Raw genomic sequence first — 70,507 nt, forward strand, 5'->3', positions numbered from 1 at the left:
CCTATGCCACAACCAGACCCGAACCCACAGCCACAGCCAGTGCCACAACCAGATCCAAACCCACAACCAGGGCCGGACCCACAGCCAGAGCCTATACCACAACCGAACCCAAACCCACAGCCACAACTCTTGCCACAACCGGATCCAATCCCCCAACCACAGCCCGTGCCACAACCAGACCCACAGCCACAACCAGGGCCCATGCCAATACCAAATCCAAATCCAAACCCACAGCCACAACCGGACCCAAACCCTCAACCGCAACCTATGCCACAACCAAACCCAAATCCACAGCCAGGACCCGTGCCAATACCAATACCAAACCCAAACCCACAACCAGGGCCCGTGCCAATACCAAATCCAAACCCACAGGCGGGACTGCCCCTACCGCAACCAAATCCAAACCCACAGCCACAACCGGACCCAAACCCTCAACCGCAACCTATGCCACAACCAAAACCAAACCCACAGCCACTTCCCGTTCCACAACCAGACCCAAACCCGCAGCCAAGACCAATCCCATAGCCAGAGCCCCTACCGCAACCAGACCCAAATCCGCACTCGCAGCCCATGCTACAACCGGACCCAAACCCACAGCCACAGTGGAACCCAAACTCGTGAATAGCCACAGCTAGAGGCACAAACCTATATGCAGGAACCGAGTCCGAACCAAAATACATGGCCACCTTCCGGGTCACAACTAATTACAATACCTGAAGATGCAAGGTTCACATGTATATTGTAGTTCCCGTGGGTCTCTTGTTCATATAAATCAAGTAGTGAAATATCACATGTTAGTAAGTAATGATGGAGTATCTGATGTAGCATGCTTCTACCATGAGTGTATACGTACGTCTGTATTTATGCATTATCACCTTATTCACATACTGGCACTACTACAGAATTGCTCTATAGAGGCGGCTGGGAAGCCTCTACAGAAATTTTTAGTCACGTTTGATCTCCAGAGGCCTCTGGAAATGGAATTCTAGAGGCGGGAAACTTTCCCGCCAAAATTTTAGAAATTTTAAAAAATTCCAGGGAAAATTCAAATAATTCAGAAATTATATAAATATTTTTCCTTTTGAAACAACTTGTAAACAGTATTGCCAAACATAAATTGCGTCTATATTTTTCATTTATATTTATATGATCGCAAAAGAAAAGTTACATTAGTACATATGCACATGTACACATGTTAAACTGTTCTGAAATTTACACAAAAAAATATGAATAATGTCACATACAGTTGTCTGGTTTTTTCTAATAATGACCTAAGCCTGGACATTCCCACTCCCGAAGAGGTCTACAGTCGGTTTGACGTCCTGTCGCCGACGTTTTAGTCGTGGAACTTGCCTCTTCTATGGATGACTTCATCAAGAAGGAACTTGGAGAGGTCGCCGACTTTGTCCTGTACATAGCCGTCGTCGATTTCTTTTTCATGGCCGAGATAGAGTGTCTTGGGCCACTGTACAAGAACATAGTTTGGCTGCGGGAGCAACCAAGCCATGAGACGCAAAATGTAGCGTCATCCAATGCGTAGGGCAACTGTGACACCCCGTGTCACTAATCACTATTGTTAAAGCTAAATGTGTGCATTAGTGCATAATTGCATACCATAATCCTAAAATTTTTGAATTTGGGTCAAATTCAAGTCAAGCCCTGCATGTAACATTCAAAAGTTGTCTTTGAAGCCAACCCTAGCAACCAGAAAGTTTGTCTATTTTTTGGAAAAACAAGAGAATTCAAGGTTATGTTTGAATGCAAGTCTTGAGAATAAAATAACTTGGAAAATTTGAACTGAAATTCAAATTTTGCCAAACTAAAAGTTGTAGGTTTAAAAATTCTTTACAACATTGCTTCTTGGACAAATCTCAAATTCTTGCCCTAAAACTTAATCACACTGGTTTTCCAAAATTTTAAATTTTGGTGAATTTCATTCAAAATAAGGCTTTGTGAAGAAACTCCCAAATTTCCAATATAAGTTTACCTCAAGAAAACTTACAGGGAAACTTTTGGTAAAATAAGAATTTTGGGCAAAGTTCCAAAATTTTATCATAAGTTTAAATATCTCAAATAAATCCATAAATTTCAAATTTTAACCATTTCTGAAATGTCATATTTTAAATTGTATAAATTTTCAAGTAACACATGTTTTTAAACTTGTTCTCCTCTGAAAGACATTTCCAACGCATATTTTTCCAACAACGTATAGGCATTCAAATTTTGGTTTGAAATCTCCACTTTGTAAATTCAGAAAAAATATGAAACCGACGCCCCGAGCCCATCTGTCAGCCATAGCCATCCTCGTCGCCTCTCCCCTCCGCGCGCCTCACTCCACCTCGCATGTTGACAGCACAACACACCACGCGCTCCCTCATCCTGCACATCCAACCACTCCCAACTGCCCCCTCCTCCCCTCCTACCGCCGTCGCGGGCCACGCTGCGCCCCCCGCTGTTGCCCCCTGACCTACTCTCCCTCGGGCAGCCCTCCTTTCCTCCACCCCCCATTCTCATCGCGCCACCCCGCTTCCTCTTCGTGCGCCGCGCCCACACACTAACCTCCATGTCGCGCCGCGCTAATCACGGACGCCGACCACCGCGCCACAAGCCGCGCCGCCGTGTTGTGTTCCGACCGCGCCGTGTCATGCTCCCGTCCACGTCACGCGCCGCCTCATGCCTTCCTCGCCGTACGTGCGCGTCCCTCCCCACGCCGTCCCACCTCCACACTGCACACTGCCGCACCCCACGCACACACGCCGCGCCGAGATCTGCCTCCCAGCGCGCATTCCACTCCATGCCGTGTGTGTTCCGCCTGCGCTACGCACGCGTGTTCCGCTGTGCTCCTCTGTATCATCGGGGTCGCCATCCGTGCCGCCCCGCCACCGGAGCTCCACTGCATCACGTCTGACCCTCGATGACTCCACCACTTCTGGTGCTCCTCCACCTCAGCCTCGCCACTGCAACGTCGCACTGCTCCGCACCATCACTGCCATCTACCGCCTACGCCGGTGCCACTGCTCGCCTTCACTCCTCGCCGGTGAGCCACCCCGTACCACCTCGGCTCCCCCTCCTCCTCCGGTTTGCTTTCCTCTGGCCGCTCCTCCCGCCGGCCGGCGCCATTGCTCGCCAACCGCCGGCAATGATGCACGCCGCCGTGCCCCATCCCGCCTCTGCCTTGCCCCGGCCTGCCCCATCCCGGGCCGGACCACATCCTTTCCCGCGCATTCCTGGCCTACCGTGGCCCACATGCGCGCCGCCCGCTGGCCCCGTGCGCCTCAGCCCACTGGGCCACAAACCCCCAGCCGGCCCATTTCCCCATCGGCCATATTTCTGTTTTTAGATTTTTGAATTTAGTAAAATGCAGAAAATGCTAAGAGTTTTGTAAAATATGTTGAAAATCGTAAACAAATCATAAAATGACAAATCACCTTTTGTAGTAATCCCCATAAGCAGATCTACAGCTTTGTTGAAGAAACTTTTCATGAAACCTCAATGTTTTTCCTGAATAATTCCAAATGTGCTTATAAATATTTAAATTCAAATAAATTCTTGTTTAGTCTTTAATTCTTGAAATTTTTGTGGTAGCTTTTGTATGTCTCTAGGGGCTCCGGTAAATTTTCCAGAACCTGCACTTGAGAAAAAGTAATTCAAATGATTTATTTTTTTATCAGCACATATTTAAATACATAAACGAATAGTTCCTTTGGTCAAAAAATCATGAAATTTGGTGGTAAATTGTGTTATGCTGTGTTGAATCTGGGAAAAATTTTGTATTAATCAATAATCATAGTTCCGTTTATGTAAAATTCCTAGTGTTTGGTCTACTTCTGTTTCACAATATATTGAACTCCTAAATTTTTTTTTTGGTTTACATATAAACACCATAAAAAGTGTTAATTGATTCAAACCCATGTTTCTCATACTAAGTGTGCATGTGTATGTATGTATGTGTGCACATAGGATGTTCCTAAAGCTTTTGTGTTCAACCATTTGTTTGTGGGGAATTCAAGGTTCGCTGTGGCTCAGAAAAGCTTTCATGAAAACCTTTTGTGTTACTTTGTCATTTTCCCAGGAGTTACCCTAAAGAACTAATTTCCGTTTTCAAATTAGTTAATGTGCATTCTTGTATATGTATGTACATGTACGTGTGTAGTCATACTTACTTCGTATTGAGCACGTGCACATCTTGTTCCTTTCGATCTCTTGTATCCTTCTTGGCATTCCTTGTACTCATGCCTAATTGAGCATAATCATCCTTTAACACTGCATCACATTATTTTTTGTTTTATCCCTCATACGCATTCTTGCATTCATATAGAACCCGAAATTCTCACCACATTGACGCTTCATTCAAGCTGGAGCCCGAAGCCTACCTGAGGAATTTGGAGTGGTGATCCAGATGAGCCTGTTCCAAAAGCTGACACTAACACTTCCTCTCCTTCTCTGAACAAGGCAAGCCCCAGTGCATCCCCTGTGTCTAAGTAGGTTATATATATATACGAGAAATTTCTATATTTGACACTTAATTCAAGCGCCTCACTATTTTTAACACTCAATTCAATGACTTTCAAAAATTGACATCAAACTTACGAATTTCTTCGATCGAGGGGTTTTTCTCTATTTCCCATCTTTTCCTTTTGTTTTCTTATTTCTTATTGCTTATTTCTCATATTAGTGGACAGATTTGCCCCTGGACCTTATCCCTTTGTACTCCCCTGAACCATGGACGCGTTGAGCGGGCACTGTCCTGCTGCTGCTCCACTATGCGGCCACGTCCCACCTCCTGCAGCGCACCGCCGTGGGCCCATTGCCGGACCCGGCACCGCTTGACCCAGTGCTGGTCTTCCCCTCGGCGACCCATGTGCAGCCCGCTCCTGCCCTCGCCGTGGGAACGATCCCAGCATTCCCGGAGCAGTCGAACTCCCTCGCGGGGTCCTCAGCCACGTGCCTGCTCGCCCCCGCCCGGGCGCTCCTCCCGGCAGTGTGGTCTGCCTGCAATGCTGACGATGGCGAGCTGCTGCCCCATGCTCGCCATGTCACCACATAGCTGTTCGCTGCCTACGCGCCAGCCATTCTATCGTAGCGGCCCCCCGTGAGTCCGACCACCGCCGCCGTGGATGCCGCAGCCGCCGGACGACTCCAAGGTGTGCGCGGTGTCTCAGGCAGGACGCTGCTGAAGCGAGTGGATGCCCGCCAAGCGCTCCGCCACCTCCCCTAGCCGCCGTCCACCGGCGATGGAGTGAACGCTCGCTGAGTGCTCCGCCACCTCCCCTCAACGCCGTCCACCTGTGACGGCCCGTGGGGCAGCAGCGAAGAGGAGAGGAAGATAAGGCTAGGGGAAAACTTGTCAGTTTGGGTCATAAAAAATAAGAAAAGGAAAGGAAAAGATGGAAAATGGAGAGGAACCCCTGTATTGAAGAAATTCGTGTATTCGATGTCAATTTTTGAAAGTCGGTCGAATTGGATATTAAAAATAGTGAGGCACTCGAATTGAGTGTCAAATATCGAAACACACACACACACACTAGCACCTGTTATGTATAATGCTTGTGCACTAGGTTGTATAGGAGATGATTGGAACCAATTGCATGAGCCCCCCCCCCTACTTTACCGAACCTATCCCGAACTAGTATGTGTAGGATGAGTTACTTATGCAAATGCTACGGTAGAAGTCGATAGTTGGATGTCGGCCAACTATCGTGAGAATAGGGTTTGAGGCGTGGTTGCTGAGTGAACTCGCGACACTTCATCTTCCGACATTTCTTAGGCCTGATAGGAATATTGTGATCCGAGAAATGTGAATCGTGTGAAACATATGTGGCAAATGCTTGATTGGGTGAGTGCATGGATGGCATGGAACATGGTTCGCATGCTAGCCTTGTCTGGTCGATTAAGGACCGGAAGCGACATTATTGCTCACACTACATAATAGGGATGTTGTCCCGGTTGGAAATGGGATTTTATCCCGGTTAGTGAACCGGGACAAAAATGGGCCTTTGGTCCCGGTTGGTAACACCAACCGGGACCAAAGGTGCTGCCAGAGCCGACGTGGCAGGCAGCCCTTTGGTCCCGGTTGGTAATACCAACTGGGACCAATGGCCTTGCTGATGTGGCACGCAGCCAAGTTTCGTCCCGATTGGTGTTACCAACGGGGACCAAAGGCCCCCCTTTTTTTCCTTTATTTTGTTTCTTTTGGGTTATTTTATTTTTATTTTAATTGTACTTTTGCATTGGAATTGAACTGGAGTATGAACTCCACTAATATACTTATATATATATATATTCATTTATGTTATATTTGTCCTTTATATGTATCATATATATAGGAATTCACTTATACATATGTATATGTGAATTCCTATATATATGGTACATATTAATTAAGGACAAATATTACATAAATAAATTTCTATATATATATGTATTACTAAAGTTGATATATATATTTAAATACACCTAAATAGATATGCATATATATATATACATATACTTAATTACGTAAATGTAAAACAATTTAGATATATATACATACACATACTTAATTACATTCAAAGTGCAACAAAATTTTTACTTAATATTGTCATATTTACTTCTATTATCTATGTTTGATACACCATCATAGTAGAATTCTCCCGCTTTGTCGATGATCTCATTAACGATAAATCCGCACATGGCTTCTTGAATCGCCAGAATCCTTTCCTCTAGTATGAGTGTCTCTTTCATTTCATTGAGCTATGGAAAAGCGAGAATATTAATTACAATAATTTACAAAATGAGTTGAAATTTTGAATAAATATTTGTACTTACTTCCTGCTGCCATCTGGTATACGACTTCTGAGCGCCTACTAGCCCATGGAGGTTCTCTATAACATAATATGCACATAAATTGTTTCCCTGCGCCTGCCTCCGACACTTTAAGAGAAAATTTTGAAGTCATCAGATATTCATTTATATCTGTACAAAACAAAATAGGATGTGCAAAGCAGAATCTAGTCCGTACCAGAAAGTTTGTCTTCAATCTTAGTTCGGGGCTGAAATTACTTCTGCGGTTCTCATTAAATTTGTTCCAAACACTGCGCATGATCGAAAATGAATAAATATATTCATCAAATCATTTCAAAGTAATTGTGATTGAGTGGTAAGGCCAGAATGAATTACTTTTTCAACATGTCGGTCATGTCTTGGTACCGTTCTTTATCCATTCTCAAAGAGTCCATAAATATCTCTAAGCTCATGTCAGTGATTATGACAATTAGTACCCAGTGATCATTGCAAGATTGTACGAATCGGTTTTTGTTAGGGTTAAAAAAATTCAATTATACAAAATTGAAAGAGTTAAACGACTAAAAATACTTACGCAAAGTTGTATGGAAATAGTATGTTAATCTTCTTTTGCTGAACAGTTATGAACTTGTATAAGTTGGCAAATGTTTCCTCAGGATTGTCACGTAGAGTTTTGCAGTTCACAACTGATGGGTCGATGAAGCCGATGTGAGAGTACCCTTTCCTTCTCCAAGTTTGAATCTCCATTCTACGGGGTACAATATGAAAAAGGAATCAATAGAGTGAAGTCTTGTAATAATATTCCTTAGTTATATAAGGTAACAAATAAAATTTATAGAACTCTACTTACAGAAGCCACAAACTGACGATGGAGAGGTCAAGGGCATCCTGATGGTATAGTTGGTACACTTCTTCCCATTCAATCCATATGACGCCATCTCCACGAAAGAAATCGTCATCTGAAAACTTGCACCCCAACATGAACTGACAATCGGCCATCAATTTCATGTAGATATCATGCAACCTTCGCATTTGCGTTGGAAGGACATCCACGATTTCTGGGGGGACAAGGCTGATGCCCAGCTTAAATGGCCAAGTTCGAACCATTGGAGCAATATGAAAGTCTTGTGACTGCTGAACTTGATCTATTGACCCTGTGATATCAACAGTAGTAAGCTTGCATGACTTCAAAAAATTGAGTAGCCCTTGTTGTTCCGGTGGTCCGACAAAAAGCGGGTCTATTGTCTCCTTCTTCTGGGCTCCTAGCTGTGGAACATCGCAACCTGACGACCCTGATTTTTTCGTCTCATAAGACTTTTTAATCTGTCGGTTGTAGTCCGAAAGCGGCGCATCTGGAATGAACTTTCTCTTGTTTGCTTCGGTCATTCCAATAAAAAATTTCAAGTCCCCAGGATTGATTTCTTTTTCCTTCTTCTCTGGCGTCTTCTTTCTGAAGTGTTCTTTCATAGCGGCCTGAACATGTTCCGTCAGTTCTTCAGGGGTGCAGTCCGCGGATAACTTCTCTGGAGCCTCCTTAGATTTCTTCGGCCGCTTCAGCTGTTTCTTTGGAGGCACCTTAGACGAATGGCTCATCGACCTCGATCCCTGCTTCTGCTTCTTTTGAGGTGGCGGAGGAGGTGAAGCAGGAGATGCCGGTGAAGCCGGAGTACTCGCCGGCTGCCCAGGAGATAATAGTGAATCTGGTGCAGGCCGCGGAGATGGTGGCGAAGGATGTGATGAACCAGGAGGGTGTCGCGGAGATGCCGGCCTTGATGCCTGATCAGTAGCCTTCAGGATGATGCGGCGCTTATCCTATAGGATGTAGCCATGAATGGCCTCGACTAGAGTCCTCTCCCCGTCACCACCAGAAATATCGAGCTCGAGCGTCTTCCAATCATTGGACACCTCCTCGACGGAAACCCTAGCGTATCCAACCGGAATCTCCTGCCCATGGTACAAGTCACCTAGATTAGTTGGCATCACGGTACCGTGCGCAACCATGAACGTTAAGTTCTTAAAGGCAGTTTGCAGCTCACAGGGTGTCCGCTGGGTGATCTCATCCACTGCATACTGCTGCTGAGCTGCCGTTTCAACTGCAGGTACTACTGTATTGGTAGGATGGTCTGTGGAACTTTTACGCTGCGATAGATCCGCTGCGACATTGGGCTCTGGAGCCGCCGCTTCTAGTTGTTGCTGCTGGCTCATTGCTAATGCCACTTGCCATTTGACCTCATCGGCCATTCTTGCATCGTGTGAGAGGAGCTGCTCTTGTAGTCTTCGCAGGTGCTCTCGCTCCTCGTTCTTTCTTCTTTGGCGGCTTCTATATGAGTCAATGTAATCGTTGAAACCAAACTTCCATGGAACCACTCCTTTGCCCCTTGTGCGGCCCAGAGGTTCTAAATTCTGAAGGGCGTAACTGAGCTCATCCTTTTCTCTATCGGGTTGGAATGTTCCTTGGGCAGCTGCTTGTATGGCATCCTGCAGTCTCTGGACCGCTTGTCGAGTTGTTAGGCCATAGATGCACTCCCCAGTCTCTGGGTCCAAGGTTCCGCCATGGGCATAGTACCAGTTTCTTGAACGTTCAGGTCAGTTGATGGTCGCAGGTTGGATACCTTTGTCAATCAAATCCTGCTCCATCTTTTCCCATTTTACTTTTGCAAGATTGTAGCCACCTTGCCCTAGAGTGTGATGATATATTTTCTTTGAGGCATTTTGCTTGGCCTTTTCCACTTTGTGAATCCCAAGCTCCGAACACTTATATGCCACAAAGGCATCCCAGTAGTCCTGCTTTGCAAGATCTCCAGTAAACTCTGGTGTTTTTCCTTTGTTGATATAGTTCTTCGTCAATTTCTTCTTAAATATCTGGAACTGCTCGGCCATCTTGCTTAGGGTCCAGCGCTTAGCTGATTCTTCTGATTCAGCTGGAACCGTGAAGTTCTTCTTAAGCTCATTCCAATGCCATTCCTTTTCTCTTTCGGGCACCGCATTCCTTTGCTCGCTTGGATTGTAGGCTTTCCATAACCTAATGCTGATCGGGATGTGGTCCCTTACAAGACATCCACATTGCCTGATATATTTCTTCGCGGCTGCTTCCGGAGCGATCGGTTTTGCCATCTGGAGCCATTTCTGTTATAATGTATCGCCCTTCCAATTTCTTGGCCGGGCCTCTCTTTGTTCTTTTCGGCTGTTGTGATGATCCAGATGGCTTAAAAAATAAATATATATTCATGGTTATTAATTACTCATTGTAATCACGACTTAGAAAAGAACAATCAATGTTAAGATATATACATTTGCTTCTTAGTCATCCGCGGCATCTCTGGGTTGATCAATTTCGTCACCACCGGACATATTGAGGTATATGTCGGTACTGGCGGCATCACCGGTGTTGTCGCCATGAACACCCGTGTTGGAACCGGATGCAATCATATCCATTAGGAATTCTTCATCATTCATCGCATCACGTCACGGGTCCATCTTAACTAAGTATTGAATATACAAATTGTTGTAGTCATTAATTTTCTTTGATTTTTACAAGTCCATAAAGAATTTTCTAAGTAAATATAGAATTTTCTAGAAATTTTCCTAGTCATCTAAGTAAATATACAAATTTCTAGATATAACGTATCTTTGGTCCCGGGTGGTGGATCCAACCGGGACCAAATAGTGGCTGAACCATTGGTCCAGGTTGGAGGACCAAATGCCCCTGTGTTTCACGTCTGTCCAGCTAGCCGTTGGACAAATGGAATGGACCAAAGGCCTGTTCTGTAATAGTGAGTCTTGCTGAGTATTCCTGTACTTAGGCTTGTTTGATTTAACTCTTTTATACTTAGGCTTGTTTGATTTAACTCTTTTAGGCTATGTAGTCGAAGAAGGTTCTACTCGCTACTACGACAACGAAGGTGTTTGGATGTTGGAGCCGTACAACCCTCCGTGTGTGTGTGCAGTGCTACTGGTATGCTTGTTACATGTCTCAGTGGGCTCGAGACTGTAAAAGTTGTCTGTAACGTTTACTTTCCGCCGCATTGTTTAAAATTCTGTGTAATCTAAGTACTCTTCCTCTGTTCAGTTCAGAATTCCGTCCGTATCCTTGTACCTTTTGTTTCTCGTAAAGTTTGGTTGTAATATAATGGTTCGACAAGTGATGTGCAACACGTCGCCTTTGGCGATAACACTGTATTTCCGATCCTGGTTTGGGGCGTTCTGCCACAGCAACCTTTTTCAACGCCGTACAAGCTCTTCCTGGATGCTCTTTGTACCCTCTCCAAATTTTCTTCCCCTCTCGCGCTCCTGATGAGAAACACCTCCGGTCCAATGTTCCGAAGCAATTCCTCCAGATAATCACCATCATCATCTTCCCCAACACACCCACCATCAGTGTCATCCGCACCACCTGAGATCCTTGTCTGTGGCCTCCAATTGCACAATCAAGTTCATGTATACATGCGTCCATGTATCTGCTGTCTGCCTCGTCATCCATCGCATCAGCAGCGACCGCTTCACCATGATGGATCTATACGGTGTAGTCCTTCACAAATCCCCACATGATCAAGTGCGATCTGATTGTAGTCAGTCACCTCAGAGGAGATTGTTCTTGGAGTCACTGCACGGACAAAGTATTTTGGTTTCGTTCTTGCTCGCTGCATTTTTCTCTGTGGCCTCTATGAACACATTGACACCATCACAATACCCTTGCTTCCACCTAAGTGAACCGTACATCCACGAACTCCTGTCCATCTGTAAGACATAAAAGGAGAATTTAATAATTAATTCAAATAATAATGACCATGTGCTATGGAAAATTTATTACTAATTCAAATAATTATCATCGTGTGCTATGGGGAATTTAATAATTAATAGAAATAATTGTCATCATGTGCTATGGAGAATTTAAGATTTTATTCAAATAATTATCATCATGTGCTACAGACAATTGAAGAATAAATTCAAACAATTATCATCATGTGCCACGGATAATTTAACAATAAATTCAAATAATTATCATAAAGCCCTATGGAGAACTTTGGATTTAATTGAAATAGCTATCGCTAGGTGCTATGAAAAATTAATTAATAATTAAGTCATATTTCTATCATCATGTCTTATGGAGCATTTAAAAATTAATTCAAATAATTACCATCATGTCCTATGGAGAATTAATTAACAATTATTTCAAATAATTACCATCATGTGTAATTTAAATTAATCAATTAATCTAACTAATTCTCAGATCTAGATCTAGTAGATCTATATTTAGATCTATGTCCAATCTCCAAATTAAACTAACTAATCTACCAAGAAATTGAAGACATGGGTGCTAATCAACAAGTATGCAATCATGTTCCCCTACTAAATTGAAGCAAGTTTGAAGTCATTTTGATCCAATTTCTCATCAAATGCCATGGAAGAGAGAGAAAACAAAAAATCTTAATAGGACACTAATCCCTCACTAAAACATGAAAAAAATGATTGAAAGCACATGCTCTTATCTTCCAACACCTCCTCCTCCAAGGAAATGAAAATCAAAACATATTACTGAAACTGATAACCATGATAGGATCAATTTAAGGATCCTTTCTGTAACAAAAAAAAAACTGAAGCCTTGTAGCCATTCAAACATATTACTGAAACTGATAACCATGATGTTCATGGCTTTATTAACCACAGATTTGGATATCTCCTAGTGCGATAAGAAGCATGGTAAACTTGAATCAACTGTTTAGTGCGTAAACTGAAATTCAAGACATTTGAAGTTCGAGCTGTAACAGTTGTGCATATAATTATTTGAAATCCGTATGACAGTAACTTATACAAATAGTTAAGACGTTTTTAAGCAAGCCAGAGAACTTTTTCTGATTGAATCGATCAGACATCATTTTCTTATTCTGTGATTGTCAGCATGATCAGCATGCTAGATTCTAGGAAAAATATCATGGAACACAAATCTGGCTTGCCTGGAACCAACATTATTTTGATAACAGAAAGATCCTAGTAGAGCACAGATTAGTAATCTCTATGTTGCAGATGAACCCCAAGAAGGTATTGAACCACTGCATGTTTGCATCTGCGCCCATAGGCCATAGCACTGAAATTGGAAAAGATGATAGGGCCCAGTATGAATTAGGTACTGGAATGCTACGGTAGGTAAAGCCATCGTTAGTACCTCTGTTCAACTTCGTAGAGCTGACCTGTGTCAAGTATGTAGGACATACTGGAAACCCAACCAGGTTGCAAGTCAAGAAAACCAGTACTAGGACTAGGAATCACTACCCAAACTCAACAACCTGTGTAAGAAGCATAACAGTAGTTGGAGCTAGCCAAGAAAACCAGTAGGGTCGACCTCGTGGAGGTCATGAAGGGAGAGAGGCCTTGTGTCCTGCGCCGTAAGGACGCGCTCACATTGGGCACGCGGGCCCACGGCATCGTCGCATGAACACAACAGGCCGTCTTCCTCGGGTTCGAGGTCGTCAGCCTTCAGCGCCGCATCCACAGTTCGTCAGCCCCTTCAAGATCTTGAGGGTTTTCTTTTCCCCATTAGTACCGTCTAATGAATGTTTGTTGTCATCCAACTCTAAAATCAAATCTAAACATTCTTGCTAGCAGGTAGTCTTCGTTTAGTTACTAGCCTTCTGAAGAATTATTTTTTGTTTCTTGTCAAACACGTTCTATTCATTATAGTATTGTGGTGTTTCCCATTCTGGAACGAACATTGTAGAACACGGTGTTGTTGTGTGGATGGAGTTAATGCTTGAACAAATTCGGACGGGATTTTTTTTAACAATCTTTATCTTGCTTTGGATCCTCGAAGAATAAAACACTGTATTCTTTTATGCAAGGGGACTAGAAAACTGACACACTAAGAGCATCTCTAGCATATTACCTATCTCTCTCCTCAATACCAAAAATCTGTCCTTTAGGTAATGGGAGGTGCTCCAGCAGACTACCAATTCCATCACCAATACCAAAAATTTTTTGGCAATTGCCAAAACACACCACCGTCTCCCTCAAATGTAGGGAGTTTTCTCCCTCCACCCTATCTTTTGAGTAGTCTGCTACAGCACTTGCTACCAAAAGTGTAAAAAGTATTATTGGTAATGGAGAGAGATAATATATAGAATATGAGAGATAAGTAGTCTGCTGGAGATGCTCTAACAAATGGAGAAAAACATCATAGAGACACAAGTTCTGCAGTTCCACCTTAGAATATAAGCAAAAGAACAACTGCAGTTCCACAGTAGTACCCGAGACTTACGTTTCATCATTGAACACCTAAGACACGTGAGGACTAAGGCTATCCACACTCATTCTTCCCTATTTCCCTCCTCCAAAAGAATATTTCTAGCCTAGTCATCGCGATTCTCTCCTCTATACTGTACACTACAAGAAATCATTTAATCTATGACAAAACAAATTTGTCATAGATTGCTGAAAAAATGTCACAAAACATCATCTATGACGATTTCGTGACGATTTCGGATAACGTCATGTATTGAGCGTCACAGATTAAATCGAGTGACGTTTTTTCTGTAATCGTCACAGAATGGCACGATCTATGACGTTTTTAAACCGTCACAAAATGGCCCGAAGTCCACTCAGCCCAACCCAAACCCAATATCTATGACGAAAATAAACGTTACAGATATTGTCACGGATAATACCACGTGTTCAACTATCAATGACATGGCGGCTGACGTGGCATCCTATGTGGCGGCTAACGTGGCCGATGACATGGCGTCTGATGTGGCATCCTACATGGCGGCTGACGTGGCATCCTACGTGGCGGCTGACATGGCATCCTACGTGGCCAATGACGTGGCAGCCAACATGGCTGATGACGTGACATTTTCTAAAAAACCTGGCTCACTTGTTATTGGGTTCATTTTGATACTAGGCCACTAAGATGGGCCGTTCTCAGCCCATTACAATTCCAATCAGACTGAAACAACCAAGCCCATGAAAAATTTAGCCCATTTATCAAATAATCAATTCAGCCCACGAGATAAAAAATTTATCATCCAAATTATCATCACCAGAACAATAGTTCAAATCAGGATCATAATGCTATAGAGCACAGTACAAAAATTGTGCTGACAACAAAAATTCCCAATGGTTAGACTAGCAGTGCACAACACAGCAAAAGATGGGCAGCAACTACTCAAGTTTGGTTCTAACAAAAAGTAGCATAGCAAGTCAGTAAGCTTTGTCAATTTGTACCCAGCAAAAGCTCAAGTTTGGCCTCCAAGTTTGCATACTTCTTGTTCATCTCTTCTTTGTCCCTTATCCTTACCTGTTCAACTTCCTCCAGCTGCTTTGATTGGTTGCTGATAATTGATCGAAGACTAGCATTTGCCATCTTCTCTGCTTCCAGTTGTGCTGCAGCATCACGTCCACTGATCCTTGGTCGTTGTTCAGCCTGTAGCCCCACTTTCTGAAGGAACTAATTGTTCTTGCTGTTGCGCTCAAGCACATCAGCTACAACCTCAGCCTTTGACTTGGGTTCTTCACCTTCTGGTGGTTCTTCTGCCAGCTGGTTTTCTATTTTAGTCTAGCAAGGAAGCAAGCAGAAAATATGGCTCAAGATCATGGGTGGCTAACAATATCCTCAAAGGTTGAAATAATCAATTCAGAATGTAACCATCAGAGGTGACTTACAATAGCCAATTGTACAGCAGGTGTGAATCTTTTTTTTCTTACTGTAGTGGCAGACTTTGAACAAATCAAATGCATTAGGCACATTATCCTCAAACTCATATCCCTGGGAAAAAAATTTATATGGAGCCAAATCACTTAATTTGTCATAGCGCTTATTGTAGCAACAAATGACAGAACAACATGCTCACTTATCAAAACAAGCATGTAAACAACATGTTCACTTTGTATTCAGGGCATAGGCAACTAGTTAATCAGGAATGGAAGTAAAGTTAAAATTATACAGCATGGGTTCACTACAGTCATGCACTTGAGACATTTGAACAGCTAAATATTTGGTAAAACAGGACAGAACATGTTCAATTCAACAAAATAGAAATGCAGATACTACCAGGCAATAGAAATTCTAGTTATGTACCACATTGTATGACAAGTGAATTATGTAAAGTTGCATAGAAGACAAAACCAGCCTACTCACTGGTCAGAACAGACATCTAAACATGTTCACTAGGGAATAGGAAACTGATCAATCATGCATGGAAGTAAGTCAAAAATATGCAAAATGGTAGCACTACAGTCATGCATGTGAAGCATATCTACAGTAGCTAAAAATTTGCTAAACAGGACAGAACTTGTTCAATTCAACAAAATAGATATGCAGTCACTACCAGCAAATAGAAATACTAGTATGTACCACATTGTATGTGAAGTGAATCATGCAAAGTTGTACCTTATGTAGAAGACAAAAGAGAAGAGGCTAACACATGAACTGCACATTGACACTTACCAAGTTTTCTACAAAAACCGGGTAGCTACGAGAGCCAGTTGTTAGATGGAACTTGACGTTGCCTCGACTATCTTTATTCTTTTGACATGCCTCCTACATTATATAAATAATACATGTTAGACAAGTGCCAAAGTATCATGTACAAGGTGGTGGTTGGTATTTTAGGGATGGAATACCATTTTGTTGGGACTCTTCCATGATTTTACAAGGTCCATCCACTGTTCATTACTTGTTGATTTGATAGGAGAAGTTTTCGAAACCAAATGCAGTGGAAAAGGATCAAAATGGTCTTTCTTCAGCCTATGTCGTTGTTGGCGAACTGCAGACTTCATCATTTCAATGCAACCATTTCTAACTATAGCATCATTTGTGTCAATATCGAACTTTGCCTAATCAGATGGAAGAACATGTATAAGAAATATGATAGCTGAGAAAACGTATAGCTTTCAAGACATTTATGACCAGATTTTATTGGAAAAAAACATAAGGAGGGAATCACAGTTGTACTATTAGACATGGCAGAAAATTTACTATACAGAATCTCTTTATGCTTAGAGTATTGCAGATTTTTATTTAGCAGACAATAGGGTGCATGATTTAAAATAGTGAAAACTCAGATTTATAAATAGATGATGCTCGTAGATTTATAAACAGAGGAAAGGACTTGGAGAATGTACTCACACATAGTATTCCCAGAAAAAGGTCAATCAGAGCCGGGTGTTTCTTGTATTCCTTCCAGTGCTTGAGCACAGGCACATGGTTCCTAACAGCGATGTTGCATAAAGTTGCATACTTTGAAGCAATATCAGGTACTACAGGCCTGATATACCCTTCAGGTATGATAATTGGTAGCTTGCCACGACAAGACCGGTTCATCCTTTGCAAACCATGCCCCATATTAACTCCTCGGTTCCATCTATCCTCTCCTAGTTGTAAGTGATTAATAATATTGCAAGTAACATTCAGCAACTAAACTAGTAATGTAATATCCAATATGGCAAATAAACGAACAAACAATTACCTTCATTAGTCATCAGGGTGTTGCAAGCTGGTTGGGTATTTGCATCAGCTACCATGGTGTTCTCATGAAGCTCATCATTACAATCTAAAAATAACAGATAGTAAGAACACATTCATCATGCAAACAAAGTTATTTTATTGACAATAAGAAAGCATCACCTTCGGTGCCCAGATTGTTGTGACCATCAGCTTGTGGTACGACATTAGTTGCCTCATCTAAATTATAGCAGGAAGTAAGAGTGCATTCATCAGCTAATCAAAGGTAATATAATGAGAAACATGATAGTAGAACTAGCCTGTTCCAGCTGGTCGATCAACTTGTTGGCTCACATCAGGGTGTGATGGAGGTGGGACATGGTTGCCACTTAGTTTTTCTGCCGATGTTCCTCTTAGAGCCTTGCTACAAAGGGAAGCAAACATTATTGGATAGAGTTTGCAGATAATTATATTTACCAAACAGAAATCAAGATAAGCTCTGATACGATGGAAAAGTTATCACCTTAGAAATGTCATCATCAACCAAATCTTGTTCAGCACTATCTTCTTGTGAAGGCTCATAGTCGGATTCAGAATCTTCTCTACTTCTCTGATGTTTCTTGCTCTTGTCTTTATAAGTTGCAGATGCCCTTGCAAAACAAGCAGTACAACCAGGAATTCCAAGTTTCTGCAACCTTGCACTGTTCTGCATACATTGTCTTAGGCGCTCCTCTTCATACGGATGAAGCAGCGGTCCTATGGTGATATAAAACATGATCAGATTAAGAACCTATTAGGAAGGTGTAGTACGAAGAGATTAAAAATGTTAGGACACAAGCTTGAATTGACAATTTAACCAATACTACAGCATTGAGGATAAATAAATCTGGATACGAGCTTGAATGGTCAATTTAATCACTACAACAGATGCGTGAATGTCCAATTTAACCAGTACTACAGCATTGAAGATTAATAAATAAATGTGGATAGATTTTAAAGATTACCCAAATTAGCAAGGGCCGAAGCTTGAATGGACAAAACCACTACTATATCATGGTGCATGAATAGCTAAGCCCTGAAAAGAAACGCTCTATTGAGGATGGAGAAATAAAGAACTGCTAGACTTGGATACCCATAACTGTCCTAAACCATGCCAATTCATTGTACCCCTAACTGCTAGACTTGAATATAAGGCACCCAAAATTCGGCCCTGGGTTCTCGTGTAGCTAAACAAAATTCGGCCCTGAGTTCTCGTATAGCTACTTCAAAGAAAAGAAAATTGTAGGGAAGGCACCCAAGCACAAGGCCACGCCACCACACAGGAAGACATGTTCACGCCACTCAATCAGAAGACGAAGATGTGAAATAGCACATACCTTGTGGATTCTTGGATCCACCCTTTGTGGGCATGGCAGAGGAGAAGTTGTTGCCGGCGTGGTCCGCGGCGGCGGAGGAGGAACCGAGCATAGCGGAGGAGGATCCGGGCTTGGAGGAGGAGAAGTCTTGGCCGACGTGGTCCACGGCGGCGGTGGAGGAGACATGGCTGGCACGCCCGGATGGCGGAGGAAGAGTCGTGGCCGCCGCTGCGGCGGAGGAGACCTGGCTGCTGCGAGACGTGGCTGCCGCGGCATCGGAGGAGGAGTCGTGGCTGCCGCACCTGGATGACGGAGGCAGGGTCGTAGCCGCCGCAGCAGGATGGGGGACGAGGAGTGGAGGCTGCGGCGGCGGGTTGGCGGCGGAGGCTTCGCGGCCGCCGCGGCTGATGGCGGAGGCTTCGCGGCCGCGGCGGCTGGCGGCGGAGGAGGACATGGGGGCGCGGCGGAGTAGGAGGATATGCGGATGAGATTTGAGGCCAGCCACCTAGGGTTTCTGGGGTATTTGAGGCGGATGCGGATGAGATGTGTGTATTTTTACCAAGCTACCCTTGTACAGTTGGCTGCTTCATACAGTAAGCTGAGGGTATTGTCGTAATTTGGCTGTTAGTTTTTTAGGCTGCCGCGCGGAGGACTCAAAGGAATGGGCGGGAGGAGGGAAAACTGAACTCAGCCCACGCGCCAATGAATCCCTTGTGAATTGAACTATATTTCATCTAAATAAAAAAATATATAAGACACCATTTAAAGTAATTTGCAAACCAAAAACTATCACGAGTATTTCATTTTTTCCCATGTATAAATAAGGAGCCCAGTCATGAACTTGTAATTTTTAAAAAATAACCAAATTTGATCTTTTGTATCATGTAAGTGGGCTTTTTTGTGTTTTTTTATCTCAATTTGAACTATGGGTGCTTGCAACAATATTTGAAAAATTGAATAAAAAATATATTTAACCTGCTTTGTCGCATTTTAAACCATGTTCAGGAGGCAGGTGAAAAATTCTATTGCCTTCTAGGGATAATTCAAACTTCTTCCTCCAAAGTACCACACATAACAATTATCTTAATATGTAAATGTGATAAAAAAATGGTAAAAATTGGTTTTGCAGCATATTTTAGGTTCATCAGTTTGCCAAAAAAAAATTAAGTGATTTGGATAAAGAGGTAGTATACTTTGCTCATAAATGGATGCATCTCTCATATGGTTTCATACAACTCAACTCAAACTTTGAGATTTGAGTAGCACATAACATTTTCGAACTTGTATGAACTTCATATTTGGATATGACCTCATGTTAAGCATAACATTGTACAATATGAAGTCACATTACCAATTCTTATGTACAAATATATGTTGTTATTGTACTCGAATATGGGAGAAATGCAATCATATAAATTTGATTTATAAATTCACAATGAACACATCAGAAAATAATATTAAATGAAAGATCATAATTTTACAAAAAGATAGAAAAAAGAATCGGCAAATTTGAAGTTAATATGACGGTGAAATACAAGTTTGAAGTTTATATTTCGGATTTAAAAAAGAAAATCTGAAGTATACAGCAACCTCGTCGCGCCATGTGTCCCTGTTCTTCGTGCGACCATCTAGGTGCTGCCACATGCTAGTGGGTGGCACGTTAATTACGGTCTATATATAAAGAAAAACGTGTGTCACAAAAGCACACGTGCGCTTGGGTCCCAGTGGTTAAGACATTACATGCTTGAACCTGAGGTTGGCGGTTCGATTCCGGCTTCCCACTATTTTTTTGGTGGGCTTCGACTTCGATTTTTTTTAAGTGGGCAAACAATGCAATAAAATTGTGGCCCTGGAGAATCGAACTGCGGGCACCACGGGCAGAATCATTTTTTCGCGTTCATTTTGTTTATAAGAATAGTACTCCACAGCACTTATAAGGATTCTCCCCCATTCCAATTGATTCCCTCTCCCCATTCTCAATCCGGCGGCGGGTGGGCAGCACGCCGCAGAGGGCGATGGCCGGCGGCGGTAGGAAGATCTACAGGCGCGACGCGAGAACCACGAGCCCCCCCCCCCCCCCCCCCCCCCAACTCGATCCGGCGAGCGGCGGAGCGTCACCCCTCCTCCCTCGATGGTGTGCAGGAAGCGGTCGGAGCATGCCCGGCTGCAACCCAGAGACAAGGATGGCAAGTTCTGCAGCACTTCCCCCTCCTTGGGCGGAAGGGTGAAGCACTCTGCTCGGGCTAAAGCGCGCCGCGCTTCCCCCTCCTCTGGCGGCGTGGGGAGGACGGGCGGTCAGAAGAGCGAGAGCGAGAGCGACGGCAACTCCGACGCGGTCACGATTCCAGTTGTCGTCCTCGACGACTCGGACTCCGGCGATGACGGCGACTCGGCGTCTGGCGATGACCGCGACTCGGATTTGGTACGACTCAGTTGACCTAACCATTTTGGATGAATTGAATTGAATTTTATTCCAATTATCAAGCTCATGCAGTGGTTAGAATAAACCAGATGAACAAACCTGACCATTGGGCTACCTGTACACATTCACAAAACGAATTTTGGATGAATTGAATTGAATTTTGTTCCAATTATCAAGCTCAGGCAGTGGTTAGAACAAACCAGATGAACAAACCTGACCATTGGGCTACCTGGCTGCAACTTATATATACTTTTCTACTACAATTTGACTTTTTAGCAAGAGAATGTGAATTTTTTGTGCTTACACTGTGAGGAAGGAATTACATCTGGTGCAGATGGAAGCTCAGGCTATGAGGAAGGAGTTCGAGGTGTTCAAAAAAGAGGCTAAACAGAAGTACAATTTAGCCATTCAACAACGTGATGAAGCACTGGCCCAGCGCGATGAAGCCAGGATGCAATGCGGTGTACTTGAATTTGATGTGGAATTCCTGCGTACTCGTCTTCGTATGGTAGGTTATAGAATTCAAGAACTGCAAGAGAAGCAAGGAAAAAAGTAGATGCTGTTGATCCATGCACTTGTGCATCCTTTCAGTTTGTAAATAGGTTTACCTATATGTCGTATGGTCATTTTGCCTTGCAATCGTGTTGGATGTGGTATTGTCCCTTTGCCTTGTAAATGGCAACCTGTGCATGCTAGTCATATAATGAAATGAACTAGCGTATTCTGAAAAAACCCTGAAATCTATCTATGTGGTATTGTCCCTTTGCCTTGTAAATGTGCAGTACTGAAGCCACATCTTTCCATGTTGGAGAATAACAATTACATGCAGATGATCTTTTACCATGCCTATTTTTTATTCATCAACTGATTATGTATGATTAAAAATTACAGGTGATTACCTCAAGCAGCAAGGAAGATAAGGTGAGGCTAACCTCGCGCTATTTCAGGTCCAAGCATAAGAAGAAGGTATCGACAACCCTTGGCAAATCCTCCTCGGCGACCTCTAAGAAGAAGAAAAAGGAGGAGGTGATGCCATCCGTGAACTCCTTTTTTTTCTTTTCTTATTGGCATTCAGAGACTTGTATCATTTTTATCTTTGCATTTCAACTGTCAGAATATCATATTTGCCTTGTTTCAGTATAGATTGTCTCATATATGAACTGTCAGACTTAATTCAGAGACTTAATATTATTGGAGGCTAAACTGAATTGATAATTTTAGCAATATATGTGCCAGCCATGAGCACTTTTATCATTTCAACTCTAGGAGTTATGCATGATGAAATTGATGATTTGTCACTAGAATTTGATACACTGCACTATCCATTTCCGTGCAGACATAGTATATATCGTTATTTTTGCTTAGCACTAGCACTGAAATATCTACAACCTGAATTTGACATGTAGGTGACCTCTCAAGGAGAAATTAGGAAAATCTGGAAGTTGCAGAGCAAGATAGTGTTATCGTCATAAATTAACAGGTTAATTAATGGGCTGCGAGTGAGTTGGGCTTAATGAAGAAATTGAAGGAGGCTTACGAATCGGCTCCTGCGTGATCATTTGGGCCATGTGGGCCATATATACTTAGATTTAGTTCAGATTGAGTTAGAGATAGAGTCTGATATGGACACGTTAGTTTAGATTGTTTTCCAAGTCTCCGGACAATAAATATGTACCCAATAATATTTGTGAATGAAGAACGTCATCAAGTTTTGCAAACAACAACTCTCGGCGCACCGCCACCCCTAATTCTAGGGTTTCGTCCAAGTAAGCGCCATGCTGCCCTGATCGCTTCTTGCGATCAGGGCAGCGTTGTTCTTGCTTTTACCTTGGTATTACTCGTGCTGAAGCATTTTTTGAGGGCGAGTAGTACTAGTTATCCTGATTTTCGTAGCATGAATTTTAGTAGATTCATTGTGCTTTTGTTGCTTATCATCTACGAACATCATGTCATCTCTGCGCGATCATGTTTTAATCTTATACTAATTCTCGTTGCATGGAATTAGTCATGTAGAGATGACACCATGCTTCTTTTCTATCTAGTAGATCTAATCTGTTATGATTTGTTCTTATACGTAAGAATTGGTGTAATATCTGCTAGGTTATGCCTTGCAAACGGGTTGGATGATCCGGTGATGTATTAGATGCTTTGCCTTAGTCTTAACAGGGAATTGATCCGGGAATCGGCTTTCGTTTATTCTTAGGCCTCTATTCTGGTTAAGGTTTAGTTATTTATTACGCTCATTAGGCCCAATTACGTGTAGGATGTTCCATTCTAACAGTGAAGCTTTTACCGTCGTGGATTGGATTAGTTAGATTTAATTGAAGCAGGTTTACAGTTATTTGCTTTATTTATCAATATCCGGATATATATACAGATCTGATCTGACACCGGGGACTCGATCGGCTCTTCAGAAGCCGATGCAAGAGTCGTCCCGGGGAGCCGACCACGGCTCGGACTTATGTTTGCACGTGTTTGTGTATGCAGGCAAATCATCTCAAGCACGTTCGCATCTTTCTGATCGGGTACAGGTCAGGTGGCACGCCCTGCGTCTTAGAAAGCCGCGGCGTGTGCTAGGATTGCGGGCCGTTGACGAGGGAGCAGTGCCTGCCAGCGCCCCGGCGACCTCCCGGCTCTTCGTGTTGCCTGTCGCTACTCGCCGGCGGGTAGCGACCGACAACACATAGATGCAAAAGAAGTGAAGATCAGTGGACTTGTGGATACCCTGGAAAAAGAAAAGGCAGCAAAGTTGTCACTTGAACGTCAACTTGCAGCAGCACAGAAGAAGGCATCCGAGAAGTGGCGGATTCCAGTCTACTGACCTGTCACCAAAATGGTAGCCCCACGAAGGAGCACCAACTGATCCATCACAGAAGAAGGCTTTGGTTTTGGTTTTGGTTTGCATGAGAAGGGATCTTCTGTGCGATCATGTCCCTGCTAGTCAAGTACTATGTGTCCTGTAGGTGCTCATCTCAAGTAGAATTGTGTCGCTGCTAATCAACTAGTATTATGTGAGCTGGTGTTGTATGTGCTCATCTCTAGGAGTATTATGTGTCAAGTACTATGTGTTACTTATGCTCTGTGATATATATGTACTATGATATTATGTTCTATGATACAAATGTGTTACTTATCCAATCAGTCTTGCTATGAACAGAATTACAGAATGAATTATCTCACAATGACATTATAGAATTATCTCACAATGACATAAATATAAGAATTCCAGTACATTATAAGAGAGTGAATAGAATTGTCTCACAATGACAGAAACATTATAAGAGAGTGAATAGTATTGTCTCACAGAAAACTTGTGAATTCCAATACATGTGTTTCATCATCACAACATTACAAATTCTGCATACAAAAACAAATAGTGCTAAATAATTGGTAGCAGCTACTCATCATCACTGTCAACAACAGTTGTATTCCCTCCATCATCGCTGCAATACTGCAAAAGCGTGTCATCTTCTTCATCTTCACCATCACTGTCAACGACGGTTGTAGCTGGACCTCTATGACATTCTTTCACCAACCGAGCAATTTCATCAGCCCCAAAAATAAGGCCTTGTCCATCATCTCTATTCAAAGGCATCTCAGGTGCAATGTCTGTTAGTGGTTCTCGCCTTTGCTCATCCTCACAACTTTCATCCTCTTGATATGCAGGAGCATTATATTGTGCAGATTTGGTTTCTCTTACATTATATAGATGCCTATGGTCGAATGTCTGGACAACTTGCCAATTCTCACCCAGTTTTGTGTCTGGCAAATAGAAGACCTTCCTAGCTTGAGTGGCCAATATTAAAGAATCGTCCTTGTACCATAGACTTCCAACATTGATGCTTTTAAAGATGCCATCACAATTAAGTTCAGTCCTCCTCCCATCCAGTTTAAACCACTCACATTTAAACAAAACTACAGTCCTCTCATCAGAATTATACTCTAACTGAATTATCACTTTCAAGGTTCCAAAAAATCAATGAACTGACCATTGTGCATACCTTGTGTCATTACTCCACTTTTTGTGTTTTCTTATTCTTGTCACGGTCAACAGTGTTAAAGCGCACACCATTCACAATGCACGAGGAGTATTTTCTGACTCTAAAATCAGGGCCGCATGCCAATGAAAAGAGATCACCATCTACCTCTTCTTGATGAGTATCCCACAACCTCATGATCTGCCACATGCAACACACACAAATCAGAATCTTTATAGAATAAAATGCCTAATAGATGCGAATGTAAACTTACATGGTTCCTGAACCAATTCTGAAAGCCAAGCCGAATCTTTCTTTCAATGTTATGCACCCCTGCTGTCTCTAATTCATCTCTGAATATGCTGCAGAAAAATTGCCAAAAAAAGAAATATGTGAAGTTAGCATCTGTCAACTTCAAAGGTGCCAAAAAAAGAAAGAAGGCAAACCTCACAACTTACTTCACATATTTCTCAACTTGACTGCAGTTGTTAAGCACATACCACACCATTTGTTCAAAGGAATTTTCATCGTATACAAGTTCATTTGCAGAAGTAAAATGAACTCCATGCCCAAAAACATCAACACCATAGGCCTCTTCATCAGAAAACCCTTTATTCCTTGGTTCTCGATTAAATCTTGTTTCAACATCATCCATGTACTTAGAGCAAAATGTCAGGCATTCATCAGCAACATATGCCTCGGCAATTGAACCTTCTGGCCGAGCCCTATTCCTCACATAGCGCTTCAAAGTGTAAAGCCTCCTTTCAATCGGGTACATTCAACCAAATTGCACAGGACCTCGGAGTAATGCTTCATCAGGTAGATGGACAGCAAGGTGCAACATCACATCAAAGAATGCCGGGGGGAAATTTTCTCAAGCTTCATCAAAATTATAGGGATCTCTTTCTTCATTTCAACCAATACATCCTTGTTAAGCTTTCTGCTGCATAGTTCCCTGAAAAACTTCCCTAACTCCGCTATTGCTTCGTAAATATCATTGTCCAAAAATCCTCTCATAGCAGCTGGTAAGATTCTTTGCAAAAAGAATGTGACAATCATGTGTTTTCAGCCATTGTACCTTGGTTCCCTCAGCATTTACACATCTTGAGATGTTAGAAGCAAATCCATCTGGAAATTTCACCTTCCGTAGAAAATCACAAAAGGCCTTCTTATTTTTTGTGGATAAGGTGTACCGAGCATGGGGCATCTCACATGATTCTCCATCATATCTAAATTGCATCTCGTTTTTAATTCCCAAATCTTTCAGATCAAGCCTTGCTTTAGCTGTATCCTTTGTCTTCCCAAGTATGTTCAAAATTGTCCCAATGAAGGCCTCGCATATGTTTTTCTCAATATGCAAGACATCAAGATTATGCCTCAGCTTCAAAAATTTCCAATACGGCAACTTCCATAAACTAACCATTCGGCTCCAAATTCGCACACGACCCGCTTCCATTTCAAAACGCTTCCTCTTCCCAGTTTCTTGTTGCTTCCCAGGTCTAACATCTCTAACTTTCTCCAATTCAGCTAGCAGCTCTTCTATAGTGAATTTCTCTGGTGGGTCATCACTTTCATGAAGTCCAGCATACTCATTGTTTCTCCGCAAACGGTGTCCCTTTGGAAGGAATCGAAAGTGCCCAAAATACCCAATCTTGCTCCTTAGCCCGTAGGAAAGAGGGTGCTTGTCACAATGGATACATGCAAAATAGCCCTTTGTGGTACGCCCTGAAAGAGTACTCAGAGTTGGGTAATCATGGATGCACCAAAGAACTGCAGCACGAAGGCTAAATGGTTTGCCAGTAAGGGCATCATAAGTAGGCACACCTTTCCAAAGATCAAGCAAATCTTCTATAAGAGGCTCTAAAAACACATCAAAGTCCTTCCCTGGTGATTTAGGTCCTAGAATAAGCAACGCCATCATGAAGTTTGACTCTTGCATGCATGCCCAGGGTGGAAGGTTGTATGGCACAACCAATACAGGCCACATGCTGTATCTTGAGTTATGTTCTGAAAAAGGATTGAACCCATCAGTAGCTAGTCCAAGTCTAATGTTTCTTGGATCTTTTGCAAAGTCTGGATATACTCGGTCAAAATCTTGCCATGCTTCACCGTCAGCTAGGTGGCTCATTTCCTTCTCACTAGGCTGCCGCTTTAACTTGTGCCACTGTGCTTCTTCTTATGCTTCTTTGGTTGCAAACATCCTTCTTAGCCTAGGTGCCAATGGAAAATGCCGCAACACTTTTTGTGGTATCTTCTTTCTTTCTGGGTCTTTCCATCTTGAGAGATCACAAACAGGGCAATTGTTATGGTTGGCACATTCCTTTCTGAACAACACACAATTATTGTACCAGACATGTATTGAATCATATCCAAGACCTAGTTCCTTTACAAGCCTCTTTGCTTCCTCATATGATTTTGGGAGTGTATTGCATTCTGGGAATGCTTCAGCCAATAGCTTCATTACTGCTGAAAAAGCCAAATTGCTTATCCTATAGAAAGACTTCATATGAAGAAGCTTTACCACAAAGGAGAACCTTGAAAATTTGGTACAACCCGGATACAATTGACGTTTTGCCTCCCTCATAGCTATTTTGAAAAATGAATCTTGCTCATGAGGTTCTACATCACCATCCTGATTTTCTTCATCATGTCATGCTTGTTCCGCAGTGTGTAGGTCTCCTAAAACCTCTTCCCAAGGATCAGCACCATAGTTGTACTCCTCTGTCACACCATCAACATCAATAGCATCATGCACAGCAGCAGCATGATCAATAATATCTACATTCAAGGACTCCCTATGATCAATAATAGCATCATGCACAGCAGCATCATCCATCGAGTATAACTACTGTCCATGCCATTTATCAATATGTGCTTCCTCACAAGAGCCTGACATTGGTATTTCTGATTAAGGCATCTACTACAGGGGCATAGAATTTCAACATTGCCAGTGAATTTTCCTTGAACAAAGCTCATAAATTCATTGACACCATCAATGTACTCAGGGGAAAATAATATGCCATTCACCCAGCTTTGATCCATCTAATGAAGCATTGCAGAACAACCCAAATAAACAAGCTACTCTTGCACTTTTCAGAAGCTGAATTCAACATACAAAAGAAAGGGATGACAGAGAGTCCATACCTTCACTGCAGGACGGTCTTTAGGTGGGGAAGAAGGTGTGCCTCGCAAGAGGAGTCAGGGTAGCATGACTGTGATGCTCTCGGTGTCGTGCTCGCGAGGTCGTTGACGATGTTAGTGCGGCAATGGCGCCAGCAGGCCATGCACCCTCGTCCCGGCCACCGCCGTGCACTCGTTGTGCGCCTCCAGCGTACTGGTAGGGCCTGGGGCGGCTGTGGCTGGCGCGGTGGCCGCCCAACGCCTGGAACGTCGGGAATCACCGGGAGCACGTCTGTGATTTGGCGGCGGCGGGGTGCGGTCAGATCGGGATCCGGCAAATGGTGGGCGGCGGGGCTTGAAGGGGCGGCGCTTGAAGGCGGCGGTGCCAATGGTGTGAGCCTTAGGCAATGGGGGCGGCAAGGGTGCGGCGACGGCGAGCATGGCGGCGGCGGAAGCAGTGCGACGGGATAGGCCCGAGCGATACGAAAAGAATCTCGCCTAGTAATTTTGTGTGATGAGAAAAGAACCCATTTATTACAGAATAAAAGAGTTAGAAAGCCACACTATTCCACAACCGAGCAAATAGTCTAGTGGTAATGTGCTCTGGCCTTCAGTGCTGCGACCCAGGTTCGAACCCCCCCCCCCCTCAGAATTTTTGAAAAAAAACTCATTTAATTTGTTCAGCTGACATGGAGCTTGCCCTGGTGACATGGCGCGCGTGGACAGGCACGTGGCGGTGACATGGCGCCTGGCATGTGGCAACAGGCTAAGAAATTGAATGTGACGATTTGATAGTGACGAATTTGCTATAACGTCATAGCTAACTGGGCCAGATTGTGACGAATTTAACAAAACGTCACTGTATTTTGGGCTTCAATATCCAAAATGCAGATCCATGACGGAAAATAGAAAAACGTCATAGATTAGTGATAGATTAGTGCTGTTAATGACGTTTTCTGAAAGTGTCGCTGAAAAACTGTCACAGATTAAATGATTTCTTATAGTGATATTCTACTGCACTCATCCATCCTCTATACTTCTACTCTACACCAACTACCAGAAGAGGGACCCACTTGTCAGATTTATTAAATCCCCCCAACCGGCCCCTCCACTCTTTCTCCCTCATTCCCTCCACCCCCTCCCTCCCTGCTCGACAGCGCCGGTAGTGGAGGCCCGCACACCGTGCCGAGCTAGCCCGCGCGGAGGCCATGGCAGGTGCCGCGCCGGAGCTGCCTCCCTCCGCGGCCGGCCACGGCCTCCCCACTCCCCAGGCCTCCGCGCAAGGCGAGGTGGAGGCACGGCGGCTCCCCTTCCTCTCCTACTCCGGCGGGCCTGCGGTGCGGCGGCGTGCCGGCGGCGAGGCGGCGCACTCACGTGGGGCTTCCCTCTTCCTCCGCGCGGGGCCAGGCGGCCGGCGACGCGCGTTGAGACCGTCCGCGGCGGCGTGCGGCGAGGCCCGTCTCCTCCTCCCTCCCCTCCGGCGCAGAGGTCGCGGGGCACGCCGAGCTCCGCGACCTCTGCACGCGGCGGCGGAGCAGGGGCCGCCTCCCTCCCTCCCTCCTCCCTCCTCGAGCGCGGCGGCGGGGAGCATCTGCGGCCTCCCCACCTGGCGGTGGAGGCCATGGCGGTGCGGCGGCGGATCCAGGCGCTCCGGCGGCCCTCCGCCACCTCCCTCCCTCTCCGTCCCCCTTCACTCCCTCTCTGCCCCCTCTCCTCTCTCTTCCTCTGCTCCTCGGCATGCGTGGGGGCGCGGTGCGGCGGCGGCGGCGCGGACGCGGTGGGCGGCCGATGCGGGGCGCGGCCGGCACATGCGCGAGGGGCGAGGTCCGGCGCGCGGTCGACCTCTCTGGCCGACGCGGCGGGCGGGCGGGCTGCGGGCCCCGCGCCACGTGGGCTCCTAGAGGAGGAACGGCATCGCCTTCACAGTTGGAGGATCTCGGCCCTTCCCCTATCGTATAGGAGGCTGTGGAGGATGCCGCTGCAGCCGTTTCTTCCGTCAAACGCTCCTCTAGGAGGCTGTGGAGGATAGCAGTGCGAACAGCCTAAGGACCCCTGCTGCTGAATACACTCTCCTGCAAACTGTAGAACCCTACCAAAAGACACTGGCTACCTTGTGAGCTCATACAAAGTACCAGTGAATACATGGCTGTTTACAGAATGGCAATCGACCAGTAGCATGCCACACCATCAACATATGTTATGTGTACACATAGAGTGTTGACGGCAGAACATATCGGTTGATCAATCTGAACAAAATCAGGTCCAGTTCTACTGATTCGGAGCAGCCTTGACATTCCAATCAGTTACTCTGTCATGTGTCGTCGGAGAGAAAGACGTCAGGAAGAGAAAGTGGATCAAGCTCATAGAAGCCCTGGAGCGTGCCACTTCTTTCTTTGGTCAGGCAGAAGGAGATGTGATTGGAGAACAACCCCAAATTCTCTCCCGAAGGTATCATCAGATCGAAATCCTTTTTATTGTCAGATTTAAACACACATCTGTAACCACGAACTTGAGTAAGAAGCATAAGCGTTGTGCCAGCTTCAGTGCACGCAATTATCTGGCCGACAACAAATTCGCAAGCGTTGCTGCTGGATGTAACCCAGTCAGGTGCCCAGTTCATATAGATGGCCCAGATCTGACCAACTTGTGGAAGCACCTCAAATTACCACTTAATGGCAGTTTGTCTGGCATCTACCAGATGAGAGAAAACAGGACTTGTGTCATACTTGGTTCTCCAGTACCAAACTTCAAATGTACTACAGCTGATAGGTATGTATGTCCTTCGCCAACCACCGTTTCTCCTGCTCTGACTGAGGACTCTCCAAATTCATTGGCACCATGGGTATTTTTCTGCGAGGATGTATCTTGTTCAGAAGAAATATGTGGTTCCAAGGGGATCTCCTTTTGAGCAATCAGCTCATCTCCAGAATCCATTTCACTATCTGTAGTATCAGCAGTCAAATCAATGAGCATTTCACCTATCATACTGCCGAGAGACATGTAGGAGACAAGAGATACAGAAGAAAATGCTCAGGTCAGCTGGGAGACGTGCAGTGTCAAGTTCCATAAAGCCTTCTGGGACACCAACCTTTTCAGCTCCATTATAAAAGGGAATAATGCTGTGCCAAAATCGAACGTCCTGTTTGGTTCGCCCCCTAGCACACATAGCACAAACTTTGACTAATAATTAGGGGTGCTAAATAAAGTCAGTTTACAAAACTAACTCCACAACCCCTGCGCTACTTCGCGAGACGAATCTAATGAGACCTTTGACCGCACGATTAGAGGTTGGTTACTGTAGTATTATTGTAGCCAATCATCGATTAATTACTATCATTAGATTCGTCACGAAAAATTACACCCATCCGTAAAAAGATTTTGCAAATAAATTTTATTTAGTACTCCATGTATGAAAAAAAGAAGTTGTGCTAGGAAGTAGCACGGGCAAACCAAACAGGGCTTCATCATACTATTACAAATGAGGATAACAGCGGCACCATCATCAGCTGACATAGTTGACAGGAATTCCACAATCTCATATTCAAGGATCTATGGTCAGGATAACATAATGTTCGACCAAACCACCGCAGCAAACGGAAGCATTACTCCAGTAGCACCTTCTCTTCAGAAGGGTTCAGATGGAAATACACTGCAGAAAATATCATCTTTGCGGCGACATTGCGAGAAACTCCAGAAATTAGGACCGGCTAGCGAGGCAACAAAGCTACTCCCTCGATTCTCCACCGCATTAGGCTATGCGCCAACCAAATAAACCAAAATAACTTAGGATCTGTTTAAATGAACTAAAGTTAAGTGCTAAATTTTAGCATATATTAGCACTCGTACACATGTTAAAATTTTTAAATCTTGCATAAAGTTTAACTCCATCTATTAATACTTCCGTTTGAATAAACTAGTACTAAAATTTAGCATTTTCATCCATTAACACTTACATGCAAACGGATGTTAGCTTGAGAGCGGCTAGCGACTGACGCCGCCGCCGCCGCCGAGTGAATCGACGAACGGGAAAGACCCACCAGGCACAATGGGGGTGAGCAGTGAAAGTATTCGGCCTAACAAAACATGCGCACTAACTAACTAATAAAGGCTCTCGCAAAAAAAATAACTAACTAATAAAGGCCCAACCCACTAACAACTAAACAAGTCAAGGCGAAAAAACAAGTAACTCATAAAGGCCCAACTGCTAATCAGCCCACCCGCCCGCGCGTTTGAATTTGGTCGGTCGCGCCGCTTCGTTGCCGCGGCCGCCGACTAGCTTTGCGAATGCAATTTTTCATTCTGGGAATACGTCGAGAGTCGAAACTCAGGCATTACGAGTTTCACAAGTCACCACCCAGCGAGGCCAGTGCCCCTGCGCGACGTCGTCACAGTTCGTCGCGACGAACAAGAAGGCGAAGGCCTCCAAGCAGCAGCAGCCGCCCCTCCGGCTCGCCTGCCTGGCGGCCGAGGCCAACGAGCGCGGCGAGGAGAAGGACGCCACCGCCACACCCAGTGCCGTAGTAACGTGGTGGCGAATACAATATATCATTATTTCTAATTTATTTGAAGTTCATATATGACGGAGCGAAAGACTAGTTTGAAATTTTAAAAAATAAAAATTTATAAATATAAAACTTCTGTTCTTTTTAGCACGAAAGAAATTGAAAAATATAAAAAGAACTAGGCCACGAAAGCATTTCAAGTATATAGTAGAGATAACCATGCTTTTTCGCGAAAGTGCCTTAGCATGTATTTCATTAAAAGGAAAACAATACGGCCATTACAAACCTTAATAGATAGAGGCTATTAAGGCAGTTAAAGAGCACCACCAAGCTGGTGGCTGTGACCTCAACTACACCAAACAAGAAACAACAAGAACAAGCGGGGGAGGAAACTCACTCTAACCCACAAAACCTAGACATGACTATACAACTGAACCTGCAAAAAATACAAAATCAATACAAGGGTGCATAAAGTCTCCAACTAGCAAGGCGGCAAAGCATTCGCCTGGACAACATGTCAATGTGGCAAAGCATCCGCTCGAAACGATCACCAACCGACAAGATGAAGGCGGCAAGGCATCCGCCAGAGCAAGCAAAGGACGGCGGCAAAGCATCCGCCAGACGACGACCTATGCAACCCTGACGATGAGGATGAAACGACCATTTATATTTAAATTTTTGAAAAAAATAAAATGTGTAGTAATTGTTTTTGAAAAATTAATAAACTGAATATCACCAGAACAATGAGCTTTCATATTTTATTTTTTGAAAATTTTTGAAACGAGTATATTTAAATTTCAGAATCATGATCTACCATACGTTTGGCTTCTTATTGTTGTTAGGTCGGTTTCACACACGTGTCCTTCATAGTTCGATTTAATCTATATAACTCTCATGTGTAGTAAAAAAAAATCTCCGATTACAACATAAATAGACTAAACATGTTGGACTACTTTATAATTTAGTTTTCTTAGTCAACTAAAAGTTTCTGATTTTTTTTAAAAGAACTTAACCCTTATTAGAGTTGGTTTGAAGTATCAAAAATATTGTTTTATCAAGAAAATGATAACGAGGTAAACATTTTCTCTATTCGGTATTCTTTTGATAATATATCTCCCTAGTCATGCTCTTTTTCTCACTAGCATGACGGTTCAAAATATTTGGGGACCAAACATGTATTTAGGAACCCTGCGGTATGAAGGTAACCCAAAGGGCTAAGGCAAAAGAATGTGGCTCTCAACCGTGCATCAACTCGGCTTCTTTTCCTTGCAACACCCTCAAGATCCAATTTTATTGTGATAATAACGACGGTTACGTACCACGGGTACCTCAAAGAAAGAATTCCTAGGCCCAACCACCAAGGTGAAACTAGCCCAGGAAGCTGGGCCCATGGAGCAAGGTGAACTAACCAACGGGCCCCGTGTATCAGGCATAGGGGTGGTAAAGGGCTCTAGATTTTGGCCTAGAAAATCTAAGGGCCGGGCCTAAAGGGGCTGGGCTCTAATCTTATACAATTTTGAGATAAAAAATTTAATAGTCTTGTTGGGCTATGAAGAGGTCACTAGAGCTATGACCTATTACCACCCTAATCAGGCGGCGACCTGAGGATCAGGCCACCCGCTGACAAGGGACGTCGCAACCTCCCGACCCCTAGCAAAACTTGGGTGTCTAGCGCCCTCCAATGGCCAAATCTAACCCCCCAACCCGCTGGGAGACGAGAAGGATGGACCGGTGGAGAGCAGTAAATGTGCCAGGGCCGATGGGATGCGCACGCGCACTCACGCCCCCTTTGAGAAACCCCTGGCACGCAAACCCCTGGCCAGCCAGGCCATCATGACGCCTCGGCCACGGCGTCTGCGCCGGCCCCATCCCGTCGTCCTGATGGGGTGTGACAACCAATATTATTATGAGCAGGGATTAACCCTAAGTGACTAGGGTGAAGGATACGAAAAGGAGGAGAGAAAAAGAAAACGAGCGGAAAAGAACAAGGGAAAGTCAAACATAGTCAAAATTTGGCCACATTTAAAAACTTTGAAAGGTTTGGAAGCCAAACTCTATAGAAAGTATCAAACAGAATATTTAGCGATGTTCAAATTTGAAGATTGAAATTCAAATTCCAAAGAAAAGAGTGAGAATTCCCTCAGTTTCATGAAATGATGGAAAAGCCATGGTTAGCAGCTATTAGTTGGAAATTTTATCAAGCAAGCCAACAGTTAGTCAACATGAAAAATGAAGTGCAAAATATGTACTTAGCAATGGAACCATGATTGAACAGTTTGGAGAATGACCTGGACACATTTGAAGTGTTCAAAGTTGGAAGGAAATAGTAACACACCTGAATATTTCAAAGTGTGGCTGCACAACCATAATGCTCAAATTTGAGCCTAAATAAAATGAGACATTGTAGATCAACCATGCATGAAAAGTACTCAGATGCAAAGCTGGATGTTTGGGAAGAAATAAGGTGTCATTTTTTGGGTGAAAACCTTTGTAAGGTCATTCAAAATCAATGTCAAAAACAGGTAGTTTGAATTAAAATGCTGAACTTTAGAAAAAGTAGCCTGAACCCTAACTGTTCAGAGCAATTTTTGAAAGGGTTCGAGGCCAAATCAGAAAAATGTTCCTGAAACAAAAGTTGTAGAGAAATATCAAATCAATAACTTTGCGTTTGGGAGATTTTTAAGTACAATAGTGAATGTTGGAGATAATGGAGCTGCAATGTTCTGGTTCTGAGGAGTTCAGTCTGAAACAGATGTGCACAGCAGGGATGAGACCAATGTTTATACAAGTTAGAGATAGAATCTGAAGAAATGCCTGTAAAAGAAAATGGAGATGAACATAGGGCTACAATTATCCTGTTGGAAGATTTCGAAGTTTAGTAGCAAATTGGGGAAATAATTTGCATCAATGTTGATATATTTGAATAAGTTAACCGAAAGCCTTGTTCTTTAGTGGCAACCGAATTTGGGCAAGATAGAGGCTGAATCAGAGAAGGTGCATAGAAAGAAACATGTAGAGTAATTTCTTCCCTAAAATTTTTATCTTGGGAGATTTCGAGGTTTATACGCAGAATTTGCAAATATTTGGGTTTAAACCTGGCAGGATTGAGCTTATGACTGAAGCACTGCATTATATTATTGGCCGAATTCAGTAAAAATGCAATAATCAGGGCAGAAATTAAAGGCTTTAGAGGCAGATTTGGGGAAAGTAACCAACACAAAAGTTATAGAGGAAGGTTCTCTCTACAAATTTTATTTTATCCAATTCCAATATTTGTATATGAATTTGAGAGAAAAAGGAGGATCAAACTTGCTGTTTCAGAGACGTAACAGAAGAGAACAGAGCAGGTTCAGACCGAGCCGTTCTTGTCCACTGCTGTCGCCACCGGATCGAATTCGCGGCAAAATTCAACGTATCCACCGTCAATCCCAAGGAGGTGGCAAGCTATCGCTGCCATCCCGGCACCCTCCGTCGATTCCCTTCATCCACGGCAGCGCAAGAGCATCAGGAAACTGTCTCTCCCAACTTCCCAATCCATTTACAGCCTCAAGTATGTTGGATTTTGGCCAGCTTCGGGTGGCTCGGCGCGGCGCTGCAGTCGCCGTGCGCCACGCGGTCGATCGAGGCTGGGCATGGCAGCGGCTTCCCCTCTCTCCGTTCCTGGGCATGACGCGTTCCTAGACCTCCACGGAGTCGATCTCAGATTTTGCCAGTACTGTTCCGGACTCTGATTTCACCACTATTTCGGACTCGGAATTTGCTTGGACTTGCCGGCCGGCCTATATAACTGAAAGTTCAGAGAACCAGCAGATTGCATCATTGCAACAGTTTGTCGAAGCGAGAGCGAGAGCGAGACATCCAATTTTGGCTTTGTCCAGTACTGATGAAGATGTACAGCACGAGCAGAGCAGCCATGATGAGCCTTCGCCATCTGTTCTTGCGAGCTGTTTCCAAGTTCTTCCTTTCCTCCTCTCCGAGTTTACTGAAGGCACTCCAGGGAATTGGGCATGTTCATCAACCAGGACCATCGCTCAAGGACGATGTCAGCGAGTACCGGCCTGAACTGCCGGTGGACATCCTGATGGACATCTTTGCCCTGCTAGAGATCCCTGACCTGCTGCGTGCCGGCGCCGTATGCTCCACGTGGCACGCTGCGTACACCAGCCTGCTCAGCCATGGATGTTACCATCGGCCACAGACGCCATGCCTCCTCTACACATCTGAATCTGACGCGGATAACGTTGCCTGCCTCTACAACCTCGCAGAGGACAGGGTCTACAGGCTCACGCTCCCGGAGCTGGCGATCCGCAGCCGGTATCTGATTGGCTCCTCCAATGGCTGGCTGGTCAGCGCCGACGAGAGGTCGGAGCTGCACATGGTCAACCCAATCACCGGTGAGCAGATCGCCCTCCCACCGGTGACCACCATCGAGCAGGTCAAGCCCATCTTGGACGACGCCGGTGAGATTAAGGAGTATGAGTTGTCGCATTTCAGCGGAGAAGAGGTTTACCGTGACCCAACAATTCTTGCTCTCAATGAGCTGCGTGATGACCTCTACTCCAAGGCATTTGTGTTCCCTGATGAGGCCTCTTCAGGAAGCTACGTTGTGGTCTTGATCCACGAACCATATGAGCTTTCATTTGCAAGACCAGGAGATTCTAAATGGACACTGCTGGCAGCAAGAGATTCCTATGAAGACTGCATGTACGTGGATGGCGTACTGTATGCAGTGACAGGTGCTTGCAGAATTGATGCTTTTGATCTCACCGGCCCTACTAACTTAAGGAAGGTGATTATGGAAGAAACAAAGAACTTTATTTATGAACACATATACATTACTAAGACGTCATCAGGAGATCTGCTGCTAGTTTGGAGGGAACAGGATGTCAAAGGTGAGGGCGATGTGGGCGAGGATGCTCCAGAGCCTGTACAATGGGAACTAATTTCAGAGATCAAGATGGAAACTAGGAAAATCACGTTGTACAAAGTTGACATGGAAGCAAAAGAGCTCGTCGAAATTAATAGTCTGCATGACCATGTGTTGTTCCTTGGGTATAGCCAGACGTATTGTCTAGGTGCTGAAGAATATCCATCATTGAAGGCAAATCATGCCTACTTGACAGACAGTCAAAGATATATAGCATCTTGGAAGAGAAATTGCCGTGATATATGTGTTTTCAATTTGGAAAGTAACAGTGCTGAAGAAATTGTGCCTCCTCAGTGTTGGTGCAGCTGGCCAGCTCCCATATGGATAACACCTAACCTTACAAAGATGAGCTCAAGATTAAAGGAATAGGTCCTGTTTTATAAACTGTAATTGTATTTTCCATGTTTAAATATGTATGTTGAGTTTATTGAATCATATATTCTTGACTCATGAATTTTCGTTAGAGCTAGAATTTATCAATATAATATAAAACACTGAGCTATCATTCATGTTTGTAAATAATGTTTGTGGGTGGCTAAACGAACAGCAGGCTAAATAATAATCCCTCATCATTTAAAGTTTATTTGGGATGCTTGTCAAATTTAACTATCAGAAAAAACTATATAAATATATATAAATATGTTAAATTAATGCACGTGTTCATCAAAATTATTCATTTGGCAAAAGGTTTGGGCAGGAAATACTGTCACCGGATCCTTAATTTGGCCAACAAACCACATTCTCGGACTCTCTCCTTAAAGTTTTGGAAATTCATATTTAGGCATAGATAGAATTTAAGCGGTAATTAAATATTACATCTACCACTCATACTAAGTATTTGGAGACCTTTCAAATACTTAGTTCTTCGGGTACTCCTCTTCAGTAGACGGCTGATGCACTTCTGAAAAACCACAAAAATAAAACCTTGAGTAGGAAGGTACTCAGCAAGACTGACCCGACTAACCGAAAATAAAATAAACTAAAATAAAACTGCAAGGAGTATGAGGACTTTTTAGTGGACAAGCTGACTCGACAATTTTGCATAAAGCTTACTAATGGTAAGTCCTTATTTTGTGATTTTACTCCAATTTAATAATTAATTAACATCTAGGTGATAAAAGTCTTTTTCATAACAAGAAGCACTAAACATCCAGTAATATTACTTTCAAGGAAAAACAACACAAATATCTTTCTTAACTATGATGCTCAAGCGATGATCAAGTGCATTCATGACCGAGAATTGCGGCGATCCGAATCGATTTACATACTGCAGGAGATACCTAATTATCAGTTATGTACAGTTCTGGGGACTGTACGTAACAACCTTTCAATTAGCCGTACCCAAAGGACCGAAAATAAAGTTACCCAAACCCAGAGGCGCACCCCCACATGGGACCCCACGCCTGGCCTAATCTCCAATGTGAGTTTCAGGCTACACCCCTACCTTTCTCTCACTCGCCAAGCACGAGTATAAATCATTTCCAATCCAAGAGCCAACTAACTCACCGGACTTACTGGTTCCCAATGGCAGTAAGCAACCAGGTAGTATCACTTGATCAAAGATTAACACAGTGAACGGTCCTTAAAAAAATTAATTTCAATGGGCAGAACCACATCGCTAGCTTCTGCCCACAACTTTAAAAACAAGCCATTTCCTTGATTAAAGTGAGATCTAGATTAACCTTAGGTATTGAAGTAACATGGTTCCTATAAAGTAACAACTAAGCTTTGCTAAGCATAGGACATTACAAGTTAAATTTGAGAAGGTGGCAAAGTTGTCCTATTAAACAAGGACGGATTATGCATAAGAGAATTGGCTTGCAATCAACTCCTAGAAGTAATGCACAATCATGAAATAAACCAAATTTTATGATTTTATAACGATTATAAAAAGGGTAGGTATAAATGCATCGGGGCTGGCCTTTAGTCCCTGCTAAGTTAGTATCTTCAAAAACCCCTTCCACAATAGGAATAAGATCAAGAACTTCCTCGGTCTCCAGGGGATCTTTAGATAATTCCACAAACTCCACTTCAGGTGCTTTAGATTCTATGGTAGGATGCAAGTCAATATTAGCGTGCAAATTTTTTGATAAAATAAGACTGTACAACTTATCTCATGATAACGTTGCAAGTCAACACTATTCTACCCACAAAAGAATTAACCCACCATTTTCTTAATTACAAATATACCTTATGCATTTTCTTCTATTAAATAAAAGGGTTTCACAATTAATTTCTAACTCAAAACCTAATTCCTATGAATTATCAAGAATATGTGATTAATAAACAATTATTCATAATTTTATACATTTTATAATTGTTAAGTACTTATTTAAATACCTTAAATAAAAGGCATAGAAATAAATACTCGATACTATTATTATTTTTCTTAGAGTTTAAGAGTTCTCATGCATAAAAGAAAATAAAATAATCCTTGAAAAATTGGGCTTGTTAGATTTGGATAAATCTACAAATATAAAGAATTATGGAAGAAAACAGAATTTACATCTAATTCTAGTAAAATCTACACAATTTTACAAGAAAACCCCCTTCACCCTCATCCTTCTCCACTTAACCCTGCTTTCTTTCACTAAACCCCCTCACTTTTCTTTTCTTCTACCCCAAACTCCTTTTCCCCTTCCTCTGTTTCTTCACGCGCATAACCCACGGTGGCTGCCCCTGGCACGCCGGCGACGAGCTTGCCGTGAGACCAGGCCGGCACGCGCACAGGGATCGCCCCCAAGCCCCCCACGCGCACCAGCCCCCAAATCTCCTCCACAACACAAGCCCAGACCCAGAACGCCGACACAGGCGACAACCAAGGCACGACGCATAGCGGCCGGCCATGGCGAGCACCCCCACCCCCCGCCCCCCCCCCCCCCCCCCCCCCCCCCCCCCCGCCACCCCCGCCCCCCCCCCCCCCCGCCCCCCCCCCCCCCCCAACAGCCCCGATAGACCACCAAGACAGCAGCACCCTCACCACAGGAGCACGCCTACTCCCAACCTGGCCCTGGAAGCGCCAGAGCACAGGGCTCAGCGGCGACCCCCATGGCCACGGCTCGGCCACGGTGGCGCGACAACGTTCCGGCCATCCCGACCACGAAACGGGCCGACCAACAGCCCCTACCCCATATACAACCTCTTTCATCGCTTCTAGACCACCCAGAACTGGAATCCAAGGTCGGGAGGACCATGCTCACCGGCAACCCCCAGCACGACAACGACCCGAGGAAGAAGATGATTTTGGACCCGGAGCTGCCGTGAAGGATTTGGCCCGGGAAGGGTTCGAATGGATTTGTAGTGATCCTGGGAGGTCGTGTGTGCAAGGAATCAAACCAAGATCATGCGAGGGAGACGAATTTTTGCGAAGAACAGAGAGCTCGGTTTGGGGAACAGAATGGCGCGAAGTGGAAGATGATATGTTCAGACACGGTGTTCTGTAGCAGTCTGAATAGGGTGTGTTTCAGTGCAAAACCCCAATCTTTGAGCCTCTGTTTCCACAAATTTCATTACCAAAATTCATAATATTCCAAAACGAAAGTTGTATCCCTGACGTTTCTCTAAAACTTTTCTTCCAGAAACATCCTTAATTTAGGCCTCTAACCTGGTCGAAATTACCTCAGAACAAGGCAGGTTCAGGCCGTTTTTCACAGTTGCAGACTAGACTCTTCAAACCCTGAGCGTTGCAGTGCACTTTTCTCCAAAATTTTTCACTGTACTTCAAAATATCCCAAAATAAAAGTTGTAGATTTCATATTTACATACAACTTCTGTTTAAGACACACCTTTCAGTTCTGCCTCTAAAGCACCCAGATTTTACTCTGAAGCAGGGAACCGAATGGATGAATCCATTCAGTTTCGTCAGAACCTTCCAAGTACAACCCGATGCTCCAATTTGATCCTTATTTTAACCATTCAAATCTAATTTATGATACTCAATCCCTACTGTAACATGTTAACCATATAACAAGGAATCCATTTTTCATATGTAAATCCCTCTCCTACATCCAGATTCTTCCAAAATTTCAGGCTAAAGTGACCATTTCACCATATTCTTAAAACTGAATTGGCAATAGCCATTCAGTACTGTCAGTTAACTGACAGTGCCAAACCCAACTGTGATCTTCCAGAAACTAAAAATTTTCTCTTCTTCCTGTCAAACCACTTGACCAAGATAATTATTATAGATTAAAGTTTACTCACAGTCAAAAATCTCCTAAGGTTTTATAAGAAATCTTTTCTCAATAAACAAAATCTGGATGTGCTTCCCTTGGAAAACTACTTGTAGATCATGCAATGGTGAAAAAAACTGTCAAATGCTGTGTTAAATACAATTGAACCCATTGTTGTGTTTTGGCTGAACCAGCCGGTGATATTGGCACTGGTGATGGCTTTCAGAAAATATACAGAGTATAATTCTCTAAGTCCTAATAACCAAGGATCCAAAACCCAGAAACACAAAATTCACAGGACTCCTAGAGCACATACTTCACCCATCATTAGATTGCTGGCGTGTAATATTTTCAGAGGCAAATAAGTGCAACACAATACATTTACTCTCACTTCATTCAGTTTTCAAAACTGGAAACAGCAGATGTACTACTTATCCATCCCATCCTGATCCGTAACATGTTAACACGTACAATATAAAGATACACATCATATGAAGCAAAAGGTACCAAATCCTCAAGGGTTGGTTCAGGAACCACAAAGAGAACTAATCATTTGCACTACCAAAAGTTACTGCACAAGCTAAAGGGCTAACAGTGGTATCTTCAGATAGGTGAACTGTCACTGCAGTCTTGCCCGAATGATTAAGTTTCAGCAGTTATGCAAATCCATTGTTCTCCAGCAAGCAAATCTGAAACATAGACAGCATGAATGTTTAGGATAATAAATTGAAACATTTACACGTACATTGTAAAGGTGGAATGATTTAGTTAACTCCACTTACCCCTAGGACAATTTGTGGCAAACATATTGGTGTAGACCAATGTCGCGGCTGTATCTAGCCCTGGTGAAGCAACCCGCCCTCACACATTTGATCCCAGGACAGCAGTGAGCAGTTATGTTGTGATGCTCTATCTGATTTTTTTTAGTAAAGTATAAGGAATGCACATGAGTTAATAATTTAAACGGTTGGTTTTGCATTGAAGTGCTAATTCTTTTAGTTGGACATATTACCTTGTTCTGATCTTTAGGCAGCTCCTTCTCTCCGCTAGCAAGGTGGCAAATAAGGCAGTAAGTGTAACCTTTTCGGCAGAGCAGGGCCTTGATCCGATAGCTCTGATGCATTTTCATTTCCTGGTCAGCTTGTTCCCTGTAATCCTCATCCTCATTGCACTAATTGGAGAAGAAAGAAACAAGGAAATTAACAAGCATAAATGAGGAAGCGTTCACATGTTCAGAAAATGCAGAGTCCAAGAAAGTGGTTCTCTCACAGGCATTGAACAGCAAATCTCAGCAAAAGAACCAAACCTGATCCTGATCGGGACGGATGGAGAGATGGCGCTCTCGTCTCGCCCCCTCCCCTCCCCGTCGCCGCCAACCCCTCCACCAGCCCCACGCCGGCGGTCACTCCGGCCCCGGCAACCACCCCTTCTCCCTGCTCCCCCGCGGCGACGAGGACACCTCCCTCCGGCGAACTCCCTGGCCGTTCCAAGTCCCTTCGCTGGAGCTGCGATACTCCGCCGTCAGGCAAAACCTGAGGCGGCAACTCGCCCCCCTCCTTCAGGGAGGTCCTTCTTGCGAGCGTGGCGGCACACGCCTCCTCGACGCCGGAGAACCCCACCTCTCCAGGCAGGTCGCGACGGGTGGAGGCACCTCCCCGCCTTGTCCTGCATGGCCCCCCGCCCCCTCGACGCCCCGCTGGCCCTGATGCGGATGGCTGGCAGTCCGTGGTGAGCCGTCGCTCGCGGAAGGCGTTGCGACGCCTTGAGCGGCGCCCCCGACGGCGTGTCCCGGCGGACCTCCGGGGAAAATGTTTCAACTGCTTCTCCTCCCAGCACCGTGCGGCGGCGTGCCGTTCTAGGGCTCGGTGCTTCTGGTGCCGGACTACGGGACATCGGTGTCGCGACTGCCCGGAGCGGCGTGTGGCCCCGACGACGGGTCCCCGCTCCAAGCTGGTCTGGCGTCCTATCTCCTCCGCCTCTACTCCAACAATGGCAGCATCAGATTCCCCGGTGATGGCGACGAACGCACAGGGTGATGTTGCTGGGCCTAGTCGACGCCGGCGGCGTACTCGCAAGCGTCGCAACTCTCGCGGCGCTCCGTCCTCGACACCGCCCACCAACCCGGACGAATCTGATGATTCCTTGGCCAACATCTCCTGTGGCGATGATCGCCGGGTGTCCATCGACGTGTAGCCTCGTCCTCGGCCGCGCTGCGTGATTAATCGATCGGCCTCAATCTCGCTGCGGGAGGAGCGCCTGGCTTCGAGGGCCCTCATTCTCTCACTGATTGCTGATGATCCCAGCCGCCTGGCTGATCGCATTGTCCCTGCGATTGCGTCCCGGTTTGAGATCGAGGCGAACTTGCTGTCCATTAGCTACCTTGGACCTGCCAGTTTCCTCTTGATCTTGCTGGACGAGCACCTGGCTACACGGATTTTCAACGAAGGGCGCCCCCTGCCACTCCCCCTGGCCGGCTCCACATCAGGCGGTGGTCGCGTTTCTTTGCGTCATCCGCTGCGGCGTTCACTGGGGCGGTGGATGTCGAGCTCCGGGGAATCCCAGCGCACGCTTGGGAGTGGGAGACCGTGGCTCAACTCCTCCGCGATAATTGCGTGGCCGGAGACATTCACCCCGATTCTGACATGCAAAGAGAGGTCCTCCGCATCTCTGCATGGTGCGAGTGCGACAATCCGAGCCACTTCCCGCCGGAGATCGACTTGGTGATCCCTGAGCCTGAGGTCGAGGAACAGCAGAATGCGTCCGTTCGGCATACTGTCGTCTACCCGGTGCGGATTTCGGCACGGGTACGCGGCGATCCGTCGTCCTCCGATGATCCTACGCCGCCGCCTCCTCCACCCGATGCTGATCGCCGCCGCCGTCGACGATGGGTGCGGCGTTCCGTGCCGGCATCCCAGGCCCCGAGGACGGTGGGCATTGATGGGCTTCCTGGTGGGAGCCACCGTGCAATTACTCACGCCCCCTCGACGTTCCCCTCGGGCGAGGCGCAACCGCGCAACATGTCCCCCCGTCGTCGGGAGTGCTTCAACTCCTCCGCGCCGCCGACTGGTGGACCCGACAACCATGGCTCTTGACGTTGGCCCCACATCTCACTGCGCGCCCCCCTCGACGGACGCGATCATCTCGCCATCTGACGAGCAGGCGATCGGCGCTTCTCCTGTGGCGCGATCGACTACCGCGACCACCTTGATCACCCCTGCTGCGGCCGCGTCTACCCCGCCTTCGGTGGAGATGTCGACCTCCGCGACCACTGCTACCTTGGCGACGGTGACAATTGCTGCGTCCTCCCCCGCTACGGCTGAGGCAGCGATCGTCGCGACCACACCGATGCCGATCGCCGCTTCGCCTGCTGTTGAGGAGGGGATGTCTCCGGTGCTGGCTCGCACTGTCGAGGACATATCTGTTACTCCGACTGAGGAACTTTCTGCTGCGGCTGAGGCAGCGGCCGCCGCGACCTCCCCGGTGCTGTTCGCTGCTTCGCCTGAAGGGTTCTCCCCGGCTATTGAGGAGGGAGTGTCTCCGGTGCTGGCTCGCACTGTCGAGGACATCTCTGTGACTCCGGCTGAGGAACATTCAACTGCGGCTTAGGCAGCGGCCGCCGCGACCTCCCCGGTGTTGTCCGCTGCTTCGCCTGTTGGGCCCTCTCCGGCTATTGAGGAGGGGATGTCTCCGGTTCTAGCTCGCACTGTTGACGACATCCCTGTGACTCCGGCTGTGGGACACTTGCTGAGCTCCACACTGCCATCTTCTCTGTGTGCTCTGGTGCCCGATGCCCCTGACATCACTGCTGATGGGTCCGTTCTGGGGGTGCTAGAGGATCATGCGACCACGGTGACGCCTGGTCCTGCTCTGAACCAGCGGGTCCTCCCTGATGATTTGATCACCTACACCAGGGCATCACGACGGCAGGACAACTCCAACCCAGCTGTGATGGACTTCATTGGGAAAGTGACAAAACCTGTTCAAGCCCTTGCGCCAACGCCGACTGTCCACAAGAGGAGAAGAAAAACTGCTGGGCCGGTGAGCTTGCCTCGCCGTAGTCGCCGGCTCGCCAACCTTCCCCCTGAATTGGACCGGGTGTCAGCGACTAAAGTTTGTAGAAAGCTTGGCCTGGCAGATGAGGACGGAAGAATTTCGGATGAGGCACTTGCTCGCTACTCCAAGTTCTACAATCATTTGTTGAGCAGCGATCATCTTGCTGCTGTCTCAGCCTTGTTTGGATGGGAGGTCCCTCCGGAGGGGCATGCCAGAGCTGCTGCCATCTCAATTACTGTGAACTAGGTGGTGTTGATTCTGGTCTTGTTGTTTGGCTGGTTTCTATGGATTTTTCTAGCATTTTGATTTGGAATGTTCGGGGTCTTAATGACAGAGGAAGAAGGGACAATCTTAGGAAATTGGTGGATGATCTCAGACCCTGTGTGGTCTGCTTGCAAGAAACTAAATTGTCTCACATATCTGAATGGGATGTGGCTTCATTTCTTGGTCGTGAGTTCTCTAAATTTGTGTTTCTGCCTGCACAGCAAACAAGAGGGGGCATTCTTATTGCTTGGCGTGATGGGACATTCTCGGTTATACAACATCTTGTTCATCGTTACTCCGTGTCTGTGCTTCTCTGCGGCAGTACTAGGTCCCCATGGTGGCTGACGGGAGTGTATGGTCCTCAATGCGATGAGGACAAGATATCCTTTCTTGCTGATCTTCGCGAGGTCCGATCCAGTTGCCCTGTGAAAGTGATCGGGTGCTCTAGCCTAAGAGGGGGAGGGGGTGAATTAGGCACTAATAAAAACTTTGACCTATGGCTCCAACTAGTTTGCACAAAACTTAAACTTAAAACAAGCTATCTAGATGTGCAACTAGGTTGTTCTAGTGTAAAACCCCTATCCCAAAAGAGTTTAGCAACCTATAGCCTTTCCTATCAAGAAACTACTCTATGAAAGTAAAGGCATACAAATTGCTAGTATGAAATGCGGAAGCTTAAAGAGCGGGATAGGAGATAGCAAACTCTTGACGCGGGTGTTTATCCCGTGGTTCGGTTAGCCACAAAGGCACACCTACATCCACGTTGTTGTAGCACTCACTAAGAGTATTGCTACTCGGCCACCAAGTCTCTTTCGTGAACACAATCACGGTCACCTTGGCCCCGGGTTCCACTAAGGAGCTTCTCCACAAAGGATGAGGGTCTCCACGTCCCCCGCACAAAGTGTCGTCGCCGCTCCACACCAAGTCGGAGGGTCGATGACGTTGCCGGCGAGCTTCACGCTCCAAGGTGCCGGCGCACCAAGATCTTGTTTTGGTTCACTAGAGAACCACAGCACAAAGGCTCAAGGCCTTGCAATCACACTCACTAAGAGCTAATCTAGCACTCACACTTTACAAAGCTAGTGCTATAAGCTAAGGATATGATCTATGAGCTATTGTATAGCTTGGAGATGTTCTTGGATGTGTATGAGGTGTCTTGGGACTCCAGCAATCTTCAAATGGCCGGGGTGAGGCGTATATATAGGCCACCAAGTCTTGTAGCCGTTGCTCCAACGGTCAGCAGAATTCTGCGTATCACCGGTTGAACCGATGCCTCTGGCAGGGGTAGCGTCGGTTCATCCGGTCACTCACAACCCAAAGTAGCCGTTGAGCTTCTGACAGCTGACGCAGTGATCACCGGTTGAACCGATGCTTTGTACCGATGCATCACCGGTTCATCCGGTGCTTAAGAATCTTCTCCTGGGCGCTGACGTCATTGCACCGATGCCATACTCCGATGCACCGTCGGTTAAACCGGTGCTGAAGAAACTTCTCCTGGGCACTTGACATCGTCTCTGGAACAAAGGACGCCCAATGCACCGATGTCCTTTCTTGGACCGTCGGTTCAACCGGTGCCTATTGGCTGACTTGGCTTCGATTTCCTCCTGCACCAAACATCAAGGCGTCGGTTCTTCCGACAAGCGTCGGATGCACCGATGCCTAGGCATCGGTTCTTCCGGTGCTCCTGATCCGAAGAGCTTTCAGGGGCTGCCCTTCGGGCCTTGCTACGCCTATTTTCTCTTTCTCTTTGTCATCACTTGAACCTAAAAGCCTGAGAATGATCATCTTAACAATCATATTAGTCCAAGTGTTGTGTTGTCATTCGATCACCAAAATCACTCGAAATGGCATAAATGGTGCCATGTTCGTTACACCCTGGCCCATGGGTGTTGGCCGGCGACTTCAACATGATTTACTGCTCTGAAGACAAGAACAATGACAATGTAAACAGAGCAATGATGGGAAGATTCAGACGCTTTGTCAACGAATTGGAATTGAAAGAGATCCCGCTGTGGGGAAGAAGGTATACATGGTCTAATGAGAGAGAATCTCCTACCCTTGTCAAGCTCGACCGGGTTCTATGCACGAACGATTGGGAAGACCTCTATCCTGACAATCTGCTGCAAAGTGCTGCTACTGAGATGTCTGATCACTGCCCATTGCTTCTGGGTCTTTGCGATGGGGCTGTGGGCAAGAGAAGATTTCACTTTGAAAGTTTTTGGCCACGCCTCCCAGGATTTCTTGAAACAGTTCAGCAGTCGTGGGATGAACTGGTGCCAGTTTGCGGGCCTTTGGAACGTATTTCTATTAAGCTGAAACGCCTAGCAAAGGCTCTGCAATCTTGGAGCCAAAAGCAAACGGGGAACATTAAGGAGCAGCATGCCCTCGCTCGACATGTTTTGCACCACCTTGAAATGGCTCAGGACAGCCGCTCCCTTTCTGATGGTGAGGACTGGTTAGGACGTGAGTTAAAACGTCACTGTTGTCTTATCATCCCTGGAACGGACGATCGCTCGATTGCGTTCTTGTGTCAGGTACTTAAAAGAGGGAGATGCAAATACTTCCTTCTTTCATAAGCAGGCCAGTTACAGACAGCGGAAGAATTTTATCGCCAAACTGAAAGAGGGTGAGAGGATAGTAACGACTCAGCATGATAAACACCAGATCCTTCTTGAGCATTTTGACAGTGTTCTGGGCACGGCGGCACAGCGTGCATCTACTCTTGATCTGGCAGCATTCCGTAGAACTGGCCCTGATCTTTCTGCCCTAGAAGCGCCAATAACTGAAGATGAAGTGTGGGCAACAATTAAATCCCTCCCAGCAGATCGGGCTCCTGGACCTGATGGGTACACGGGCAAATTCTATAAGGCTTGCTGGCCAATCATTAAGGCGGATTTCATGGCAGCTGTGATCACTCTTCAACAGGGGGAGGCAAGGAAGCTTGGGTTACTGAATTCAGCATATATTACTCTCATTCCCAAGAAGGCTGAAGCATGGGAAGCTAAAGATTTTCGACCTATCAGTCTTGTGCATAGTTTCGCCATGTAAAGAATATGGGAACGTGGTTGCCTATCTTGGCTCACCACGGCTTCGTGTTTATATAGAGTCAATGCTCAACAAGATTACATCAAGAGATTACAAGTTGTTGCGCAAGGTTAGATATTCTTGAGTTATCTCTAACAAACCTATTAGATACTCAAGATATCGCACGTGCACTAACAACCAAGATTATCTACACGATCATAGCCGTGTCATACAAGGAAAGGTTACAAGACTATATCTCTAATACCCTCCCTCAATCTAAACTGTGGTGATACTCAAGATTTAGATTGTGCTTGAAATCTTCAAACTGTTTGGTAGGCAAAGCTTTGGTGAAGCCATCTGCTAGCTGATCTTTGGATGATACAAACCGAATCTGTAACTGTCCATTTGCAACTCGTTCTCGGACAAAATGGAAATCAATCTCTATGTGTTTTGCTCTAGCATGAAACACAGGATTGGCTGCAAGATACGTTGCACCAAGATTGTCACACCATAAACAAGGAACCTGAGCAACAGATACTCCGAGTTCTCCCAAAAGTGATTGAACCCAGACTAATTCAGCTGTAGCATTGGCCATAGATTTGTATTCTGCCTCTGTACTTGATCTAGACACTGTTGGTTGTTTCCGAGCACTCCAAGAGATAAGATTAGACCCAAAAAATATTGCAAATCCTCCTGTAGAGCGTCTATCATCAACATCACCGGCCCAATCAGCATCCGAAAAAGCACTTAAAAGTGTAGAGCTGGTTTTGCCAATTCTTAACCCGAGTCCACTTGTCAACTGTATATATCTCAGGATCCTTTTAACTGACGTCCAATGAATTGTCGTTGGCTCATGAAGGAATTGACAGACTTTATTCACCGAATAGGCAAGATCTGGTCGTGTCAAAGTTAGATATTGCAAAGCACCTACAATACTCCTATACTTTGTACTGTCCTCAAGTCCAAGCGCTTCTCCATCTGTCCTTGAGAGTTTCTCAGTACTAGACAATGGAGTTACCGTGGCTTTACACTTTGTCATGCCTACACGAGAAAGTATGTCCTTAGCATACTTTTCTTGAGATAACACAAGGCCTTCTTTGTCCCTTCTGACTTCAATGCCCAAGAAGTAGTGTAAATCACCCAAGTCCTTAAGAGCAAAATCTTTCTTGAGATCCTTGAGTAAAGCCACCACAGCTTCCTGGGACGAGCTAGTGACAATTATGTCATCAACATAAATCAACATGAACATTGTTGTTTTACCCTTTTGATATATAAATAATGAAGTATCCGACTTGGAAGATTTAAAACCTAACTCAATCAGTTTCATGCTCAATCTTGAGTACCACGCTCTAGGCGCCTGTTTAAGCCCATAAATAGCTTTGTCCAATTTACACACTAGGAAGGGTGCATCATTGCTCTCAAAACCAGGTGGTTGTTTCATATAAACCTCCTCTTCCAGAATACCATGAAGAAACGCATTCTGTACATCTAATTGTCGTAGACACCATCCTTTAGCGACAGCTATAGACAGAACCAATCTAACCGTAGCAATCTTAACAACAGGACTAAAGGTATCCTCATAATCAATTCCATACCTTTGTTTGAATCCTTTTGCTACTAGTCTGGCCTTGTATCTGTCAATGGTTCCATCTGCCTTCCTTTTAACTTTATAGACCCACTTGCAATCAATCAGATTAGTGCCTTTCTTGACCGAAACAAGATGCCATGTATTATTTTTGAGAAGAGCATTATATTCCTCCTCCTTGGCTTTTCTCCATTTCGGATCATCTAGAGCTTCTTGCAAATTTTGAGGTTCTCCTGTAGAACACAAAAGACCATACCTGATCGTGCCATCAGTGTACTTCTTAGGCTTGATAATGCCTCTTTGGAACCGTGTTCTTGGACGCAGGGACGAAGGAGATTCTTCAACAGCAGAGGAAGCTGAAGGCGAGCCAGCCACAGAAGATGGTGTAGACTCATGCGACGTAGAGGATCCAGATGCCGCCGCCGTATCAGCTTCGGAGACAGCGCTGTCGAGGGCACTGTCGGAGGCAGGCACGTTTGCCCCCCCACGCGGTGACGCTTCGCTGGACGGCGGACCAGATGATGTTGCTGGTGAATCCTCCTGGGATCTGGTGCTGGAAGATGCGGGCGAATCAGCTCCAAAATCCGTGCCAGAGCTCCTGTTATCCTGTGCCGCTTGTACACCGTGATTTGGTGCAAAAATTGCACCGTTTTCTTCCAGATTTTCACCCGATTGTCCCTGCATTTTATCATCACAACTAGGCACATGTGTGTTAGCAGTAATAAGGTCAGTACGATCCATACCCCTAGGAAGAAGATGATCTGGAAGGAGAAGAATTTCTTTGCGAAGACGTGCGCCGGCATTCTCATGAAGTTCAGAGAAAGGGAAAACAGCTTCATCAAAGACGACATCTCTAGAGATATAAACCCTTCCAGAGGATGGCTCAAGACATTTGAAGCCTTTGTGCCGAGCACTATATCCAAGGAAGACACAACGAATAGATCGAAAGGCAAGTTTCTTGGTGTTATATGGTCGTAAATTTGGCCAGCATGCACAGCCAAAAATCCTGAGAGACGTATAGTCTAGTTTCTCCTTGACGATGCGTTCAAAGGGAGTGTCGAAGTCTATGACTTTACTAGGAAGAATATTAATTAAATAGGTGGCTGTGAGAACAGCTTCATCCCAGAATTTAAGGGGCATGGAAGCATTTGCAAGGAGAGCAAGACCTACTTCTACTATATGACGATGTTTTCTCTCTGCAGCGCCATTTTGTTGATGGGCATGAGGGCAAGACACTCGGTGTGATATCCCTATTTTTTGGAAGAAGGAATTGAGCCTCTCATACTCACCGCCCCAGTCACTTTGTATGGAGATGATCTTTCTACTAAATTTTCTTTCGACCAGGTTTTGAAAATCATGAAAAACCTGAAAAACATCAGATTTTTTCTTGAGAAGGTAGATCCATGTATACTTGCTAAAATCATCAATGAAACTCACATAGTAGGAATAACGCCCAACCGAAGTAGGAGCTGGTCCCCAAACATCAGAGAAGACTAGCTCAAGAGGAAAAGTAGAAGTACTACTTGATGTGCCATAAGGTAGTTGATGACTTTTGGCTTTTTGACATGAATCACAAACCGACTCAACTGCATTATCACTAAAGAAAGAAAGATTATTGTTTTTAAGAACACGCTCGACAATGGGAAAAGCAGGATGCCCTAGACGACTATGCCATCTATTTGTAGATGGTTTATTGACTCCATAAACTTGTTTGACTCCAACGACTCCATGCTGCTGGTGCTCAAGAGGATAAAGTCCCCCTTTACATCTTCCTCGATGAAGAATTTTCTTCGTGGCCTGATCCTTGATGAAAAAATAATTTGGATGAAACTCAAGAAAGGCATTGTTATCAGAGGTAAGACGATGAACGGAAACGAGATTTTTGTGAGCGCTAGGAACATGGAGAATATTTTTGAGATGCAATTTAGCACTAGGGGTATGTAAAACCGTATGACCAATATTACTGATTTTCATACCTGTGCCATTTGCTGCATGAACTTGATCTCCACCACTGTATTTGTCACGGACAGACAGATTTTCCAACGAGCTTGTGATGTTGTCAGATGCGCCGCTGTCCATGTACCAGTTGGTGTCGACTCCATAGCTTGTAGTCGCTGCACCTGCGACCTTAGTTGATGGTTGGTAATCTTCATCGAAGCGGTACCAACACTCCAGAGCCCTGCTGTTGCTGTTTGGGCATGCCTCCATTGCCCCGGCCACCACCGGAGCGACCACCTTGTCCTCGACCACGTGAATTGCGTCCACGACCGCCACGGCCTCGAGATGCAGCGTTGACAGAGGACTGATAATGTCCACCGTCCTCTCTGAACATCTCAAGACGAGTCTCATAGGACAGCAATTGAGCATATAAATCACTCATGGTGATGGGATCAGTACGGCCAAGAATGGAGGATACGACAGGGTTATAATCGAAATCTAGACCATTCAAGATGTAACCAACCATCTCATCTTCATCAATGACTTTACCAGTCGCGACGATCTCATCTCCGATTGTCTTCATCTTGTCGAGGTAGTTGGCCATCGAGGTGGATCCCTTCTTGAGGTTGGCGAGTTGAAGTCGCAGATTCGTGATCCGCGACCGTGAGCGCGCCGAGAACATTGTCTCGAGCGCTGTCCAGGCCTGCGCCGCGGTGGTGAGGGTGGCGACCTGCCCCAACACTTCTTTGGTGAGGGAATTCAGCAGATGGCCAAGGAGTTGCTGGTCCTTTGCCAGCCAGACGTCGTGTGCCGGATTGGCCACGATCTGTTTCTTGCCATCCTTCTCGATCTCGACGATCTTCGGAGGAGCGGGCGTAGTGCCGTCCAGGATACCCATGAGTTGGGCACCACGGATGGCAGGGAGGAACTGTGCTTTCCAAAGCACAAAGTTGTCACGAGTAAGCTTCTCGGTGACAGGAGGACCAAGGGGAAGGGGCGCCGCAGATGATGTTGACGCCATGGTCAGGGAAAGGTGATAGTAGATGTATTTGGGAAGAGGTGGCTCTGATTACCATGTAAAGAATATGGGAACGTGGTTGCCTATCTTGGCTCACCACGGCTTCGTGTTTATATAGAGTCAATGCTCAACAAGATTACATCAAGAGATTACAAGTTGTTGCGCAAGGTTAGATATTCTTGAGTTATCTCTAACAAACCTATTAGATACTCAAGATATCGCACGTGCACTAACAACCAAGATTATCTACACGATCATAGCCGTGTCATACAAGGAAAGGTTACAAGACTATATCTCTAATACGCCAAACTTGTCACAAAAATATTGGCAAACCGATTGACCCCTATCTTGGACAGCATGATCGCCACCAATCAAAGTGCGTTTATTAGAGGCAGATGCATACATGACAACTTCATGTAAGTGCAGCAAACTATTAAGGTACTTCACCGCCGCAAGATCTCTAGCCTGTTCCTGAAACTTGACATTTCCAAAGCTTTTGATTCGGTCGCGTGGTCTTTTTTTGCTAGAGGTTCTTTCTCATCTGGGTTTTGGAGAGTCCTGGTGCTCTCTCATTGCAAACCTTCTCAAATGTGCCTCAACTCAAGTCCTTCTTAATGGGGAACCTGGTGAATTTATTTACCATAGGCGTGGTCTCCGTCAGGGCGATCCTTTGTCCCCCATGCTGTTTATTTTGGTCATGGATGTTCTCAACAGCCTGTTCTCCCATGCTGAATCTGAAGGGTTGTTGCAACCTCTGCACTCCACGGGTCAGCGACTGTCCCTGTATGCAGATGATGTGGCCCTTTTCATCCGGCCTATAGAGGAAGACCTTCAGTTAACAAAAGCAATGCTGCAGATTTTTGGGGATGCTTCTGGTTTACATACAAATCTAACAAAGAGCTGTGTGATCCCTATTCAGTGCGAAACCAATATTGTGGAGGAGGTAGCGGGTACACTGCAGTGCTCTACATCCTCATTCCCTGCTACCTATCTAGGCTTGCCGATCTCAGATAGAAAACTAAGGAAGAGGGACCTGTTAGCTTGGATTGAAAAAATTGCAAATAAACTTCCCGGATGGAAAGCCTCTCTTCTTAATCTTGCTGGCCGAGCAGTACTAGTTCGATTTGTTCTAACGGCGGTACCTATCTACTTGCTGATCGCACTTAAAGTACCGAAGTGGTTCATCCATGCCATTGATAAAATCAGAAGGGGGTTCTTGTGGAAGGGGAGAAAAGAAGCTAAGGGGGGCTGTTGTTTGGTAGCCTGGGAGAAAGTCATGCGACCCCTTGAGTTGGGTGGCTTGGGAATTCATAATCTTGAAGTCATGGGGTGAGCATTGCAGATGAGATGGCTTTGGATTGAAAAAACTAACCCGGACCGCTCGTGGGCTGGTCTGAAAATCCCAGTTCACCGAAACACCACTGCTATGTTTGCCATCTCAATTGTGACTTCAGTTGGTAATGGAGAAAATACCCTCTTCTGGTCGGATCATTGGTTACATGGATGCTGCCTTGAGGACTTAGCACCAAATGTTGTCAGATGCGTCCCATCACGAATAAAGAGAAAAAGAACTGTGGCAGAGGCACTCAATGAGTTGACTTGGGTTGCAGATATAAGAGGGGCTCTAGGCTGGCTGGGTTTAGCAGAATATTTAGAACTCTGGGACACCTTAACCGGCATTGATCTTACAACTAATGATGATGTACACTGCTGGAAGTTCGATAGCTCTGCCACTTTCTCTACCAGGTCGGCATACAGGGCCTTCTTCACTGGCTCTCTCCCCTTCGAGCCATGGAAGCGCATATGGAAATCTTGGGCACCCGGAAAGTGTAAAACCTTCATCTGGTTGGCTGTTAGGAACCGGTGTTGGACAGCTGATCGGCTTCAAAAAAGAGACTCCCCCACCCAGCTCATTGCCCCTTATGTGATCAAGAAGATGAGAATGTGCAGCACTTCCTAACCTCATGTGTCTTTGCTAGGCAATTTTGGTTCAACATCTTCCGGGCATTGAATATTGCAGGTCTGGTCCTTTCTAGACATTGCACATCTCTGGCGGCTTGGTGGAAGAAAGCATGGAAAAAAATACCTAAACAACACAAAAAAGGATTCAATTCCTTAGTAATCCTAGGAGCTTCGATCCTCTGGAAACATAGGAATTCCTGTGTATTCAATGGCGCTGCACCAAATCTTCAGTCTGCTCTTCAAGCCTTTAGAGATGAGCTGTGTTTATGGCAGGCTGCGGGTGCAAAGGGACTTGCTAATCTCGGGATTAGCCGAGGTCTCCAGTAGGGTGTAGAGTTTGTTGGTTAGGTCCTGCAGTGATCTTTTTGTGTAATAGCTGGTGGTGTTTTTTTTCCCAACTCCACTCTAGTCCAAGGTGGTTTTGGGGGTTTATATAATTGGACTATCTTTTCTTCTTAATACAAAGATACGCAGCTCTCCTACGTGTTTGAAAAAAAAAGAGCCTCACATGGCGCTGCGCGCTTGGCCTTCTTGTTCTTCCTCGCGACGACGAGCTGTCGACGCCGTCGCGCATGGGAGCTCGCCTCGCTGGCTTCGGCGTTCCCGCCCGCAGGTGCTGAAGGAGCCGCGAGGTCGGGCTGGACGAGCACCGCGTCGGAGACGACAGGCGGCGCGTCGAGCTCGTCTTGCGGGTCCTTCTCGGGGACGGCAACAGTCTGATCGCCCTCGCCACCAGAGCACCTTCCGTGCGCCACGGGGACGGCGCCGGGCGTGGCTGTGGCGGTATCGTCCTTCTCGCCGCGATCGGAGGGCTCCGCGGCGGCGTCGATCTCCTGCTTGACGGGGCTAGGCGCGACGATGCTGCGGTCGCCGCCGATCTTGGTGCGCTCTGCACCCGAGCTCCCGCCCGCAGGTGCTGAAGCCGCGACGTCGCGCTGGATGAGCCCCGTGTCGGAGACGACAGGAGGCGCGTCGACGGTCACGGCCTCCGCGGCGTCGATCTCCAGCTTCACGGGGGGGCTGGGCGCGACGATGCTGCGGTCGCCGATCTTGGTGCGCTCTGCACCCCAGCTCTTGCCTGACGCTAACAGGTCGGCGCTGGGCGCGGCCGTGGCGTCCATCCCCTCGCCGCGATGAAGTGCGAGGCGCGGCAAGTCCTCCTGGTTCCCCGACTCGTCGCGTGTCGTCGCGGGCGCGGCGTCCCTGCTGGCCTCGCCGTCGCGGGTCTTGCTCTTGCCGCGGTCTTCTTGCGCCGCCGAGGGACACCCGGTGACGAGGTTGCCGCCAGCTCCCGTCGCGGCGCCGCTTGCGTCGCCGTGCCCGCGGTCTTCTTCCTCCCGGAAGCGCGGGGTACTTGGCGGCCGCGGTCTTGCACCGCCGACGGCAGGCTCTTGGGCTTGGGGTCGCCGGCGCCCGCTGCGGTGAGGGCGTCTCCCTCGGCGCGTCTTATGCCTCCTCGCTTGACGAGGAGCGCCGGCGCGACGAGCGAGCCGGCTCCGCATTGCCGCGGCAGCGCGGCGCACCCACGCCCCGCCCCTGGAGACGAGGGCGGAGAGGAGGCCGGCCCACCTCCGCAGGCGGCCCCGCCGTGGCTTGGGGTCCATCTCTCCGCCCGCTTCTTGTCAGCCGACGTGGGGCGGGGTGGCGAGCTCTCTCGTGTTGCTAGTTGCTTGGCTTGTTCTGACTTGGGAGGGAGGGGAAGGCGAGCGGGGGAAGAAGAAAGGCCGAGCGGGAGGGGTCAAATGCAAGCAGAGCGCGAGGCCGTTGCCCATTGGTGGGGTCCAAATGCCAGCTGGCCGTTCCAGGCGGTTACGATTTCTTTTTTTTCTTCTTTTTCCTGTGCTAAAAAATTAATAAACTGATCAATATCATCGGAACAATGCCCTTTCGTACTATAATCTCTATCGAAAATTTGAAACGAGTCTATTTAAATTTCAGAATCATGATCTACCGTACGTTTGGCTTCTTATTGTTGTCGGTCGGTTAATTTCAAAGTTCGGTTTTGTCTATATAACTCTCATGTGTAGCAACAAGAATATCTCTGATTACAACATAAATAGACTATAAAAGTTGGAGTACTTTATAATTTGATTTTCTTTGTTAATTGAAAGTTTGTATAATTTTTTTTAAAAAAAAAACACAACTCTTTTCCGATTTGGTATGAGATATCTAAAATACATTTTGGACTTGATAGGCAGGGCTCCGGCTCCCCTAAGCAGCTCCGGCTCTGGCTCCTCTGGTGGAGCGGCTACTAAAGTGGAGCTGGAGCCGTTTTGAAAAATGTTTGGTAAAACAGCTTTACCTGTTGTATTGAGATTGTAAAATGTCTAAATTGCCCTTATTCCTTTTTTCTTTTTTTCTTTTCTTTTTTTTCTTTTCTTTTTTTTTCTTTTTTTCTTTTTTCTTTTCTTTCTTTTCTTTTTTTCCTCTCCATTTCTTTTTCTTTCTCTTTTCTTTTTTTTCCTCCTCTCCTCTTATCCATTCGCCGCACTCTCGTCCCCATCTCCTCCTCGTGGCGCTAGTCACCCAGCCCCGCCGCCTCCTTCTCCTCCTCCAAGCGGCGGCAGCTCATGCCTCCTCTCCTCCTGACGGCGAGGACCCGCGCCTCCTCCTCCTCCTCTCGGCGGCGGGGACCCGCGCCTCCTCCAGTCCTCCTCCTCCACAAGCCAGCGGCGGCCCGCGCCTCCTCCTCCTCCGCACTCCGGCGGCGGCTCGCGCCTTTCGGCTGTCCAGCCGCCTTCCTCCCTGCTGGGCCGCACCCCTGCCGCGGCCGGCGGCCACATGCTCACGCGCACTCCGTGCCCAGGGGCAGAGATGGGAAGGGCGAGGAGGAGCCACACGGAGCCATGTTCTCGTAGCTTCGCCTCCCATGTGGAAGCCGAAAACGGCTTCAGGTGCTGCTCCTAGAATGGAGCTGCTGCGTACCCACCCATTTGGGTGCGCTCCGCCCGGAGCCGGCGTTGGAGCCGTTTTTGGAGCCCTGCCAAACAGGGCCTTTGCCCCACCACTATATAAAGGACCCATGGGGTGCGGCTGCTGCGGTCACCCGTGTGAATTCAGCAAACCTGTCACAGTAGCCCTATCCACTCCAGATTTTATGTTTTGGGCCTAAATTAGCCGAACAAATCGGACCACATGTGTAATCCAGTCAAATTTGTTCTAGAACAATTTTTTTGTTCCGGAACAATTTTTAATTATTCCATCAATACAAAATATTTGTTTGGAAACAAAAAATTATCCTTAACTACGCCCTGACGATGGTTTGTGTCGGTACCCCAGGACTGGGGAACCCCCTCTTGCTGTGTCTAGGCAAGAGTCTCGTAGTTATCCTTAACTACGCCCTAACGACCGAGCAGCCGGACCCCTGTGGTCCGGAGCCCTACTTACCCGGCAAACGGCCCCGGATCCACTTCCCGCTTGGGGAAGGTCCGGCGACGCCACATGCCCCGGAGGAGGTAGCCCTCAGCCAAAACAGCTGGGGGCCCCGGACCTCCCCAGGGAGTACCGGATCCCCGCCGGGTCCCGGACCCCCATATACTATCCGGACCCCTCAGCAGGGAGGAACCGACACCCTGCCTGGGGCTGGTCCGGAGCCGCCACGTGTCCGTAGGTGCGGGCACGAGCGGGGGGCCGCGTGGCTTCCACTGGAAGACTCGCCTACCTACCTCATTCAATGCGGTAGGCGGAAGTGCGCTCTACCATAGTAGATCCCGAGGCGGCTTTTGCCAGGTTGCACTATTGGTCGCGTGATACCAAGGAGCGCAGAGCAGTCGCTGGTGCCGCCCACGCTGCGTATATCAGTCTACTATGCCAGTTGGACGTGACGGCTCGGCTTCGCCATTATGACGCCTATGCGGTAGCCTCGACAAACTACGCCGCAAGCTACATTGCCCCAACGGGCGCCTCGCCGATGGGACGATTGAGAAACCCCGCTCGGTCAGAGAGTCTACAGGGCAATGAAGCGTATCCGAGAAGAGATTCTCAACCGCTGTAGCTCCATTGAAGCTTCATACATAGTATATTATACATCCTTGTTGAGCCCACCTGTCGGGGTCCGACACCTGTGTACGCGTCCTCCTTGCACTATAAAAGGGGGACGCCCGCTAGAGAATGACTCAAGCCCGGCGGGGCAGAGGATAGACTCATTCATACTAAGAGCAATACACCACACAGTGGATGTAGGGTATTACACTCCGGCGGCCCGAACCACTCTAAATCTGTGTGTTCTTGCGTTCTTGCCCCCAAGCTTGATCGGCCTAATCGCTTTGCACTTCCGCGAGTACTTCCCCTAGGGGAATAGGCGGGTGCATTCCGCCACCCGGCTGTGGGTAGCCCCAAAAGCCCACGACATTTGGCGCCGTCCGTGGGGAGGTGCAAGCGTTGGCTAGATCTCCAGGCTTCTGAGGCTGAGCTCATCCTCTGCAACGGCGACGAGAATATGAAGAGAGGCATGGCGGCACCTACGCCGCATGCCACAGCGCCAAGGCAGCGGTGCCCTCGGTGCGGCGGCGCACGACAGCGGCGCCTGCTGTGCGTCGCCACTACGACACCTCAGAGCCGACGCGGTGGCGTGCAGCGAAGACGTCTGTTGTACGTCACCCTACAACACCTCTGCGTCGGCTCAAGGTTTTCTCTCCAGCAACCACCAGGACTCCCCTGCGGCGACATGGCGTCGGCTCAAGGCTTTCTCTCAATGTGAAGCCTGGAGCCGACCGCTGTGGCCCGGGGGAAGTCTACCGCCGTCTCCTCCCTCGCCAGGACCGAGTCTCTCTCGATGCTGCTGCAGACAGGATCCCGCCACCAGGCGCGGGGGCCTAATGCCAGCACCAAGGTCGAGCCGGCGAACGACCGCCCTTCTCCACGCTCCGTACTCATCCAAATGGGCACCCAGCTCGTGATGAGCGATCATTGGGCTGGCTTCCGGCGGCAGACGGCGGCGGCTGGGCCACTCCCATTCAAAGCCAAAGAATTCGTCTCTATGCTACCTAGGCATATGACAGTTCTTAGGCAGGGAAGGGCCCCCCGAGCTCCCGAGGTGATGCTAGATGATGAAGTTCAGGCACGTCCAGGATGCCTTCGCCGCCAACGACTGTGGAGAACACAAAGGTGACGATTCCCCTTCGGCTGGGAATGTGCATGCCTTATAGAAGGCGGCCGAATGTTACCCCTAGATAGGACTAAGAGAGTACATCCTTGTAATAACATGGTGCCTACGTGTGGTTCGGAGCGGTAAAGGTCTGCCCTTATAAACCCGATCTCTGACTTCATCGCACAAACAGGCAACGCCAGCAAGTGGTCCAGAGCGGTAGAGGCCCGGCCTCGCAATCCCGACCTCTGACGTACACCACGATAACCACAATAAAGGAGCATTGCTTTCTCAGTCTTATCTGAACTTTACCTTGGTTACACTTATCCGTTTTGGTTTAACTGTGTCTTTCTCCCAAACGGAGTCTTTTCTTTAGTTACTAATGATCCAAGTTGAGTTGCTGGCTTGTGGTCAGGCGGGAACACCCCTTCTAGCCAGAAGACTGTTTGGCCCCCTAGGGACCTGCTCAGGAGAAGTGGTACCCGTATCCTGGGGTGGAGAAGCTTCGCGTAGCTTATCCTGGTAATGTACCCTAAGTCTATGTACTTCACTACCCTGTTATGAGTCTCCTAGTATCCGAGACTGCTGTCCCTAGAGGTCCCGGGCTCCTTTCTGGTATAAGGCCTAGTTTCCTACACCTTGCTGCAAGGTCCGGTGGCATAATTCATGGGATCCTCAGCAACAACTCAAAGTCCACTCCGGTGGCCCGCTCCGGCGGAGACCGCTCGCCACGGTCGACTAAAAGTCCACTCCGGTGGCCCGCTCCGGCGGAGACCGCTCGCCACGGTCGACTCAAAGTCCACTCCGGTGGACTGCTCCGGCGGAGACCACTCGCCACGGTCGCTTAAAGTCCACTCCGGTGGCCCGCTCCGGCGGAGACCGCTCGCCACGGTCGCTTAAAGTCCACTCCGGTGGCCCGCTTCGGCGGAGACCGCTCGCCACGGTCGACTCAAAGTCCACTCCGGTGGCCCACTCCGGCGGAGACCGCTCGCCACAGTCGCTCAAAGTCCACTCCGGTGGCCCGCCCCGGCGGAGACCGCCCGCCACGGTCGCCACAGCCAGGTCCGGGGAAGTGGTCCTCGCTCCCTGAGCGGTTCGAGGTCCGTGTAGCCGCTTGGCTTGGTTCCATACCCCAAGCCTACACCTTCGCCGCCCTATGGAAAGCGCTCTAGTACCGGAACCTGGCAACAGGTGTTCCGGCCTCCAAAGGGTCCGGAGCACCCGCTCTCGAAATGAGCACGCCGACACAGCCAAGGTACGTGGAAACACATCACGATAGTGGCCCCACCCGCGGGTTCGTACCTCTCCCGAGGTGGGCCCGGGGGCCACTGTCGGTACCCCAGGACTGGGGTACCCCTCTTGCTGTGTCTAGGCAAGAGTCTCGTAGTTATCCTTAACTACGCCCTGACGACCGAGCAGCCAGACCCCTGTGGTCCGGAGCCCTACTTACCCGGCAAACGGCCCCGGATCCACTCCCCGCTTGGGGAAGGTCCGGCGACGCCACATGCCCCGGAGGAGGTAGCCCTCAGCCAAAACAGCTGGGGCCCCAGACCTCCCCAGGGAGTACCGGACCCCCGCCGGGTCCCGGACCCCCATATACTATCCGGACCCCTCAGCAGGGAGGAACCGACACCCTGCCTGGGGCTGGTCCGGAGCCGCCACGTGTCCGTAGGTGCGGCCACGCGCGGGAACCGCGTGGCTTCCACTGGAAGACTGGCCTACCTACCACATTCAATAAGGTAAGCGGAAGTGCGCTCTGCCACAGTAGAGCCCGAGGCGGCTTTTGCCAGGTTGCACTATTGGTCGCGTGTTACCAAGGAGCGCAGAGCAGTCGCTGGCGCCGCCCACGCTGCGTATATCAGTCTACTATGCCAGTTGGACGTGACGGCTCGGCTTCGCCATTATGACGCCTACGCGGTAGCCTCGATAAACTACACCGCAAGCTACATTGCCCCAACGGGCGCCTCGCCGATGGGACGATTGAGAAACCCCCCTCGGTCAGAGAGTCTACAGGGCAATGAAGCGTAGCCGAGAAGAGATTCTCAACCGCTGTAGCTCCATTGAAGCTTCCTACGTAGTATATTATACATCCTTGTTGAGCCCACCTGTCGGGGTCCGATGCCTGTGTACGCGTCCTCCTTGCACTATAAAAGGGGGACGCCCGCTAGAGAATGACTCAAGCCCGGCGGGGCAGAGGATAGACTCATTCATACTAAGAGCAATACACCACACAGTGGATGTAGGGTATTACGCTCCGGTGGCCCGAACCACTCTAAATCCGTGTGTTCTTGCGTTCTTGCCCCAAAGCTAGATCGGCCTAATCGCTTTGCACTTCCCCGAGTACTTCCCCTCGGGGAATAGGCGGGTGCGTTCCGCCACCTGGCTATGGGTACCCCCAAAAGCTCACGACAGTTTGACTGCCAGTCGTCCGAGTGACTCCTAGTCTTTGTGACCCATGGGGTCATTTGGAGGGGACTCTCTCCCTCACGAGCTATGCACACTTGTTCCCATTGTGTCTTCGGTGCCTTCTCTCTCTCTGCTGCTTGGTGGACTCTTATCCCCAGCAGTTTGGCGCCCGAAACCCAATTTCTACCACCCTTCAGTAGGATAGGCTCAACTCGAGGGGGAGGGGGGGGGGGGCTCCTATCTATTTTGTGGTAGGTAGGTAGCTTATACATCTTAGATCCAGTATCAGTCTAAGATATATATTTGATCGGTCCAGAAAAAGCCCACGAACCTCGGCGGAACAAAAACAAATGCATACCTGGTTTGTTGCTTATCAGCGGAGTGCATTACAGTAGAACGGCCCAGAACTGCATGCATGCGCACAAGCAGGCAACAGATGGCCCTGCAGAATCTTGTGAAATTACCGTAGCGAATGATTTTGTACAATACAACCCATTAACACGTGTGATGGTAGTATTTTTTTTCCTCCCTAGTATCCTTATAGATCCGGTGGCATTTACTTAACATGAGTTATTTTGGGCTATTACATTCAGCATTTTGAGACACTAGATTCAACCTTTTTTTCAAATCTGGTTCAACATTTTGAATAAACTAGGTCAACATTAATATTGCGATGTTGCAATAGTGTATCTAAAATATTGTAGTATCACTAAATTGTTGAACCAACAAATTTAAAATGTTGACAGTTCAGAACAACAGAAATAAAAATATAGTCATATCGGATCTCATTCTGTTAAAATAATTCCGGAGAACACCATGATTCAAATGGAATTAAAATTGGATGCACCATTTGGGAGAAAATTACGCTTGAACTTTGGAAATCAAACATTGCATCCCCAGCATTAGCCAGTGAGTCTGCCACCCTATCCAGACAAGCCTCTAGCGTGCTTCCACATGCGCTGACATGTTGACCCGCCAGCCATTATTTAGGCTCGTCCAATCTCTTTTGCGCTCCCATCTAGCTCGTCCATCTGATTCCACACGAATCATAAAGTGGAAGATGTATAAATACTAAGTTCTTTCGAAAGATGGATAGGAATCCGCTCAACTCGCAGTGGATTTACTGGGCTTCGGCTCAACACATCAAGGGGCCGGTCAGCTCCAGCTCCAGCGCAGGGAGCGCGGCCTTCGACTGGGCATCGGAAAGCTCCACGGCTCTGGCCCAGCCCAGGGAGCACGGGCTTCGCGCTGCATGTGCTTCGGCCCACATGGCGCACCGCCTCGGCCACAGCTTCGTTCAACCCAGCTCCGGCCCAGCAAGGGAGCGCGAGATTCGGCCAACCAGGCACGTCGCAGCGCCTCGGCTGAGGTAGCACTCCAACCATCTCAACTACTTCGCTTTCTTGTTTCTTGCATGATGCGTTATAATATTCAATGCTGCCTTCGCAGCGATAAATGCTGAACTTTGAGCCTAAATAAAATGAGACATTGTAGATCAACCATCCATGACAAGTGCACAGCTGAAAAGCTGTATGTTTGGGCAGAAATAAGGTGCCTTTTTTTTGGGTGAAAACGTCTGGAAGGTCATTCAAATTCAATTTCAAAAATAGGTAGTTTGAATTAAATGCTGAAATTCAGAAAAGGCAGCCTGAACCTAACTGTTCAGAACAATTTCGGAAGGGGTCGAGGCCAAATCAGAAAATGTGTCCGAAACAAAAGTGGTAGGGAAATATCAAGTCAACAACTTTTCTTTTGAGATATTTTGATGTACAGTAGTGAATATTGGAGATAACGAAGCTGCAAAAGTTCAGGTTCTGACAAGTTCAGTCTGAAACAGATGTGCACATAGCAAGGATCAGACCAATGTTTAGAAAAGTTAGAGATAGAATATGAAGAAATGCCTGTAACATAAGATCGAGAAGAACAATAGGGCTAGAATTCTCCTGTTTGAAGATTTCAAAGTTTACTAGCAAATTTTGGAAATAATTTGCATCAATGTCAACAGATTGGAATTAGTTAACTGAAAGCCTTGTTCCTCAGTGGCAACTGAACTGTTCAAAGCCATTTTGGGCAAGATAGAAGCTGAACTGGAGAAGGTGCATCGAAAGAAAAATGTAGAGTATGTCTGTCCTAAAATCTTGCTTTTGGGATATTTTGATGTATACACACGCAATTTGCAAATATTTGGGTGTAAACTTGGCTGGATTGACCTGATCACTGAAGCAGAAGCATAATTGGGGAAAGTGCTCAACACGAAAGTTATAGAGGAACATTCTCTCTACAATTGTTACTTTGGCCAATTCTAAAGTCTGTATATGAATTTGAGAGAAAAAGTAGTATCAATCTTGCTGGTTCAGAGAGGGAACAGAAGAGAAGAGAACAGAACAAGTTCAGACCAAGCCATTCTTATCCACTGCCGTCGCCACCAGATCGAATTTGCATTATTTTTAGGGGTGGGTGGTGGCGTCACCTGCTCCTGGAAACGGATTCGTTGGGGCGGGTGCCCCTACAAATAACATACCCCATATAGGAAAGTATGTGCGAGAACTATATTTTTTTCCAATAACATGCCTTCTTAAGTAATTAAATACATTTATGGTTTTTTCTTAGAATTACCTTGATTTTGAACTACATGTGTGGTAAATGTTAAATTTAAATTACACATAAATTTATATAAGTCTACATGAATATATTTCAAGATCATATGCAATTTCTTAAAAGAAAAATATTGATGTATGTATACTTTAACATCTAGTTTTTAGTTAATTAGTAGTTTTTATTCTCATAAAATCTAAATTGTCTTATAAAGTTATGAAGTTTGCCCAAACACTAGCCTCCACGGTGAGAAATAGATTTGTGTGAGGAATGCCGATGTTGTGGCGTGCTAGCAATTTTTTTTTTTAAAAAAACTTTTTTAAGATTATTTTAAAAATAATCCGCACCGGATTTTATTTCTATTTCAACGGCGTAGCCCGTTTGGTCACGCCACGCTGCGTGGCACGACAGGAAGACTCCGTCGCGCCACCTTAGGCGGCTCAACAGCCGTGCGCACGCTAGCGGCTTTGGCGCCCGGCAGCCACTGTGAGAACGGCTAAGCCCGCCTCTGTCGCGCCAAGTTAGATGGCGCGACAAGGGCGACTTAGCTGCCTGCAATCCTGCGTGTATGTTATGGTCAACACGTACCAGTTTGGACCTCAAACCTCAACTCTCAAGCAGTTTGTTGAACCGAGTTTAGGCCCAAAATACACGCGTGACCCCGAGTGGCTTCTCCGCCCGTGGAGCTCGCGGAGGGCTTCTGTCAGAACCCGCTCCCGCTCTTCAAGAACCCCACAGGATCCAGGCGTGGGAGCTCGGCGCCACACTGCGGTCGCCCGCTATGTGCGCCTCGCCACCGGAGCACCAGCCTTGCGCCGCAAAGCGGTCGCGGCGCCAGGCCTGGCCGTGGTGTATCCTTCCCGTCTCCCCTTTTGTGGGCACGCATGACACGTTACCTTGCTGTTGATGTCCGCCGCCTGGCTCTCCGAAACCTCCACCGAGTCGATCTCGGAATTTGCCAGTGTGCCGGACTCTGATTTCCTCACTATTTCGGACTCAGAATTTGCTTCGAGTTGCCGACCCTATAAATTGCAACCGTTTGTCGAAGGGAGAGCAACAGCGAGAGATCCAATTTCGGGTTTGTCCAGTACAGACAGATGAAGATGTACGGCACGAGCAGAGCAGCCACGATGAGCCTTCGCCATCTGTTCTTGCGAGCTGTTTCCAAGTTCCTCCTTTCCTCCTCTCCGAGTTTACTGAAGGCACTCCAGGGAATTGGGCATGTTCATCCATCAGGACCATCGCTCAAGGACGATGTCAGCGAGTCCTGGCCTGAACTGCCGGTGGACATCCTGATGGACATCTTTGCCCTGCTAGAGATCCCTGACCTGCTGCGTGCCGGCGCTGTATGCTCCACGTGGCACGCTGCGTACACCAGCCTGCTCAGCCATGGGTGCTACCATCGGCCACAGACGCCATGCCTCCTCTACACATCTGAATCTGATGCGGATAACGTTGCCTGCCTCTACAACCTCGTAGAGGACAGGGTCTACAGGCTCACGCTCCCTGAGCCGGCGATCTGCAGCCGGTATCTGATTGGCTCCTCCAATGGCTGGCTGGTCACCGCTGACGACAGGTCGGAGCTGCACATGGTCAACCCGATCACCGGTGAGCAGATCGCCCTCCCGCCGGTGACCACCATCGAGCAGGTGAAGCCCATCTTGGACGACGCCGGTGAGATTATGGAGTATGAGCTGTCGCATTTCAGCGGAGAAGAGGTTTTCCGTGACCCATCAATCCATGCTCTCGATGAGCTGCGAGACTACCTCTATTACAAGGCATTTGTGTTCCCTGATGGTGCCTCTTCAGGAAGCTACATTGTGGTCTTGATCCAACCATACGAGCTTTCATTTGCAAGACCAGGAGATTGTAAATGGACATTGCTGCCATCAAGTGATGCCTATGAAGACTGCATCTATGTGGATGGAGTACTGTATGCAGTGACAACTACTTCCGGGATTGATGCTTTCGATCTCACTGGCCCTACTAACTTAAGGAAGGTGATTATGGAAGAAACAGAGAACTTTATTTATGAACACGTATACATTATTCAGACACCATCAGGAGAACTGCTGCTAGTTTGGAGGGACCAGAACCTCAAAGTAAAGGGTGATGTGGGCGAGGATGCTCCAGAGCGTGACGTTTCAGAGTTCATGGAGGAAACTAAGGAAATCGCGGTATATAAAGTTGACATGGAAGCAAAAGAGCTGGTGGAAATTAATAGCTTGCATGACCATGTGTTGTTCCTTGGGTGTGGCCGGTCATATTGTCTCGATGCTGAAGAATATCCATCATTGAAGGCAAATCATGTCTACTTGACTGACGATGAAAAATACATCGCATTTTCTAAGAGCGATCGCCGTGATATATGCGTTTTCAACTTGGAAAGTAACAGTGTCGAAGAAATTGTGCCTCCTCGGTGTTGGTGCAGCTGGCCAGCTCCCATATGGATAACACCCAACCTTTCAAAGATAAGCTGAAGTCTAAATGAATAACTGTTTTCTTGGATGCCTATTAGAATTATTGGCCCCTGCAATTATTTAATCACTATGGATTGTGTTTGTTGAAGGAATGAAGGATTATTCTTGTTTTCATTAATTTTCATTGGAGTTATCATTTATCTATAGCTGTCATGTTTGTAAATAAGTTTTCTGGAACTAAATAGTTTGTGCCTAACCTGGAGACATGAAAACATGCTAACTACTCTGTCTTGTAACTTCTCTCTTTGGGATGATTTTTGGTTGTATGTCTGGGGTTCCCATCCTTCTCATTCACAAAAAATTATAGGCATGAGCAGAGAAATTCATCCGGTCTTTCTCTGCTGTGAAAGTCCTCATCCTAGCAAAAAAACATGAAGTGTTCTTTTGCCTTTTGATCAAAAGACAACATAAATCTGCACTGAAAGAAACATATGGAGCTCCCATTTTATGGTTCTGTTCTATGCATGGATGGGATCGAATAATGTTTCATCATCTCTTCCTCCTATGTCAAAAGACTGTTGATGAATTCCATTCTATACCTTCAGAGTCAGGATGATGAACCTTACAGTATGTTGGTTAAAAATCTTGTTGTGTTAAATCTTAGGATAGCTTCTTGTTGATATCTAATGGTGGAAATCATCTGTTAAATGCTACCTTAAAAAACAATTGAATGCATTAGTGTTTTTGCTGAAACAGTGGGTGATATTGACACTGACAGTGGTTTTCAGATTTGCTTTGTTGTCAGAATTATAGTAGTTTTCAGTGCTCAAGATGCAAGTTAGTCCTACCCTAACAATGGATTCAATACCTAGAACCATAAAATCCACAGGGATCCTAGAACACACATTCCACTCATCATCAGACTGTAGGCGTGTAATTTATATATATATATATATATATATATATATATATATATATATATATATATATATATATAAGAGGTGAATAAGTTTCACGCAATATATTTAATATACAAAAGTATGCAATAAGTTCACAGCTTAATTCATTCAGCTATCTGAACCAGTAAAGACTGAAAACAGTGAGTGTACTTATCCATCCCACCTTGAGCCATAACAGAGTAACACATACACGATAAAGGTACACGATCATTCACAGCAAAATGTAACAGAATCCCAAAGGTCTGGTCCAGGAACCACAGTGAAGAAAAAATCAATTGCAAAGTAGAAGTTACTGTAGAAGCAAATAGCCTAACACTGATATCTTGAGACGGGTCACCTATCAATACAGTAAGCCTGAATGTTTTATGCTCATCAGTGAATCCCATCCATTGCAAGCATCAGCTAAATCCATTGTCGTCGTCCTGAATAGAATCTGAAACATATACATCATCCATGTTTAGGCTAGAAATTTGAAGCATATGGAATGATTTATTTAACTCCGCTTACCTCTACGTATTGGTGTAGGCCGATGTCACGGTTATATTTGGCCCTAACAAAGCAGCCGTTACTTTTGCATAAGATCCCTCCTCCATCACACTGATGCTGGGTTTTGCAATGATGTTTAATCTTATTTTTTCAGAAAAAGAAAAGAAGAATTAACAGGAGCTAATAATTCTAAATAGGTGGTATGATATTGCATCGATGAGTTCATTCTAATAGTTGGATTACCTCTTTCTTGTCCTTCAGCAACTCCTTCTCTTTGTTCTTCATATGACAGATGAGGCAAAAGATGTGGGTTTTCCGGCAAGCAGCAGCTTTGTCACGGTATGTTTCATGGAGTTTCAATTCATGGCTGAGCTCATTCTCAATAGCATCATCCTCTTCCCCCTAATTGAAAAGAAAAGCATAAAAATTAACACAACAGTTCTAAAAATGGTATGCAGGTTATTACCAAATTCTTGGTGAATGGCATATCTTTTCTCTTTTTTGCCACTCTAATAAACATTTTCTTTTTAATTTTGTGATCCTATTGCCTATTGGCATACTAATCCCTGCACCATGAAACATTTTGTGATTCTTCATTCTGTACCTACAAGAAAGATTGCACACATTTCATTTCATTCTGTACCTTTCATTTCATTCTGTACCTACAACAACTGAAACACGTTCCATTTCATTCTGTACCTATAACAACTGAAACTGACAAATCATTCTCATAGTGAGGACGTGTGTATTCAACCATTTCTTTTCATTTTTTATTGTTGTTTCTTCTTTTTATTTTCTTTTTCTTTTTCTTCTTATTCATTTTCTTTCTCGATTCATGCATTTGTTTTTCACGTTCAAGTCTCTATTTATTTATACATGTTTGAAGTTTATGTTTTTTTCTCTATATACGTGCATGCTTTGTACTGTTTTGACTATATATGTATGCTTACTAGCTGTGGTGCAGTGCACCTTTATTTCTTTTTCTTCCAATCTTTTCTCTCCCTACTTCCTTTTTCTTTAT

At 46.3% G+C, this 70,507-nt stretch overlaps 6 protein-coding genes, 1 long non-coding RNA gene, 1 other non-coding gene and 1 pseudogene across 11 annotated transcripts in view; 5 read left to right on the top strand and 4 right to left on the bottom strand.

The window, feature by feature from the left end:
• LOC120646314 (protein TsetseEP-like) overlaps positions 1-871 on the top strand; it is a 1,118-nt gene extending 247 nt beyond the window's left edge. Inside the window, exon 1 of the mRNA XM_039922939.1 lies at positions 1-871. This exon is cut by the window's left edge and continues 247 nt beyond it. Coding sequence (XP_039778873.1) covers positions 1-525 — 525 coding nt within the window. The 3' untranslated portion in view covers positions 526-871.
• A 14,349-nt stretch (positions 872-15,220) lies between these two features.
• On the bottom strand, positions 15,221-18,682 carry LOC120645754. The gene is made up of 9 exons (XM_039922500.1): positions 18,592-18,682; positions 17,739-17,971; positions 17,536-17,635; positions 17,399-17,455; positions 17,241-17,324; positions 16,901-17,145; positions 16,396-16,608; positions 16,220-16,312; positions 15,221-15,328 (listed from the first exon to the last, which is right to left on the bottom strand). Exons 1-9 carry the CDS (start codon positions 18,680-18,682, stop codon positions 15,221-15,223), a joined length of 1,224 nt encoding a protein of 407 aa, XP_039778434.1.
• A 1,933-nt stretch (positions 18,683-20,615) lies between these two features.
• LOC120644724 lies at positions 20,616-24,166 on the top strand. 4 transcript variants are annotated; one of them, XR_005663928.1, is made up of 5 exons: positions 20,617-20,992; positions 21,884-22,018; positions 22,399-22,446; positions 23,676-23,975; positions 24,117-24,166. XR_005663928.1 is itself a non-coding variant. In XM_039921410.1 (4 exons), the coding sequence occupies exons 1-4, from the start codon at positions 20,702-20,704 to the stop codon at positions 23,811-23,813; spliced, it is 612 nt and encodes a 203-aa protein (XP_039777344.1). In that variant the 5' UTR covers positions 20,617-20,701; the 3' UTR covers positions 23,814-24,105. The 4 variants fall into 4 exon arrangements, 3 of the variants coding, with proteins under 3 accessions (XP_039777345.1, XP_039777344.1, XP_039777346.1); XM_039921410.1 differs by lacking the exon at positions 24,117-24,166 and having other exon boundaries at positions 23,676-24,105; XM_039921411.1 differs by lacking the exons at positions 21,884-22,018; positions 22,399-22,446; positions 23,676-23,975; positions 24,117-24,166 and adding an exon at positions 21,309-21,767 and having other exon boundaries at positions 20,616-20,992.
• Positions 24,167-36,504: 12,338 nt separating this feature from the next.
• Positions 36,505-37,887, top strand: LOC120645755 (F-box protein At5g25290-like). The gene has a single exon (XM_039922501.1). It carries the CDS (start codon positions 36,505-36,507, stop codon positions 37,885-37,887), a length of 1,383 nt encoding a protein of 460 aa, XP_039778435.1.
• A 4,127-nt stretch (positions 37,888-42,014) lies between these two features.
• On the bottom strand, positions 42,015-42,602 carry LOC120646315. The gene is made up of 2 exons (XR_005664377.1): positions 42,473-42,602; positions 42,015-42,379 (listed from the first exon to the last, which is right to left on the bottom strand). It is a non-coding gene; the product is annotated as an uncharacterized LOC120646315 (long non-coding RNA).
• Positions 42,603-44,771: 2,169 nt separating this feature from the next.
• On the top strand, positions 44,772-45,296 carry LOC120645756 (ice-structuring glycoprotein-like). Its single transcript, XM_039922502.1, has one exon. The coding sequence runs from the start codon at positions 44,772-44,774 to the stop codon at positions 45,294-45,296; it is 525 nt and encodes a 174-aa protein (XP_039778436.1).
• Positions 45,297-52,959: 7,663 nt separating this feature from the next.
• Positions 52,960-53,098, bottom strand: LOC120646570. Its single transcript, XR_005664474.1, has one exon. It is a non-coding gene; the product is annotated as a small nucleolar RNA Z247 (small nucleolar RNA).
• Positions 53,099-56,013: 2,915 nt separating this feature from the next.
• On the bottom strand, positions 56,014-57,138 carry LOC120645757 (dapper homolog 3-like). Its single transcript, XM_039922503.1, has one exon. The coding sequence runs from the start codon at positions 57,136-57,138 to the stop codon at positions 56,014-56,016; it is 1,125 nt and encodes a 374-aa protein (XP_039778437.1).
• Positions 57,139-66,751: 9,613 nt separating this feature from the next.
• On the top strand, positions 66,752-68,116 carry LOC120645758 (annotated as a pseudogene).
• Positions 68,117-70,507: the final 2,391 nt, after the last annotated feature.

Source organism: Panicum virgatum, chromosome 8K (genome assembly GCF_016808335.1).
Source record: "Panicum virgatum strain AP13 chromosome 8K, P.virgatum_v5, whole genome shotgun sequence".
In the NCBI taxonomy this organism is placed as follows: Eukaryota; Viridiplantae; Streptophyta; class Magnoliopsida; order Poales; family Poaceae; genus Panicum; species Panicum virgatum.

What these genes read in the sequence shown, in the direction of transcription:
- LOC120645755 (XM_039922501.1), top strand. Translation starts at nt 36,505, where the DNA reads ATGATGAGCCTTCGCCATCTGTTCTTGCGAGCTGTTTCCAAGTTCTTC.
- LOC120645756 (XM_039922502.1), top strand. Translation starts at nt 44,772, where the DNA reads ATGGCTCTTGACGTTGGCCCCACATCTCACTGCGCGCCCCCCTCGACG.
- LOC120645757 (XM_039922503.1), bottom strand. Translation starts at nt 57,138, where the DNA reads ATGGACCCCAAGCCACGGCGGGGCCGCCTGCGGAGGTGGGCCGGCCTC.
- LOC120644724 (XM_039921410.1), top strand. Translation starts at nt 20,702, where the DNA reads ATGGTGTGCAGGAAGCGGTCGGAGCATGCCCGGCTGCAACCCAGAGAC. An exon ending in AGAAGAAGAAAAAGGAGGAG is followed by an intron (nt 22,019 to 22,398) that starts GTGATGCCATCC and finishes TTTGACATGTAG; the next exon opens with GTGACCTCTCAAGGAGAAAT. An exon ending in TCTGGAAGTTGCAGAGCAAG is followed by an intron (nt 22,447 to 23,675) that starts ATAGTGTTATCG and finishes GACCGACAACAC; the next exon opens with ATAGATGCAAAAGAAGTGAA.
- LOC120645754 (XM_039922500.1), bottom strand. Translation starts at nt 18,682, where the DNA reads ATGCTCGGTTCCTCCTCCGCCGCCGCGGACCACGCCGGCAACAACTTC. An exon ending in CAACAATCTGGGCACCGAAG is followed by an intron (nt 17,325 to 17,398) that starts GTGATGCTTTCT and finishes TGTTATTTTTAG; the next exon opens with ATTGTAATGATGAGCTTCAT. An exon ending in GGAAGAGTCCCAACAAAATG is followed by an intron (nt 16,313 to 16,395) that starts GTATTCCATCCC and finishes TATATAATGTAG; the next exon opens with GAGGCATGTCAAAAGAATAA.